Source organism: Pongo abelii, chromosome 21, assembly GCF_028885655.2.
Source record: "Pongo abelii isolate AG06213 chromosome 21, NHGRI_mPonAbe1-v2.0_pri, whole genome shotgun sequence".
Lineage (NCBI taxonomy): Eukaryota > Metazoa > Chordata > Mammalia > Primates > Hominidae > Pongo > Pongo abelii.
This window is the reverse complement of record NC_072006.2, coordinates 33,948,855-34,020,629: the sequence shown is the minus strand read 5'-3', so window position 1 is coordinate 34,020,629 and position 71,775 is coordinate 33,948,855. Positions and strand designations below refer to the sequence as shown.

The 71,775-nt window shown below is 44.0% G+C and overlaps 2 protein-coding genes across 3 annotated transcripts; both read right to left on the bottom strand.

Annotated features, from left to right (window-relative positions):
* Positions 1-5,220: 5,220 nt before the first annotated feature.
* Positions 5,221-28,588, bottom strand: NSFL1C (NSFL1 cofactor). The gene is given in 9 exon segments (NM_001132038.1): positions 5,221-5,624; positions 7,383-7,547; positions 14,241-14,378; positions 14,780-14,889; positions 15,968-16,060; positions 16,722-16,887; positions 19,952-20,026; positions 26,092-26,189; positions 28,479-28,588. Coding segments are annotated over 9 exon segments (1,113 nt in total). The 5' UTR covers positions 28,584-28,588; the 3' UTR covers positions 5,221-5,461.
* A 7,067-nt stretch (positions 28,589-35,655) lies between these two features.
* On the bottom strand, positions 35,656-53,279 carry SIRPB2 (signal regulatory protein beta 2). Of its 2 annotated transcripts, none has more exons than XM_002830134.3 (5): positions 53,107-53,279; positions 41,492-41,857; positions 40,055-40,396; positions 39,129-39,194; positions 35,656-38,127 (listed from the first exon to the last, which is right to left on the bottom strand). In XM_002830134.3, exons 1-5 carry the CDS (start codon positions 53,189-53,191, stop codon positions 37,958-37,960), a joined length of 1,029 nt encoding a protein of 342 aa, XP_002830180.1. In that variant the 5' UTR covers positions 53,192-53,279; the 3' UTR covers positions 35,656-37,957. The 2 variants fall into 2 exon arrangements, with proteins under 2 accessions (XP_002830180.1, XP_003779367.1); XM_003779319.3 differs by having other exon boundaries at positions 41,786-41,857.
* Positions 53,280-71,775: the final 18,496 nt, after the last annotated feature.

Sequence of the window (71,775 nt, the reverse complement as noted above, 5' to 3'; positions counted from 1 at the left end):
ATGGGGAAGGGCCTGTTGGTTTCCTGTGGCCGGTGCAGATGCTCTGGGCTTCCCTCTAGGGTGCACTTGTTGGTTCTTCAGATCTTGGTTCACTTCCTTTGAGGAAGCCAATAGATTCTCTAGCTGGCTGCTTGTAACTCCTCCCTCAGTCCTGGAACCCCAGGTCTATCTTGCACTAAGGTTCCTCTGTCCTTCCAGAGCAAGACCCAGGACAGTCCAGTCTGGCTGCCTCATGGGTCCACATTTGGCTGACAGGACATATAGCACCTTTTGGCCCCTCAGGCTCCTGGGGTACAAGCTCCCTTGCACCAAGTTCTCTTTGCTTCATCAGCCTCTTGCTTTCAAGATTGCTCAGGTGTGAGGTGGGTGCCTGGCACCTTCGTCTTCTCCAAGCTCTTGAGTGGTCTCCTTGAGACACCAATCCCTAGGCTGAGGGAGGAGGAAAGTTCCTCTTTCCCCTGTGGACTCAAAGCCCTCCAGTAACCTCCTTTAAAGAAAACTCTTCTCAGAGCTCCAACTTGAACCTTTAATGTCTTTGGTGTGGGAAAGAGGCAAGGAGACACACAGCTAGTTTTTGACCATCTCTTTGAAAGCCCTGTGTGTGGACAGCAATTCATCCTGGGAGGTGCAGTGGCTAGGCCTCCTATTGCCTTGGAAACCCAGCCAAATTGGGATGGAAATAATTCCATCTTAGTATATTGTCACATGGATGATCAAACTAAGGAACTTGCCGAGGCCACACAGCTAGTACCCAGCAGGCTGACTCCTAAGCCTGAGCTTTTCCTGCTGCAGGTGGTTCACCCAGAGCTGACTTAAAATAAGCTCATGGTACAGAGTCCAGGCCAGGAGGATGGAGTTAGATGGCCCTTGGTTCAAACTCAGTTGTCATTTATTCGTAGTGTGTCCTTGACAGCTTTCTCCTCTCTGATTCTCCGATCATTTAACCAATAGATGTTTAACAGCCAAGTTGTCTACTATGTGTAAGGCACTGAATTTCATTCTCTGTAAAGATGTGAATAATAAAAGCACCTGTTTCACAGGAGTGTTGAGAATTAATGAGATCATGCTTAACTGTTTAGCAGTGCCTGGCACATGGTAAGGGCTACATAGCAGCACCTATTGTCATTCATAAAGTTCCTACTATGCGTCAAGTGCTTCACAGACATCTTTAATCCCCATAGTATAAGAGGTAGGAACCACCATTATCCCTGTTTTCTGAATGAGGAAGCCAAGGCTCAGAGAAGCTTAGGTGAGTTGTCTAAGGTCATGCCTGGTATAAGATGGAACCTAAGTTCAAAGCCTGCCCCAAGCCTCCACATGCCCTCTGAGTTTGTCTCTTCAGGAAGGACAACTTTTTTGCCTTTTTGTCAAAGAACCAACCTTTAATCACCCTTCACAACCCAGTTCAAGGGTGTCCGCTTCTGTTTTCCCTGTCCCTCCCTGCCCGACCCAATCGTCCCTCCTGCCACTGCCTTTGTGCCTGCCTTTTTCACAGCAGTAGAGCCTCGTGGTCAAGGGCTGTGGCTCTGCGTTCAGGTAGTTGGGGATTCAAATGCCTCTTACTCCATGTGTGACTTCAGGCAAGTCCCGTCACTGCTCTAAGCCTCAGTAACTTCCTCCATAGTGGGCTAACCATGGTACCCTTGGGTTGTTAAGGCACAAACGGCGTGGCACAAAGTGAGTGCTCAAATAATGGCAGCTGCTGTTACGATTAGTAGTAGCAAGTCCTAGTCCTGGCATTGAGGTTCTCAGGTGCTCAACACGGAGGGTAACTGGCCCTTAATAAACCTCTTGGTCCAGCTGAGACAGGGCAAGAAGGGACTGGGGACATTCCTGTCACACCTGCTTCCTACCCCAGACACATCCTCTTAGCACCTGTTGCAGGAAGCCCCTGTGGCTCCAGGTGCCCTTTAGGATGCCCCCTCATGGCTGAGAACCTGCTTTGGGAGGAGGGACTGCAGTTCCCAAGCAGGCACCACATGGGGGTGCTTTAAAAGCCTTCTTGTCTTCCATCCTTATATAAGGTCTGGTCTCCATTTCACAGGTTCATCCAAGCACGTGCTTGTTGAGGATCTACTATGCGTCAGACACCATGCCACCTGCTCCGGATACAAGAGTGAGGAACAGGCATCTCTGCCCTTATGGAGTTTATAATCTAGTGGGGGATCAAGGAAATAGGCACGTTAATAAATAGAGTACATATTAGATGGAGCAGAGAGAAGAAAAATGAAACAGGTCAAAGGGATGGAGGGTGGTGGGAAGGGGCCAGGACCTATGGGGCTCTGCAGGTCTTAGAAGTTTCCAGGGGTAATGGAAAGCTCCCAAGGACATTAAAGGATGGGAGTGGCAGGCTGTGGTTAATGGTGCCAAAGCAGCCCTTTGCCTGGGTGGGGCAAGGGCAGAAGCTGGGGGACTGATGAGATTCTGCAGTCATAGCTGAGTGACTATGGAGGCTGGCCCAGATGATCGTAGGGGAGGGGTGACCAGGGGCACCCAGAGGACTGCTGATAGACTGGACATGGCATGAGATGAAGCCACTGAAACAGAGAGGCACAGTCACAATGCAGGAGCTCAGACTGGGACCTGGGTCAGATGCTACAAGTCAAAAAGTGTTTTCTACTCTGCTTCCCTGTCCTGGCCTGGGAAGAGTGTGGCCTGGAAGAGGGGGGACTGGGATCCCCAGCCACAGACCCTAAAACACAGGAACCCAACCCCATTTAAAGGAAGGCCTTTTATTTGGGCCTGGGAGTCTGGAGTTGGCAGTTCTCTCTGAAATGCTGGGAGTTAGGAGACAGGGAGCGGCAGGGAACCCTTATTTCTGTACCAGCTGCTTCCCCTGAATGAGCTCTAAGTCATCTTTAAGCTCCTGGCAGGGAAGGGCATGCTTTGTCCTATGGATGGGTTTGAAAAGGGCCGCTGCCCCTCTGGAAGACACTTTGGAATGCCATTAAAGCCATGCCCAGCTCTTGACCACATGCCTGCTTCTTCCCTGGCCTTCTGCTGAGGAAGCAGCCGGATCTGTGCAAGACTCTACCTACAGGGTTGCTGGGCATGATTGTTAACAAGATCAAACAACCCACATCCCACAGCAGAGACTAGTTAAAACTGCACTTTTAGAAAGGGCATCATGACAATTACTTTGCCTATTTTTCATTTTGATGAATTTTGGATATTTATCAAGGCATGTCCAATGAACTGACATGCATCCTTGGCCTGGCCCATTTAATGCCAGGAGGTTCTTACCAACCAGTTTTTGGGAAGATCCAAAATGCCCCAGTTGAGAACTGAATTCAGAAGCCCCGGAACCAGTGGCTGAGTACCCTTTTTCTTTTAAACCTGTGAAAGCCTATCTGGGTGGATGGGCCTTTCCATCTGGACTGCCCAAAACAGAAAACTAGGGCTGGGAACATCCTTCCCCAGTCTGGAACCAGAACAGTGTGATCCCTGGTCCAAGGTCAGAGGGACTGTCTCTCAACTGTGGTGGCTGCATCAACAATATAGATAAGAGTTAGATCACCTGCCTCGCTTACTTCCCAGAGGTGCTGGCGGCCCTTTGCAAACTACCGTAGATGATACAGGTTTTAAGTGGGTGTTTTTACAGTCTCTTCTGCAATATACTAATTAAGCAGACACTGTGAGAAGGAGGTAGGGGGAGGTCAAGTGTATGGGCCTGGCAGTTAGGGATGGAGTGTATACTGCACTCCATGGTGGCTGAACGTGGGCTCTGGATGGGAAGAGGCAGTACCTTACCACTTACTAGCAGTGTGACTGGGGCTCAAGGTTTTGCACTGTAAAGTGGGACCTTTGTGAAGCACTTAAGTACTTCTGCTGGCTGCTATAGCTTCCGTCAAAGCAACCCATTAGAAAGTACAAAACTCCATTGTCCTCATTCTGGTTTTTAATGGTCAAGGTGACAACAGTGTACAGTTTTTCCAGACCCATATGTAGGTTCCATAATCTCCACCTGCTAGAGAAAACACCGTGACAGATGCCACTGCCCCAGCAGGCCACTGCCAGTGTGGGAACTTTGGGATCAAAAGCACCAAGCCAAGTCCCTTGCTCAGGATGGGTCTTGGTTGAAACCACAAGCCCTTCTGCAGTTCTAGGTGGATGTAGTGTTGGTTCTTGGCTCATTGCAGGGGTGAAGCAGGAAAGAGAAAGAGACTGGTGAGGCCTGCTTGGAAAGAGGATCGAGGCACATTACGCTTCCAAACCAGGAGATCCTGAGTCAGCAGTGATTCTGTCTCTGGTTTGTTTAATAGGGGAAAGGGTTCCATCCAAGAGCCCAATAGGCCTCCTCTCCCAAACCTGCATAGGAATCAAACTTATAGGGGTGGTGGAGGGTCTTTACCAGGCTAGGACTACTGCCTATGTTTCTGCAAGTCACAAGTCAGCAGGTCAAAGAACAAGTGGGAAGGAGAACCCGCTAAACAAAGCCAAGCAGTGACACTCACTTCCAAAACATACCCAGCAGAAGCCTCCTGCAAGTACCAACAGTGACAGGTGCTCGTAGCACAGGAAACTCACCCCTTCTTCAACAGTTGATTTGATTTGCCACACATCACTAGTGAACAGTTTGGTGGCATTTTGACTGTTTATCTTTTAGGGCAAGACATCCTGATTCTGAACTCACTTAGGCTGGGTTGGCATGAGCTGTATCCTAGTGAAAAAAAATATCCCACCTACCTCCTAGGTCCACTCAAGACTTCTGCACTTGGAGTAAATCAAGCCATAATGGAGCCCATGAGAATCCCCAGGAGGCGAGCACTCTGGATGGTAATGAAGGAAAGGGCCAGGCAGGCAGGTGGAACAGAACCTCAACTGGCCAAGGCCTGGCAAGATTAGATATCCCAGGGGTTGAGTAAAAGGAGCACAGGGAAGTATTTATTTTCACCTTCTGAAGACACTGTGTGCATGTAGCTCTGACTTCCCACTTTAGGGAACTCTGGCTGTCACCCAGTTTTATCTGGGCAAGTGATATATTCTCGTGGGAACAAGTGGTGGCGAAGCCTCTTTCTACACATTTCCCCTCCTTCCTCCAGTCATCTGTGGGGCTGGCGGGTGGGACACACTAGTGAATAAGCATTGTGTGCCACAAGTTTTTATGCAGAGAAGATGGAAGGAAGTTTCCTCCCACAGGCCCCAAGATAAATATAATTTTAAAGCAATTAAAGCCTGCTTCAGTGGGAGAGTTTCCGTACAACATGCTGGTGATATTCCTTCAATTTTTTTGGTTGTTTTTATTTTTTTTCATTAAAGTCCATTGATCGTCACAAAAACCCAGGAAATGCAACTAAGGAGAAAACAAACGTCCAACCAAGATCTAAGAACCCAGAGCTATGGAGGAGACGTTGCACTGGACTGCTGGGTGTGCACAAGGGGGCAGGAGGGGCGATCCCCATGGGGCATGGCCACTGGCCATGGGAAACACAGGAGGGAGGCCAGGCAGCTGGCTGGGCGGTTATGTTAACCGCTGCACGATGACAGCATTGAGCAGGTTGGCTTCCTTCAGGGTCTGGCTCTCATCGGCCAGCTCTTTGTTCGGGAAAGTAGTCATGAGGATAAAGCTGGTGGCAGCCATGGCTGGCCGGGCATCCACGATGAAGAGTCGGATGTCGCTGATCCTGCAGGAGTTGGGGAAGTGGTGAGCAGTGCCATCCTCTGCTGTCCACACCCCTGCCCTGTGGAAAGCTAAACACCTTGCAAATCCCCTTTCCTGACTTTCTCCACAGAACAGTGAAAGCTACGCTCAGGCATGTGGGACCAGGTCCCTTTCTTGCCAAGAGTCCTTCACTGTTGTTTCCATTTTCCTTGAGATAAACACCAACAACCCTACTGTGTTCCCAAGGACTACCTAATTTTATACCACCCTCTTTCCCCTCGTTCTCTTCTGCCCACTTTTAGTTCATCAGGCCATATTCTCTTCCCACATTTGGGTCCTTCTTTCCAGAGGCTCCCCTGCCTGATCCCGTTCCTGTAATCCTAATCACAACTCAGGCCTCGGATCAAATGCCACCTCCTCAGGACAGCCTTCCTTAGCTCTTTGTCTCCATCCCTGACCCTCCTTCCACGTTTCTGGGATGATCTGATTAGTGTCTCCTTCTGCAGCTCATGAATTTCACAAGGACAGTGTATGTCTCTTTTGTATGTCACAGGAGGCACTTAAACTATCTGTCAGAAATTAATGGTCAACTTCTCAGGGCCAGGAATCATTTCTCCAGACACTGCCTGCCTTCTGAACCTGGAGATCATATGACAATGAAACCACCTGGAAACAATGCCTCCTTTCCTAGAGCACTTAAATATAAGTTTCCTTTTTGCCCCAAACCCCTAAAATCTATGCAACTTACAATTTGGCACATCTAAGGGCGTGGACCTGCAGGATTCTGCCTGTGACTTTTAGCAAACCAAGCTTTTTCACCTAGCAAAGCCCTCTGCATGGGCTGTCCACCCTGGGAATGGGCAGCAGTGTGCTGAGCTTAATGAGTGAAATGAAACTGAGGCAAATAACTCACATCACTGGGATGGGTCACTCCCTTAACCACCAGGCACTTGAGTGTAATGAATGTTCCTGATGAAGGAGGTCTGAATAGGCTCTAGATGCACCTGGCTCACAGCTGGGGCTTGTCTCCCGCTTTTACCCACAGGCAAGCCCAGTCAATACTCAATGATTGACAAACAATTCACTGATCCCACATGTGGGTGCTGGCTTAGTTGGCTCATGACCAATAAAATTTAGACACTTCTGTTCTACAGAAAGGAGGTACCAAATATATTTACTGGCAACAGTCCTCTAGCACCTCTCCTACTAGTCTCTTCACTTTGCTGTGGCTCAGTTTCCCCATCTTTAAAATGAAGAAGGCACTGATCCAGCCCAGATGGTCTGAGATGTAGAGCAGGCGTTCCCAGAATTCTCGACAGCCAGATCTAGAAGAGATCTTCCTGGCCCAGTAATTTTCGCAGGCCCCTTGTGGGGAGGGAGGTGGAGGAAGCCAGGTGAGTGGGACACTGACACTGCACCCCCTTCTCCTCCATCAACCACAGCAGTTCTAATTTGATCTCTTCATAGGACTTTAGCATGGGACTTCTTCTGAAGTCTGGTAGCTTAAAAAAAGCCCTGAGAAATCTAATACTCTAATTTTACAGATGAAGAATGAGACACACAGGGGGAAGTGAACAGTCTCTGGCCACACTAATGGAAGAGTGGGGACCAGAACTTAAGGCTTCAGACTTGTAGTCCTTACCACCCTCATGTCTGCTTTGGGGAAGGCATGGAGTGCCTGCTGGTATTTAGGAGGAAGAACGGCTCTCTGCTTCCCACACATTTGCGTGAGGCCCAGAGGACACTCCTAGAATAAGCTATGCCACACAATGCAAGGTACCTGTGGCTGTGGTTAAATTTTTGCACCAGCCTCCCGCCGTCTGCAAGCCGAATTTGGATGTTTGTGGTAGGCTCTGATTCGTCGATTAAGATGGAAGAGCTGGCTTTGGCTTCATTTTCTGCCTGTTGGGCTGGAGAGCTGGTACTCAACACCTGGGGGGCAGTGCTGAGGAGAGAGGATGGCATCAGAACACAAGCAGAAACAAGGCCCCTAGCAAGAAGGGAATCCCTTCTTGGACTGTTACTGAGCATTTGCTATGCGCCTGGCATTGTTTGATGCTGCTGATCTATTGACCCAGACAGGGAAAATCGTGCCCTTATGGAACTTACAGGTCCAGCAGAATTCACCTCAAACCCTGAGTCATATGTTTCATACGTTATTGCTAGCTCCCTCGCTCCTGAGTAACGTGGGCAAGTTACTTGGCCTTTTTCCTCCTTGGTGTCTTCAACTGAACAAGGGCTTGAAGGGAGGAGAGCAGGACAGCCTACGGTGGGAGAGACAGGGTCATTAAGGCTGGAAGACATAATAGAACAGGGTCAGTTTTAGCCTCAATGGAGTGGTGGAGGGGAGTGTTTCAAGTCTGCAGCTGAGGCAGCCTTGGCACAGCCTGGCAGGTGAGTGGCAGGATGCAGGCAAAGCAATCCAGATTCTTCTTCTGTGATGGAATTTTCAGGCCTGCATTACCTAGTGCAGCTCACTCACATGTGTATCTGTACTCATACATCCACTATTGAGGGCAGGGGAGAGAGTTCTAAAGGGCACTGAAAAGCCAATCAAGTGCTGGGTACTGCTGGGATTCATCATACAATGAACAGGACACGGTGTCAGCCACAGTGTTAGATTTCATATCTCAGGATCACATGGACCAGGGTTTGAATTACTCAAGCACCCTTAGTTTCAACAAAGGTAGTAATTAGATTTTTAAAGGGTTAAAGCTATAGGCCTTGCTTAGTTTTTGTGAGGATTAAAGGGGAAAATTGCATAATGCACTCAGGATGGCTGACAAACACAAAATGCACATAGGACTCCCAATTCTCCACAACTGTATGGAGCCACCTTCTCTCCTCCAAACTACCTGTCCACTTCACTCCCAGTCTTTCTCTTAGCAGATGACCTGACCTAGACCTTTGCAAAGAAGAAAGGCCAGTAGATGAGCGTTTGCTTCCCCTCAAAGCCTCTAATTAGATCAGTTCTTGTAACTTACTCTTCCCCCTTCACAGCCCCAAAAATGGTACTGAGAGCAAATCCAACTGAAAGTGCTTTCCAAAGTGTGTTCCATAGGAAGGAAGGTGTAGGAAAGGCCACATATTACACCAGCAGCTTCAGAGGCCACTGGCACATTAAAGGTTTTGAGAGATTGCACAGTTAAATATTGCCCTGAAGCATATAATTAAAGAATGACTGAAAAGTGAACTTACTCTTTTCTGTGAATGTGAAAAACATGGACTTACAGAATTACAAAGTAGAGCTCAGAGGAGAATGTCGCCCACATTACTAGCACTAGAGAAGTTGCTTCTATGCATCAGCCTCAAAGCATGTGGGACTCAAAAAGTGTGGGCTGGGACACACAGTTTAAATGACACTACCAAAGGCCACAAGAGTTGCTTGGAAATAGTGAATAGGTAAATCTCATATACCTGTAAATGCCTAAGCTCTGCACCAAGCTTGTCCAACCACCCATGGCTCATGGGCCGTATGTGGCCCAGGACAGCCTTGAATGAAGCCCAACACAAATTTGTAAACTTTCTTAAAACGTTATGAGTTTTTTTTTTTTTGCTTTTTGTTGTTGTTGTTAGCTCATCAGCTATCATTAATATCAGTGTATTTTATGTGTGGCCCAAAGCAATTCTTCCAAAGTGGCCCAGGGAAGCCAAAAGACTGGACATTCCTGATCTACACTATCTCGTTTTATTCATTAGTTTCACAGACATTAGGTCAACTCTCCAATTAGACTTTAGGCAGCCTGTCCCTCAACTATTTATAATAATTCAAAGTATATGTACTCATTGAAACCACCGCCTGCCAGAAAGGGAACTATAACATTTTCAGGCAGGCCTAAAATGAGAAAGACGCTGTTAAGCCAAAATAGCTGATATCTATTCAGGCAAGGGGGTGGGGAGTAGAAAAAACAGGAGTGACATTTACATCGACTTTGTGCAGGTATTGTCTAAAGGGGCTTTCGCAGCCACGACCTCACTGAATCACCACAACCATCCTTTGAGATGGGTGTATCTCCATTTTATAGATGAGAACACACACACATGCTATGGATCATTTTTAAAAACTCATGCAATAAACAAGCTTTCTTTCAGTATATATTCTGTGTATTCCCACCAGCCAGGATTTTGTCAAGCTTTACAATTAGGATGGTTTATTTTAGAAAAATAATATTTACATTGAAAATGCTTTCTCAAACTTCTTGAGTTTCATTCCTCACTTATGAGCTGATGACCCTCAGCAAGTTACTGAGCATCTTGGCACCTCAATTTCCTTTTCTATAAAATGGAGATACTCTCCTTACCACACCTCCATGCCTTTTAGGGGAAGCAGTCTCTACTGTCTCTATTACCAAGGAGAGTTGGTGTGATGCCAGAGAAATGGCACAAGCTTTGGAGCTGTGCCACCTACAATTTGGCCTCCGCTCTGCCTCTAAACTAAACAAACAGTGTGGCCTTAAGCAAGTCACAACTTCCCAGGGCTTCAGTGTCTTTGTGTGTAAAATGAGGAGCTGCTCTGTTGTGAGGATGAGACGAGATAATGTGCACGCAAGGCCTGATATTTAGGAAATCCTCCACACAAGGAAGCAGCTGCTGTTTGGGTTTGCTTCCCAGCACGTCCTGTTGCAGACTGCTGGTGGCTCATCACTGGAAGAGATGAGGAAAGCCTGATGCCTGGACTTGGCTGTGTAGCTTCTGACTGGCTGTTTCTCTTACACACTCCCTAAAAATTAGGTAAGGCAGGGTGGCCTGATAAACATGGTGACTATTTATGAGGCACCCATTCCTAAGCCAGGCCCTGTGCTGAGTACTTCACATGTATTAACTTACTTAACCCACAGGCTTAACCCCCAGCCTATGAGGTAGGGATTCATTACAAATGAAGAAACTGAGGCACAGCAGGGTTAAGCAACTTGCCCAAAATCCCAGTGTTGGTTCACGGTAGAGGCAGTATACCCAAGCTGTCTGGCTCTCCATCCTGTGCTCTTCACACTGTCCCACTCTCCTGTTGGGCCTTACACTCAGACAGGTATAGGCCTGGATTTCAAGACCCAGTTTCCTCATCAACAAAACAGAGTTAAAACTTCCCAGATAGTTGAGAAAATAGCTAAAAACATGCACTGTACCCAACACATACTAAAAGTACAATCAAATGTCTATGTGGCTATGTAAGAATATCCAGGATGCTATGCAGGTTGGCAGGTAAAGGCAGAGACTGGAGGGACCCAGCTCTGCACTGGCCAGCAATATGGATCTCACCAAGTCTCAGGGTCCTTCTTTGTAGAATGGGGATCAAAACAGGATTAAAGAAGATAAAATATGTGAAATACTTAGCATAGTGCTTAGCTAACAACATAAAACACTCAACTAACTAATTACTATCATTCTTCAAGGTCCTGCCCCACTTATATTTGCCTCAATTCTGGACCAAAATCAACTGGAAATGCTATCAGCTGCCATGCGCTGTAAGTGGAAGGTCACCTGACAGGCATTCCCAGTCTGTACTGCTCTCAAGGAGGATGGGGAGTGGAAGAAGAGGAGAAACCTGAAGACCAGGCCTCCTGATTTTTCAAATAATAAGAGCACATCATTCAAACAATATTAGTTCCATAGTGCTCTAATCATCCCACAGGGCAGCCACATGCATCTGTTCAAAGGAGGTGGCCTGTCAGCTCTTCCTGAGAAGTGACAACAGCTGGGCTACTGCTCCCAGTGAGCGGCTGGCCATCTGCAACTGTGAGGGTGCTTGATTCACAGGCAGGAAAGGTTAGAGCAGACATCTATAAATAGTGTTTTTTGGTGTCTCCCTGCAAACATCGTAAGTTATGGGGAAAATGAGTCTCAATTCAAGAGCCCGAATCATCCAACTCCTCCTATCTTTACAGGGGGAATAAACTGGCACTAGGTACTTTCTTGCCACAGTTACAAATACTGAGACCAGCCATCTTCTCCACAAAAATAACCACTACAGAAGGCACGGGAGCAGCTAAAGCTCACTTCCAGCAGCAGTGACCCCTCCTCCCAAGTGCACTCTTGCTGTTTGCAATTCGAACCTTCAGATCAGCTCCCAACTCAAACAAACTAACGTAAAACCTAAAATAACAACAACAACAAAATTCTCCGGTTTCTCTTCAGATTGTATATATCTTTTGCCTTTTACCGAAACAACAACAAAAAAATTTAATACAACTGAATTTTCTCAAAATATTTTAACTGAGACAACTTATTCATTCACTTGAAGTATTTTCCCAGATAATTAAGATTTTGAAAAAGGCCAGTACTGACTGATTTTTGAAGCAAATCTGAGAAAATTTTCAGGAAAAATTTCAAGAAAAGTTCAAGACTTTTGGCTTCTGATCATTTTGGTTCACAAGACAATGAAAAATGTAGTAAAATTTATGGGAAAAACTAAAGCAGCTGTCCTGATTTAGACTGAAAAGCTAAAGTCCTATCTCACTTAGCTATATAAAACTGTGGCTGTTTTTTTTAAGCTAAGTTTTCATAAAAAGCCAGAACTGAAATAAAATGCAAGTGGAACTGGCAGTGAACACTTACTTTGTTGATAAACATCATGGTGATATCAAGTTCTATCTTGTGCTCATTCTCCACATTAATATTTATTCCTATCATGCTAAAATAGACTTTAAAGATATTTTAATTTTCTGAGATGCAGAGTTTCACACACATAATATGGTTAGACTTTCCAATAGTAGAAACATTTCCTGTATTATAAAATCATACCCAAAGTGCATGGTGTTCTGAAGTTCTGAGCCCTCCCTTGTAACTGGTCGTGGGCATAAAAAATATAACCTTTTTGAAGGGCAATTTGACATCTTAAAAATATGAAGCCCTTTTGAAACAATAATCATATGTCTAGCCCAAGATTAAAGAGTATACGAAGATTTAATCACAGAGATATTCACTGCAATGTTGTAATTCTGGTAGCTGCCTAAATGTTTAACAGCAAGGAGTGGTTAAATTATAGCACATTTATGGGCTAGAAAATCATGCAAGCATTATAATTAAAAGTGTAGAAATAAACTTACTGATAAAGGATGATAGTCATACTTCACTGATAAAGTAAAAAGCAGGTGATACAACAGCATGTTTACAAACACATGCAAATGAGTAAGAGAAGAAAGATACACTTGCCAGATATTTCTGGGTGTTAGGTTCAGGACAGCTTTTATTCTTTATCTGCACTTTCTATTAAGATGAACATGTATTACTTTAATAATCAAAGAAAAAAAAATTAGGTGCCCTATAAAGCTCATCACAACTGACAGGGACACTCTCTGTGAGAAGAGCTGTCCTGGGCTAGTCCACAGCCCTTGATGCAGTAGATGAAATGATGAGAACAGGGATGACTTAACTACTTTGGGCCTGGTAAATCTAATACCCTGAACTCTGCCCTTGCGCCTGATGAGGAATGAATGGTCAACAGGCAGGTAAGGGATTCTAAGAGAGGGCCAGCCAGAAGCTCAGAGGGCATGGTTATTAGAAGACCAAGCTTTGATCTCTGAAGATAGTGAGGTGAGCAAGGGCAGTAGCTACTTTGAGAACTGCCAGATCTAAGTTAGAAAGGATGTCTCATTGTGCAGGAGTGCAGGAAGGAATGCCAGTCAGAAGGCCTGGGGTCTTGGCTCTAACACACACCAGCCATGTGCCCAAGGACAGGCCCCTAATATCCAAGAGCCTCAGCTTTCTCTCTATAAAATAAGGATCATATTGTCAAGGAGGGTCACTATGCTCTGAATGCCTATCATGTGCACAGTTCCCTCTGAAGAACACTAATCAGGTGACCCCATGGCCATGGCCAAAGCTAAGTGGATCCTGAGAGAAGGCAGCCTACCTATGGGCTGGCCAAGAGTCTGGTGGGAGAACCGTATGAGGGATACCAGTGACTATTAACCAATCAGATACCATCAGAGGGTTTGAATGGAAGATAGAGAATGTCTGTTAGTAGAGCGTACAGGAGTGAGAAGGCAGTGGCAGAGGACACAATGCAGAAAAAGTCACAAGTGGCAGAGTCAGTGTCAGGAAGGGCCAAATAAGTAGAAATAAGAGCTGCTGAGCTGCCATAATGGTGGCACACCAGCCTGCAAAGGGGCAGCAAGGTTCTTGAGTGTCCCCGCATCCTGAGCAACACACTGTGAGGCCTGGCTAGGCGAGAGTCTGTAATTCCTTATTCCCCTTGGAATCCTCATTTCAGCCTTAAGCCATCAAGGAGATGACACCTTCCCTGAACACCCTAGATTACTGAGCCACAGCAGCAATTATGTTACACTTTCTGCTTACATTGACTGCTCACTATGGAACAGTGTTCTACATGCATCAGCTCACTTATTCCTTGCAACAATAATCCTAGGAGGTATGGACTCTTATTAGTACCAATTTATAGTTGAGGAAACTGAGGCTATACAGTCCAAGGTCACACTGCTAGAAAGTGAAGCAGAGATATAAACTCAGGTCTATTAACTCCAAAGTCCATGTTCTCCACACTCTTCCTCCCATACAAATAAAATTTGAAGTATTTTGTAAACAGTAAAGAGCTAATAACCAAAGTGAGTGATACACAGGGTCTGCTGGGCTTGGCAGGTGTGACTGACACAGTCTAGCTCTCACCTGTGCTGCCCCTTACCTGCCCAGTTTCTGACCCTCGCCAGTGAAGGCTTTGAAGGCTCCTTTGGGCTTCACAAAGTCCTCGTCCCGATGGTCCTCCATATCCAAGTTCACCTGTCCACCGTGAGCTAGCCTCCGAAGCTCTGCTGGCACCTCCCTGTGGGAGAAAAGACCATGCTGGGGTCCACAGAGAGAAGATGGAAATGACAGTGATAGGGAAAAGGGGAGAAGAAACCTCTCAGTCCCGTGGTGAAAAATCGCTCGGCCTCCAAAGAGAGCAGGCTACTCTGGTGGCTACCTGCCTGCCTTCACCTTTTCTCTTGTTTGTTCAGCCATGGCCGACACCTATTTCTTATTTGGCCACCTAGCTCTGCCTCAGGCCCAAAGGGGAAAAATGGACATACAAGGTTTTTGGAGCAGATCTATGAATCCGTATCTCAACTATGCTGAATCTGCTTCAAACAATTTACTTCTCAAATAATAAACATTCTGCCTCCTCCTTTCCCAACTGCTATCCACTCACTGATTTGGGACCTAGAGGAGGGCTTTTCCACTCACCCTCTGCGGATAGACTCCAGAAACTGGGCATTGGATGGGTCTTGGTAGCTTCTGAGTTCTCCATTATCCAGGCTGAATCCACTCTTCCAGAGTTTCAATACTACATGAACCTGTGATGACAGGGAGTAAACAGTTACCAGGGATCTGGCAAGCATACCAATTTGAACTTGCAAATTAGCAGGTTTTTACTATTTCTCAGTGATGCTACTATTAAAACACACATAGAGAGACACACATATATTCATGTGTGCACAAGCAACTCAACAAGCAAACTAAATAAGCATTAACCTAGAATAGGAAGGTGGCCTAGCACAGACTAACAGCAGGGGTTTTGTTTTAGGACACCTGAGGTTGCATCTTGACTGTGCCACTCACTAGCTATATGGCTCTGGGCAGGTGACTCAATCGACGCTTTGCTTGTGCTTGGTATGCCGTGAGTGTCCGACTAAACTACCATGGGAAATCTTGCTCATGGACTATTCCACAGTCATTAAAAATGTTATCTGTAAGTTCTGTTCACAACAACTCCCATACACATTCACAGCAAAGGGTCTAGAAGGCTAAAAACCAATGCATTAGCAGCTGCCTCGGAGGATAAAATTTTTATTTTCTTCTTGCTTGACTTTATTTTGGAATAAAACCCAAAATGATTTAAAACATATTATAGAAATTAATGATCACAAGACTACAAGAAAATGTTTGTGGTATAATACTGAATAAAAAAGACTCAAAATTGTGTGTATGATTACACTTCTGGGGAGGGAGACCCTATGCACAGGGCTAAAAAGTAGTGGACAATGAGGAAAACTAAAAAAAAAAAAAAAAAAGAAAAATTGGTGTTAAGTCTTCTCTGGTGGTCTGAAGACCAAGTTCTTCAGCTATACTCGCATCACTAGAGAACCCCAGATACACTGTACCTCTGCCCGAGATCCATGGGCTGCTCAAAAAACTCCTTCATTTGCCCATCCCCTTTCCCCACCTGTTCTCACCAGCTCTCTCACCCAGCACCCATGAAAGCTCCTTTGATTTTCCAGTAAGCGTCTTTGTTCGTGAACCACAGCAAGGGCACTGTCTCTGTTAGCTTCCCTTTCAGAGGCTGCTGGTTAATGCACAATATGTAACCAATCCCTTCAGAAAAATGGCAGAACAGTCCACAAGCTTCCCTCATAGGAAGGTGGATGCACTCACATCTTGGCTGGAATGCTGCCTCTTTTCTCCTGCCACATAGGCAGACTCTTCCTCTGGTGCTGCCCCAAGGCGGTAGCCACCTCCTGCAAATGGCTATAAGGGACAAGTTCATACACATTTAAGGGGTTGGTCCATGGTACAAGGGTTACTCAGATACAATGATATATATATCTTAGGTAAGAGGAAGAAAGAGGACAGGGTTCCTGATCAAGCTTGCTAGCTACTAGATGCACTTTCTCTGATATCAGACTCAGTGCCTACATGCCCAGGCAGTATGGTAAATGAATTAGGTGGCCAGAATTGGGGTTAAGAGCTGGAAGGGGCAGTGCCTGGCTAAAGGAAACAGATGCTACTAAACTCTCATTAACCGTGACCATGTAGGAATTTGGGTACAAGACAATATCAAAGACTTTTTGATTTTCCCAAAGGAGACAGAAATCCCGATTTTATATAAAACAGATGACTATTAATTCAAGTAAAACAAAATAAAACACTAAGTAAGTAAAATTTGATAGGCCAAACAAAACATGTATGCAGAACCCAATCTAGACCATAGGCTGTAGGTTTGAAAACTCTGCCCCGAATCTTGGTTTCACGTTAAAGGGTGAGATAAACTACACTCGTGTTCTGCACAGAAGACCAAGTAAGCAAATGAAAAAAAGAAAAAAATCAGTCACTACCAGGGTGAAGAAGGTGGCATTCCCGGTTCTGGAATCTCAGTCCTGTGGGCACAGACAATGACCCTTATACTCACTCTCGGTTTACTGGTCTCTCCAGGGCTCTTGGTCACTCGCTCCACAGCTACAGCTCCATGCTCTTTGGCACCTTTAAAGAGATCATCCACCAGCTCGTTGGGACTTTTCTTCCTGGGAGGGCCAACAATCTGCTGTCCACTTCTCTCTGAGCCCCCAGCATAAAACCTGTGTACAAAATACACCTCTAACATGAAACACTCATGGAAAACATGAATAGAGCATGTGCCAGGTTGGTGCTGGGCACACTGAGGCAAAGGGTACAATGCCTGTCTTTAAAGAATTTACTGGCTAGCTGGGAACACATGGAAGGAGGCAAGCAGGTACAATGCAGTGTGAGCAGCAACAGAAGTCAGTAAGGGAACATTGGGTGGGAAGGACAGCCAAGGCTTCCTTTAAGGGTTTCTTCTGGGCTGAGTCTTGAGGATAAGGATGAGTTTATCAGGTGAACAAATTGGGGAAAGGCATTCCAAGCATGCAAAACAGCTTATCAGCTCAGGAGAGAGTCTCAGCTGGGAATATCAATCTGGTGGCCAGGCTCCTCTCCAGGAGACAGTGACTGCAGTCATAGTCAGAAGTAGCTACCACTAGTGACTTGGGGTTAATGGTGGCACTGGCATGGTTAGTACAAGCAGCTAGGCTCCAGTCTTGGCTCTGCCACTGTATGTCCTGGGTAAGCCAGTGCACTACTCTGTAACTCACTTTCCTTGTCTTTGAAATGGGAGGGAAGGACCACATGCCCTACCTACCTGCTCCTTAAGTCAGAGCCGTGAGGTTCAAATCAGCAGATGTATGCAAAAGAACAAGCACAGAGTAATGCACACAGGTAAGGTGGTGTGACACAGCACCAGGAGCTCCCCCAAGCCTCACCTCACCTTGCCATTCATGTGACACACACTGTGGCCCCTGAGGAAAGGGTACTGGAGGTCAGAGAAGCTCCAATCTCAAATACAAGCCCCAAGACACCCACACTGGGCTTTGCAATAGGCCAGGCATGGCTGGAGATAATAAAGTTAGTACTTTTTTATATGGGCCTGAAAATCAGTTGTCATGCAGCCTGGCCCACTGCCTCCTTATTACTCCTATTCAGGGCTAAGTCAACAGCTTGTCCCCAAGCGGGAAAAATTGAGAACCTATAAAAATTAGTCTCAGCCCTCTATTTCCTGACATTCACCAGGGAATGAGAGGCAAAGCCACAGGCCCTGACAAGGACAACAGTACCAGTGTCCTTTCAGGTCTGAAATGCTGAGGGGTCAAGGAAGTAAGCGGAATGTGAAATAAAGGAAGGTCACTGCCTGGAGGACGTGACTGGGTGGGAGGAGAATGAGAAAGTCATTTAGGAGCTGGGCATTCACGTACTTGATGACACTGCCTTTCACTCAGGAGTGTGAAACCCTAAAATTAACATACATTTTTATATCCAGGAGTATCTAAAAGGAAGGTTTTGAGTCAGTCTGAAGGTCACAATAGGAATGAAAATAGAGAATAGAACACATGTAATTTCTCAGCCCACTTCCCCAAAGACTGACCATGATGAGATAACTGCATTCCCGAAATAGTCATTATACAATTTTCCTTAGGAATGTCTGACAGACCGAGGCAGATCCTGTGGAGAACCAAAACCCATGAAATGAGGCTGGCGTTCATTCTTGTTCATTCCAGGTAGATGAAGTTCTGCTAAGTGGACTACAAAGTCTTTATTTAAGGGATCTCAAAGCCCTGGCTTCAGAACTGGGAGCCTGTGATCAAGAGCCTTAAAAATATGCATGCCCTTGACCTGGTATTTCCATTTTTAAAAACTATCCTAAAAAAAATCTGAAACGTGGTTAATTAATCCACAAAAATGTTCACAGCACTGATATTTACAGTAGTAAAACACTGAAAATAATCTAAATGTCAGGCATCCCATATAACGGATTATTATTATAGCATATGAAAAAGCATATGAAGGATTTTAAGGACATAGGGAAACGTCTGAGATGTAGCATTGATCCAACAAAACCATATTTATATACAGAACAAAGACTGGATGGAAATATGCCAGAACATCAACCGTAGCTACCAAAGGGTAGATTAGTTTAAGAATTTTTCATTATACTAGTCTGTATTTTCCATAATGGATATTTTTATTATAATGTTCTAAAGGTTAAAAACAAATAGTTGATGGGTCCATGTCTATTGGGGGAAATATACACTTATAAGCCTATTATTCTGTTTTTTACATGATGTTTTTTAAATTAAAAAGAAAAAGCTGGAAAGAAATATACCAAAAAATGGATACCTGGTTACGTATGGACTGTAATATAACGAATAACTTTTTCCTTCTTTTCCTTATTTTTTAAAATTGTAAATTGGCAATTTATAATTGTATATACTTATGGTGTACAAAGTGATGTTATGCTTTAACAATATGAAGTGGATTAAATCAAGCTAGTTAGCATATTCATCACCTCAAATACTCAAAATTTTTGTGGTGAGAACACTTGAAATTAACACTTGGCAATTTTGAAATGTACAATGCTGTTTTATTAACTATACTCATCATGCTGTGCAAGAGATCTAAAACAGAAAAAGCCCCAAACCATATTCCTCCTGTCTAAGATTTTATACCCTTTGACCATCATCTCCCCATTATCCCCTCACTTCTGCCTCTGTAACCACACTCTGTCGATTGTTCTAGATGGGAATTGTTCTAGATTCCACACATGAGAGCATGCTGTATTTGTGTTTCTGTGCCTGGCTTATTTTAGTTGCATAACGTTCTCTATCCATGTTGTTGAAAATGACAATTTCCTTCTTTTTAAAGAGTAGTATTCCTACTGTGTATATACACCACATTTGCTTTATCCATTCATCTGCTGGTAAGACACTTATGCTGATCCATAACTTCACTACTGTGGAGAGCACCGCAATGAGCATGGGAATGTAGACACCTCTTTACAAATTGATTTCAAATCTTTTTAGTCAATACCAAAAAGTGGGACTGCTAGATCTTTTCTTTGTTTCCCTCCCCTAATATTCCTCAATAAATACATTAAGTAACGGAACAGGGGTCACTTCTAAGCTACAAGGAGTAGAAGAGACTTCCTAAGATATAACCCACACAGACCAGCCCACAGTAGTAATGGCTAACAATAACCAAACATGTTTACCAAGTCCTGTTCTAGGTGATTTACACATTACCCTGGACTTCCCTGTGAACTGTCCCCCCGACCCCCTCTAGAAGACTCACCTCTGGCCTTCCTCCTCTTCCTCATCTTCATCTTGGTCATGAATGAGGTCTCTGAAGGATGTCACCCTATTATCACTGGAGACACAGAAAGGAGCAAAATGATCTCAGGGAGCATTAAGAAAGGTAACCCTCATCACCAGCTGCTAAGGAGGTGAAGACACTGAGGTTACATTTTTGGTAAGCGAGAGGAGGACGTTATGTGGAGAAAGGTTAATCCCCTAAGATTACACATAAAATAATGTGGCATTTATTTTTTCAAGATCACACAGATTGAGTATAAATTAGAAAGTCCTATCGTGAGGTAAAATGGAATCCCAATTTAAGCTGCCCTGGCTTTAATAAAAACTAGAAAGTATTTATTAATATTTAGGAAAAAAAGCAGTGTTGTGTGGGGTGGGCACAACTAAAAATGAGTACAGGCTTAAGTAGTACAGACAGCGGGGAGTAATAGGGAAACTAAGAAAGGCTTACCAGAAAAATGAAATATTTGGACCAACTGCCAAAGAACTAGTGGACAGTCATGGTGATGGGGCTGCTGGGGAAAATGGGTTGGTGTAGCATTATAGGAAAGCAGCATACACAGTGCACAGAGACTACAGAGTTGAAGGAAGGACACACAGCCAAGAAGTGGGAATGAATGAATATGAGGGTGACAGCACTGAAGGAAAAGCAAGCCCCAGTCTACTTCTGCTGCAGGTTAGTCAAGAAGTAGTATTTATTTTCAGAAAAAAAGCAGTGTTGTATGGGATGGGCATAACTAAAAATGAGCATGAGAAGGGTTAATTCTCTTTGACATTATCTTCCACTGCCACTTTCCACCTAGTTTAGATCTGTCCTCAAGGAACAAGCTTAAGTTTTTCAAGGATCATAAAGACAAGTTTTATCAAGATAAAAAAAAAATTCTGTATTTCTTAGGGGAAAAAAGCAGCTTCCATATAATATGGGACAAAGAGGGTGATATGGTTTGGCTCTGTGTCCCCACCCAAATCTCATGTTGAATTGTAATTCACAATGTTGGAGGAAGGACCTGGATCATGCAGGTGGATTTCCCCCATGCTGTTCTCATGATAGTGAGTGAGCTCTCACAAGATATGATCGTTTTACAATGTGTGGCACTTCCCCCTTCACACATGCTTTCTCCTGCCACCATGTGAAGATGTGCTGGCTTCCCCTTCGCCTTCTACCATGATTATAAGTTTCCTAAGGCCTTCCAGCTATGCTTCCTGTACAGCTGTGGAACTGTGAGTCAATTAAATCTCTTTTCTTCATAAATTACCTAGTCTCAGGTAGTTCTTTATAGCAGTGTGAGAAAAGACTAACAGAGAGTAATACAGGTTTAGTGAGGCTTTAATGAGCTGTTTACTAGGAAGAAAGCTCCAGTTCAGTCTTGAAGATTTATTTCAAGGAGACAATCAGGGGACAGAAGAGTTTTGAGGTTCCATCAACTAGAAGTGAGAAGACAAAAACCAATCAATGCAGCAAACAAGCTCCCTGCATGAGTTGGCTCTTGAGAACAGTCTGCTTGGCATTCCTTGATGCTTGATATGACATGGTTCAAAAGGATCCAAGTGATGAGATCTGTACTAGTACCCTGAGAGTACTAGTTCCACTCATTCATCTTCCCAAAGGCAATTTTCCATATACGCTCAGCCTAAAGTTTCTTCCAATGACTAGGCTAGGATGAGCATCTATGAAAAAAATACTTTCTATCTCCCTGTTGTTAAACTTTCAAATATATGTGTGTACACTTGCTTGGGCAAATCACTTGCTCTGCTATGGCTTTGTTTCTTTCCCCCAAAACTCATATACCCAGACTCTGATGGTATCTGACATTGATTCTGGTATCCATGTACCAGGTTCCAATCCCAATTCTGCCTCCTACCCTTGGGATCTTGGACATGCTATTTAAATTCTCAAAGCCTTCATTTTCTCACATGTAAATAAGATAATCACAGCACCAACCTATGTGCAGGTGGGGTACTGATGCACGGAAAGTCTTTTGCATGGTGTGGCACATTTAAGTACTACTCTTAAGTAGCAGTTCTCAAAGTGTGGTCATGGACCAGGAGCATCAGCATTACAGTGAACCTGTCAGAAATGCAAATCCCCAGGCCCCCTCTTAATTCTCCTGAATCAGAGCCTCTGGAAGGGTATCCAGCAATCTAGCCTTAAGGAGCCCCTGAGGTAATTCCGACATATATTCAAGTTCAGAACCACTGTCTGGAGTAATGCTTTCAGTTACCTTATGGCATGGATGTCCTAGGGATATTACCAATTGCGCAATACTTTTGTCCTATGGTCTCTACAAATTGGCTAAATATCTCAGAAAGTTCAATTTTTCAATATTAGAACTATCTCCCAGGCTACTCTGGCATACTGAAGTGGCACAAAACTCCTTCATCAGATGACATTTTCTGCTTTTAATCCGCTTACCCTAGCTCTGCCTCTCTGTGATGATGGAAATGCTCTATCTGCACTGTCCAACAGAGAAGCCACTAGCCACATTTGGCTATTAAGCATCTGAAATGTGGCTAGAGAAAATGAGTAACAATGTTTGTTTGATTTTAATTAATTTAAATAGCTAGTGACTACCTTATTGGATAGTGTAATTTTAGAGAATCAGACAATCGTAGTTCCCGGAAGTTTAAAGTACAACTTTTGCTGGATGAAAGAGGGAGAAAAAAGGAAGAAACTGTTACCTCTTGCTTGACCCTGCATACAGGGATGGGAGGTGCTGGCAGGGAGGTAGCATGTGGCAGTAGAAGCAGCTTTGGACTTAGGCAGACTTGGCCTTGAATCTGTGGTAACAGCAGCTGTAAGTTACTAGACCTTTCTAAGAATTAGCATCCTGACCAGCGAAATGGTGAGCACCTTACCTATTTCAAAGCTGTTGAACAGTATCAGAAGAGAATGCAGGTGAGAAACGTGGCAGAGCTTTGGTGACTGCTCCTGAAATACTGGCCCTCCCACTTCCAGGAATTTACAATTTACTTGGGGAGAAAAGTTAAATTAAATATCAGGAAAAGAGTTCAGGGCAATGTGGGAGAGATGCCATCCAGTAGTATGTGGATATAGTCAAAGAACTGAAGGAGTGATAGTTGTGACTGGAGTTCTGTGGAACAGAATTATGGCGTGCAGCCTGCTCACAGGGTTAGGAATAACATGCTCAACAGAGTGGGGATGGAGGTGAACATGGAAGGATGCATGGGATTTGTATAGGCAGAAAGCAAGAGAGCAGGCACACCTGATCAGGTGAGAGGCTCAAACAAAAGCAGGAGAACCAAAAAAAAGGAAGAATTAGAGCACCAAAGAAATCAGTTTGGTTGGAACAAAGGATTTAAGAAATGAGGAAAAGGGAATCAGATTAGGAAGGTAGGTCCAAGGGTAAACTCTGGAGGACTTTGAATGTCCACAAGAAGAGGCAGAACATCGTTGGGGCTGAGAGCTGAAATGCTGAATGTAGAAACAGCCCTACATTTAAATCCTTGTTTTACTAGCTCTGTGATCTTGGAAAGATACCCAACTTCAGTGTCCTCATCTGTAAAATAGGAATAGTACTAACCTCAGTGCTAATAGTACTAACAACAGTACTAACCTCACAGGGTTGCTGTGAGGACTAAAAAGATGTTCATGTAAAAGCTTAACCCAGTGCCTGACTCCTAAATACTCAATAAATGGCAGCTGTTATTATTGAGTTTAAACTGTCTCCTATAGCAATGGTTAACATTTTTATGTCTCTCAGCCCTTTGAGAATCTCATAAAAGCCATGGACTCTCTTGCCACAAAAGATACCTGCTAACATGTACACAAACTTTTGCCTGTAATTTCGGGTATTAATAATTTAGAGATCTTCTCACGCTCATTTCATAGATTCCTCCTAGGGTTCTTGGGCTCCATATTAAGAATCCTTATTCTAGAGTTGGGTGTTGCTCTGAGGCAGCAGTGACAACATAAAAGGGTATGTGAGAAGTCGAAAGTGGGGGATGGGGAGAGGGCAGCAGCTGGCTAAGTGTCCTGCAACTGCCAGGTGGAAGCAGAGGCAGGCCCCACACAGAATTCCTCTGAGGTGCTAGCACAAGTTTGGCTTTTCCTGAGAATGTAGTCCTAGCATTTGCTTTCCTCCTCAACAAGGACAAACCATGCAACACACTGCGCCCTCCTCCCTCCCTTTTTCTTGTCTTCAGTTCTTTTCTAAGCCTACTACCAAGTCTGAGCCTTAACCAGAGCAATAAAGCAATGCCTCTTGGACCGAATGTGTGTCCAGTCTTTTTACTCACTTCAGTTCTAATGTTAAACTCTATGTCCTTGATTCTTTTACTTTTATGCCTATTCTTTTTTTTTTTTTTTTTTGAGACAGAGTCTCACTCTGTCGCCCAGGCTGGAGTGCAGTGGCGCAATCTCGACTCACTGCAAGCTCCGCCCCCCGGGTTCACGCCATTCTCCTGCCTCAGCCTCCCCAGTAGCTGGGATTAAAGGCTCCTGCCACCACACCCGGCTAATTTTTTTTGTATTTTTAGTAGAGACGGGGTTTCACCGTGTTAGCCAGGATGGTCTCGATCTCCTGACCTCGTGATCCATCAGTCTTGGCCTCCCAAAGTGCTGGGATTACAGGTGTGAGCCACCGCACCTGGCCACTTTTATGCCTATTCTTAAATGTACATTCTTGTTGGGGAATAGATAGAGTAAACAAAACAGGTAAATTGAGAATGAATGCTAAAAATGATAATACTAAAATTATAATAACAACACATGCTGTGTTCTATTTGCTTTGTAAGTATTAACTCATCCAGTCTCCCATGTGGTAGGCACTATTACCATTTGACAGGCGAGGAAAATGAGGAACTGAAACGTTAAGTAACCTGCCCAAGGTCACAAAGCTTTTACTTAAGTGGCAGAGCTGGGATTTGAACCAACGCAGTCAGGCTCCTGGGCCCATGCTAATAAACCACTGCCTTAATAGAACTTTGGGATTACTGGAGAAAAGAAAGGAGTAAACATGTAACTGGCATTAGAGACTAAGTTTAAATCTCTCCCCCTCTATAATTCTGACATGCCAACATCCCAACAACACCCTAAGGTGGCTGTCAAAGACTCATACCCCAGAAAATCAGCCATCTCTACTAGCAGCTGCAAGAACAGAACTTACCCTAACAACATGTCCCAAGCAGTAATACCCAGATGTGCCATCACCAACATCTCATAGGTTAGCACGTGCAAACAGTTACAAGATCACTTTCCTCCTACCTCTTTTCTCTGGATGGGAGTTAGGGAAAGAAGAAAGCAATGAGATCTGAGGTTAGTGCTCCTTCTTCGAAGGGAGGAAATATATTTTAAACCTCAGTTGCCTTTAGAGAGAAACATAATTTACCACTTCATGGCAAAGAAACACTGTTGGTTATATTCTGGGGTTGAATTCAAACCCAAATAAAATTTCCTGGCTAAAACATACACTAGAGAGTAGAAGCAATAAGGAGAAAGCAGAGAGGGGAGACACCTCTGCTTACACACTGTCTGTAAAGGTTCAGACACCTTTACAGGAAGCACCCCTGCCTGTCTTCTGGAAGACCAGCATTGTCTCACTCTGCAGAGCACAGGAGTAATCTGCTGTGGGTGCTGTGGGAGGCAGTGACAGGGGATGCAAATGGGATTGCAAAGGTTAACACTGTTTTACCTAGTAAAACAAGGTCTCCCTAATCAACTTGGCAAAGGGTGGGTTACACAGATTTATCTTGTACAAGACTTCTTAATAAAGTAACGGGCATCCTAAAATATCAAAATAGCTTTTCTAAGTCATTTCGCCTAATCTTTCACATCTATAGCACCCTTGAAAGGAAGTTTTTTGGCTTTTACTTAAAAACTTTAGAGTTGCAGTGGTCATTCCTCATACTACGTAAGTAAAAGTCTTAAAAGCAGGTTTGTGGTTTCCCCCAGGGTTGAACCATAAACCACACCCAGTTAAAAGTCATGCATCTCTGTATAGGAAATGACTGAGGCCTGCTGGGAAGTACTACCCATTGACTCAGTCTAACCTTCTCATTCAGACCTGGTCCACACACCCAGGCCTGAACCCTCTGGTCAGAAAATAGCTCCTCTTCACTGCTGGAAACACTCATGTAGCAATAATTGAAGCTGGCCCTTACCTGGGGGCTGTGCCTCTGGACACTGAACTGGGGGTTGCCTGCGAAATGGTCACAATGTCTTCATCCCCTCCATCCTCATAAAAGCTCGCTAGCGCGATCTGAAACAGAGAGGTAGTACCTTGGGACCCTTAAACAGGCCTTCACCTAATGCATATCTCCTTTGAGCACAAAGGAATACAGACATGGCCAACACTTACAAGGTAGCTTGCATCCATGGGCCAAAGAAAATTAGACCAGAAGGTTAACAGCTCAGCTGTTAGTCTTTGTGTCAACTGAAAGAAATTCCACCCACTAAGGTGAAAAGAAGGCAGTAAGAATGGCTGGGGTGGAAGACACTCTTTATTCTCATTTTATGAACAAACGTGATCTAGTAAAAGCAGACATTTAGTGAGCATTTACATGCCAGGTTGTTCTGAGCGTTCTACATATGTTAATTTGTTTAATCCTCAAGAACTCTATGCTATTAATACTCTTATCATCTCATTTTATAGTTGATACAGAAGCACTGAGAATTAAAAAAAATTTGTTCAAGTTTACACAACTGGTAAAGAGTGGAGCCAGGTTCCATCCCTGCTAGTGTGCTCAGGCCCTTACTCTTAAGCGCTTCCAGTACAGCCCGGAGTCAGGAACTGTGGAGTCAGTCCAGGTTGCTACTTTTCCTTTCTTTCAAGTTGCTTACTAATCTGTGAAATGGGGGTACCTGTCTCACCAACCTGCACACTGGATGAGAGAATCCATTAAGATTTATGCATACTCGCATCTTAGGGCTACACATACAGAAGGAATATGGGAATCCTTTGGTCATTTGTGACATCTCTGTCACCAACTCAACGGACAGGCATTTACTAATCACTTGCTTTGCACAAACACAAGAAAGCATTGAGGTCACAGAGATGAAATAGACATGGCCTCTGTCCTCAGGGTCACCAACTTCACAGGAGACAGTGAGCTGTCATGGGATAAAAGTTATCTGCTGGGAGGCAGTGTGCTGTCTCAGGACATGTAGTGAACTGGCATTCTCAGGGAGCCTACATTCAAGTCCTGTTCCTGCCAGGCAAGTCACACGCATGAGCCTCAGTTTCCCCACTACAATGTGAGGGGAACGAGACAGAAGATCTGTTGGTCACAACACTGTGTGCTTTTAGGTCTTTCAGGTAGAAACTTTTTATTTCTGCCCAGCATAGGGTCTTCCCATTGTGTCTAGGTGTGATCTAGGTGTGATGCTTTACCTAATTCTTATGTTTGGGGAGCAATTTACGTTTGGCAGCAGACTCAGTTCAAATTCCAACCCCACTACTTACTGGCTATGTGACCCTGAGCAAATTCTTTGCCCTCTGTGCTTCCAATTCCTCATCCATAAAATGGGTCTAGTCTTTACCTCATAGTGTTGCTAGGATTAAACGAATCATATTGCGTAAAGTGCTTGGCACATGGTGGTTTAAAGCTTGGGCTCTGTCTGCTTGGAATCAGACAGAACCGAGTTCCACTTCTACCTATTCTGCCTGGTAGCTAGTGAGGCCTTCAGCAAATTACTTAACCTCTTTAATCTCAGCTGCAAAATGCGAAGGTTAAATGACAAAAGACATGTAAAGCAGTTAGAACAGCGCTTGGCTCATGGCAGGTACTCAATAAATATTAGTCATCACCGTCATCATCTACCTAAGACGAGGCTGGCCAAGAATATTTATGCAATTCTTTCTACAGTTAATTACCGAGTGCTTATTATGTGCCAGGCATTGTTCTAGGCACTGGGAATTCATCAGTGTACAAAAATCCCTGCCTCGTGAAGCTTAAATCTTCTTAGCAAGTATTTAGTGAATACTCAGTACGTGCCAATGAACTACACAGCAATTTCCACGAGACTCCCATTTTACAGATAAGTTAACTACGAAAGGTGAAGAAGCTCCAACCTTGCGCCACCACCCCAGAGGTATTCTCCCAGCAATTAGGAAGGCTGGGCGGGGGTCAACTCCCGGGCTGGACTTCGGAAGTGGAAATGAGCGGCCACCTAGTCCCGAGTGGGGCTTCACCCAAGAGCTGCTCACTCGGACCAGCCTGGCCTCCAGCAGACATTCGGCGCGGCAGCCACGCCCCCAGAAGCTCCCTCTCCTCGCCGGCTGCTGCAGTGCCCGAAGTCTCGCTGACGCCGCAAGCGGGCGAGGCAGAGTGAAACTGGCACGACAGAACTGGCTGGGGCTGGCCCGCGTTCCCCCGCTCCCAAGCCGAGCAGGCGACGCGTGACAAGCGGTCCCGGGACCATGAGGCCTGGGTCGGGCCGCGGTAGAGCGGGGATGACTGTGCGCTTCGGCCGCCGCGGGCTTAAGGCACCAGGCACCCGCTCCCAGCAGTCCCCGGCCCACCCGACACAGCCCGCCTCGCGGCGCTACCTGCAAGTCCCAGCCGGCCGACTCGAGAAAGAAGCGGGCCCGGTCCTCCTCGGCGCCCGTCACCGCCACGAACTCCCTCAGCGCCTCCTGTCGCTCCGCCGCCATCTTCGCCCCGTGCGCCTCCCAAAGCGCTCCGGCGGCCGCCGCACAGTCCCAGCCCCGCTGCCGCGTTCCGCTTGCCGGTCGACGAGGCCCAGCCGATGAGGGCCCAGCCGATGGGAGCCCGCCCGCAGCCCCGCCCCACGCGGTGCCTCTCGCAAAGCCCTCCGTGCGGGAAGCCCCGCCGCTCCGCGCCCTCTGGCGACTGCGGCGCGAACCGCAGCCTAACGGCGGGGGTGGGAGCCCGAAGGATGAGAGGCGGGGCGGGTCTTACATACACCTGTGGGCTGAAGGATCCCTGCAGGAGTCAGATTCCCAGTTATTCATTGACGCAGCCCTCATTTCATTAATTGTGCATTCGTTCATTCACTTACTTGTCAAGCATTTACTGAGAGCTATCAATGGCCCGATGTTTTTCTAGGGCTGTGGATATGGCAGGGAGCAAAGCAAAGTCCCTGCTCCCTTGCTTCTTACATTCTGGGGGTAAAAATTCAGACCTTGAACAGGCTAGGCCTCCGCTCACAATACGTCCATGCCTCGTTATCTCGCCCCGCATAAAAGACAGTCTCATGGCCTGCCTGCAGGACCCATGAGAGATGGGCCAGTTCCTCCATCTCATCTAGGGATCCGCTAGCTTCCTCTGCTCCAGGCGCCTTGCCCTTCTTGCTGTTCCTGGAACTTGCCAGTTATGATGCATTTGCCTCAGGGCCGTTGCATTAGCTGCTTCTGTGCCTGGAGCACCTTTCCATTACCGATGGGCAAGGCGCTCTCTCCGCTTTCTTTGGGCCTCTGTTCCAAGGCCACTTTCTTAGGCACAATCCTGTCTCCTGGGTCCTCAGCTTCTTTGCCCTCTTGCCTCTTGCAAGAGGTACAGTAAGTTCCTCTCCAAAGAGAAACTTACTTGTTCAGCTTACTTGTTCTTTGTTCTCTATTTTCAAAGCCTCACTTCCTTGTTCTTTGTACCTCCTTACCCCTAGTTACGGTAAACAACCTTCCCGCGGGTCCTAATCTATAACCCACATCTGTTCCCTTGGATACCCTCGCTACAATTGCCATTCCCGCGGAAACTCTTCTTCCGGCCGAAACCGCTTGCCCTACCACTGTAGCCCACATTTCTGCTCCATTTGAACTAGCCAGTCGGGATTAGCTTAGATTGTGCAGTCCAGCCCCAGCCAATGGGAACAGGACACAGAAGCAGGGACTAACCGCATTAGGGATAAAAACCCCTTCTCTCTTTTGTTCGGTGTGCTTTCCTGGAGACCAGATGTGCGAGTGGCACCCTTCTGCAGAAGTAAATTGGCTTTGCTGAGAAATCTTTTATTTGACTGCTGGTTTTCCTTGCGACTTCGAGCTTTAATTTCCAACACCACCGTGGGACACTCTTCCCTTCCTCTTCCTCTGTTGGCGCCTGCTCATTCTTCAGCTCTCAGTTCAGGTGTCCCTTTCTGAAGGAGACCTTGAGAAGGTCCCCAGGCTTAGGGAAAACCCCTCTTAATCAGGTTATGAACAGCACAAAGTCCAGTCTTCCCTCAACTGACACAGTAGTTGCTTTCCTGGAAAATTTGGTGTCTTATTAACACTGTGCAAGAAATCCTTTAAGTTTATATGACAAACGAGTTAGGGTTTGGGTTAGGTTATTAGGAGCATGGTTGCAGCCACAATAGGCCCTGGCAGGAGGCATGGGAGGAGGGTCCTTTCTTTGTGGTGTGAGACTCTCCTTTCTATTGCAAGGCCACCCAGCACCAGCCCCGGTCCCTAGGCCTTACCCCTTTCATCATTGTGTCAACCTGAAATGCACCCCAACTTTCCAGGAAATCCAAGAAGCTAGAGGCTCACTCTGGACCTCACAATTGGCAACCAGCAAGGTCTTTCTACCCTGGAAACTGACAACGACTAACCCCAGCTTAAAGATCTGCAGGTGATCAGCTCCTCAAGGTCCAGTCCCCTGGCTGGTATTGGAGTCATTGAAACACATTGTCACCCCCCTCTTCATTTTTGTGCCATCAGGGAAAGCTCTTTGTTTGGCCAGAGGGTCCCTGATCCGTCTTCTAGAGGCCTTGAGGGTATCCTTTCCCATAACACTACCTGGCAGCTAGTGTTTACTGAGCACTTATTATGCCCCCAGACACTCTACAAAGAGCCTTAGATACACTAACTCATGCACCCTATGAAGCGAGTTCTATTGTTATCATTTCCATTTTACAGATGGGGAAACCTAGACTTCTAAAGAGTTTTGAATCCAGGTATTGCACAGCTCCTGAGTCTGCTTCTAACCACTACGCCACACTGTCTCTCCTTAGACTGCAGGACTGTGCTGGTCACTTCCTATGGCTGGTTTCTGGAGGCAGCTCCAGATGACCCAACTGGAGTTTAAGGCAGGGGATGTGAGGGCGTGAACTTGAAACTACATTTACGTAACACTTATCTAAGTGTCCTTAACAAAACTAGCGAAGGAGGTGCTGAAGGCTCAGCTTTAGCTCCACCCTCCTATGTCCAACCACCCCCCAACCTCCAGCCCCATCCCACCCAAGCCCCATCCCCAAATTCTACCACCGCTACCACCTCCAGCCTCACCTCTACCTCACAGATCCGCCGCCAGCACCTGACCCACCCCGCCCCACTTTCCCTTCTAACTCCACCCTCAGTACTAAACGCACCCCACACTCCAAAGCCCACTTTCACTCCATTTCACCCCCAGCCCCCTCCGGGCTCATCTGCATCTTCCTTCCCACTCCAGCCTCACCCCAGCCCCTTCCTTTAATCCTATCTTCCACCACCTCCTGCCCCACCCCAGCCTTCCTTTGGCACCCCCTCTGCTGTGTCCTCACTGGTGGTGACTTTACTTTGGGCAGGAGCTGTGTGTACCCAGGACTGGTGTCTCCTCTGACCCCCTACTCCAGTCCCCTAAGCGCTAGACCCTCTATAGCTTAGGGGCCCAGGGGAGCTGCTAGGTGGAGCAAATGATTGATTTCTCAACTGACATTCAGATATTCCAGAGGCCCCTATACATGGAAGCTGCCGGTACCACTCACCCTTCTCTACTACCTCAGCCTCAGCACTGCCTTCTTCTACCACTCTTCATCACAAAAGGTGACAGAGCGAGACTCTGTCTCAAAAAATAATAATAATAATAACACTACCACTGCCTCAGCAAAGTTGGGACTATTTGTCTCTCTTTTCACAACATCTTCAACTAATGACAATAATAATAAAATAACAGTACTGCCAGCCGGTGTATGGAAAAATGCTTGGTTGCATTAGTCAGCAGTGAGAACCAATGAAAACTGCAATGAGATTCCCTTTTGTCTTATCCAACTGGTAAAACATTTACAAGCCTGACTGTTAGAGTAGGCGGATAGCCAGATTGGGAAAAGAAGTCCTGGCGACTCCATTCACTGACAGTCAGCGCCACCCACTGGCAGCCAGCAAAAAGACAATGGCTACACTGGCAACTTCTGGCCTTGTGGTTGGGCTCCTGTCCCTAAAGGGGACTTATGAGGCTTTACCCAGAGATAACCATGGTAGGGACTTTCCCACTGACGAGCATGTGCACTCCTCTAGTAACACCCTACAGTAGCCTTTTGCTCATTATAATAACAAGCTGGGCACAGTGGCTCATGCCTGTAATCCCAGCACTTTGAGTGGCCGAGGTGGGTGGATGACCAAGTCAGGAGTTTGAGACCAGCCTGGCCAATATGGTGAAACCCTGTCTCTACTAAAAGAATACAAAAATTAGCCAGGCGTGGTGGTGCGTGCCTGTAGTCCCAGCTACTCAGGAAGCTGAGGCAGGAGAATCGCTGGAACCCGGGAGGCAGAGATTGCAGTGAACCGAGATCACACCACTGCACTCCAGCCTAGGTGACAGAGCAAGACTCTGTCACAAAAAATAATAATACTAATAACAAAACACACCCCTGAGTGGAGATTTTAAATGCCAATGAGACATGCAATATGTTTACTAGCGTGTACAAACACAGAACATTCATGGCCAAGAGGACCACCTAAAACATGATTGTAAGTGACACTCCCTCATGCCCCTTCACGAATAGTCATGTAAGATTCTCATAAAGAGGGTCCCCCAGCAGCAGCTGAGGCTGGGTTGTTCTTTCAGAGTGTACTGTCTCTTTAAATAAACACTGCTACTGCTGTCTTTCGCCTGATGCTGTTTTCCAGCCAGGTCAGCCCACTCCTTTCTAGGAACATACTTTATCTTTCTTCAATAAACTCTGCTACTTAACCTTTGCTGTGTGTTTCTTGGCTGAAATCTTTCTTCCAAGCAGACAAGAACTGAAGATTCCCACACTTCCCTGTAATGTGACCACAGGAAATATTGGCATAAGCATGAAACAACAGGAATTTTCCTGTGTCTGGCAGCAGTATATGTTGGCTTAATGGCATTGGGGCATGATTTGGCCAATCTAGTGGAGTTGAAGAAGCATAGAACCTGTGTAACCCTCCAGTTCTACTTGTGGGTGTGTGCACTGGTGCATGCATCAGGAGACACAATGAAACTGCCTCTGTTTGGGATAGTGAGAAACTGGAATAGCTAAGGTCTCCATCCATCAACAGAAATCACAAATGTAATATGTTGATACAATGGAATACTATACAGTTCTGAAGATGAATGAATTAGAGTTACAGGTAACCAACCTGGATATAACTCAAATGTTGAGTCAAAATGCAAGGTTGAGAATGATCTGTGTAGCAAAGGGCCATTAATCAGTGCCATTTAGATAGAATTTAGAAATGTGCTTGACTAGGCCTGGCATTCCCCACTTTCTCAGCCCAGTGACATGTAGCTGCACTCTGGGCAGTGTGTCTTGTGGAGACGATGGACTATTCTTGACCAGGCTGGCCCCTCCTCTCACCCCACCCCGATACCGCCACCCCAGTACTGCAGCAGGGCTGCCATCCTTGGGTTGTCAGGATATAGGAAGCCACTGTCAAATGGCGTTTGCGCCTTTTCTTCCTCCGGCTCTAGGTCTTACCTGCAGGGGGAAATGGAGGGTCCTCGAGGAGAGTGGCGTGAATAGACTCATCTCTCACAGGGAGCTGTCACAAAGGCTGCGACTTTGGCAGCCTTGATGGGGGTTCCTTGGGGCAGGAGGAGCATGGGACAAGAACCATGGGAAAGGAAGGAAAGAGCTAAAGAAGAGCTGCAGGAAGAAGGAAACAGAAGAGGAGGGAGAGAAACAGATGCCCTGATTCAGGGATCTTGGAGTGTAGCCACTGACATCCAGGCATCACATCTGAAGGCCCAGGCAGGACATGTAATAGTGGCCTGTTGGCCCTTAGTGGGGGCTGTGGCCTCCCTGTGGCATGCCCCTGCTCTGTCTTTGGTGGGTCATCTCACCTGTGCAATGCCTGGGGCCCCAAAGCAGCAGAAGGGCTGGGCTGAGGAGTTCTGTCTCCCATCCATTCCCCACCCTTTCTATCTGTGGTCAGCAGGTTTCCCAGAGTCCTCACGAAGGGCCTTAAATTATTCATCTTTTGTTATATTTGTCTTCTTTAGTGGACTTGCCTCCACCTTGCTCCCCTGCCATGTCCCTATAAGTCCCTGGACCCAAGCAGGGCCAACTTTCTATAGGAGTTTCCAACTGAGTCTGTGGTGAGCAGGGCCATCTGGCTTCTGAAGTTGCCTGATAAGGGGCCCAGGCACTGTAGGCTGCCATGCTCCTCATCATGGGGAGGATAGTGACTACAGTTTATAGTTAGAATTGCATAACAATTGCCTAATGAAATAATGTAACTATAATAATTATTTAGGGCTTCTTATGTGCCAGGTGCTGCACATATACCAATGCATTTTAGCCTCAAAACTACCTAATAAGGGAGACACGCATGTTATTATCAGTTTATAGACAAGGAAACTGAGAGAAAAAAACTCACCCAAGAGATAAGTAGGAGAACTGGAATTTGAACCTGCACAGCCAGATTTCCGAGATTGTGTACTTCATCTCTGCCGTGCATGTAGTTCAGGTGTTTACGGGGTCTAATACAGGCCAGGCATTTTGCTTGGTGTTTGCTGTTCTTGTGCCAAATCAAGCACGTTCCTGCCTCAGGAACTTTGCATTCGCTGTTCCTTGTACTTTTCAGCTCTTTCCCTGGGTATCTGCAGGGCTCCCTTCCTCACCTCCTTCAGGTGTCAGCTCAAATGTCACTTTATCAGGAGGCCTCTTCTGTCCACCCTGCATAAAATAGTGTCACTTCCCCTTTGCTCTGGCAACTTCCTTCCCCCTCCTCCTGCATTGTGAAGGCCCTCAGCACTCAGTATAGTGGGGCCTGTTACTTACCTAGGGTTACTTGCTCATTGTCTCTCTTCTCTCAGGAGGAGGTAAGCGCTGAGAGAGCAGACTTCTGTTTCATTCTCAGCACACTGATTAGGGCCTGGCACAGAGTCAGCTTTCAACCACGTTTCAGGATTGAATGAGGGTGGCTACAATAGTGGACCGTTAGGTTCCTGTCCCCAGGGAGCTCAAATTCTAGTGGGGACAACTAACAACCATCAAGGAAGCAGACACACAAACACACACGCACACACAGACACGCACACACGCACACACACACGCACACACACGTGCACACACATGCATACACAGGCACACACATGCACACACACAGACACACACATGCACACATGCACACCCACACACCCACATAGGTGCACACACACATGCTTGTGCGCTCACACACACACACCCACACACAGGTTTTCAGGTAGCAGTAAGTGCTATGAAGAAAACTTAAGTGGCAAGCAGGAATGAGAGTGATGGAGGTGCTTTTTTGGATAGAGTGGTCCAGAGAGCCCTCTTGAAGGTAAGAGTTAAGCAGAGACTTGAATGAATCAGGGAGCTTTGTGTGGTCAAATCCCAGAGGGGTGCTGGAGCAGAGTCAGCTTACAGGATCTGGGGAGATGAGGTCAGAGGGGGCAGCAGGCACCAGCTCATGCAGGGCCCTACAGGGTGAGGGGGCTTGCAGGGGCAGGTAGGACCCACCTCCAGTTAGTGGAGAACCACCTCCATGCTTTCCTGCTGTTTTAGCTTCCCATGACTGCTGCAGCAGATCACTGCAAACCTGATAATTTAAAACAACAGAAATTTATTTTCTCATATTTCTGAAGTCCCAAAGTCTGAAATCAAGGTATTGGCAGGGCCACACTTCCTCCGGAGGCTCCAGGGGGAGAATTTTTTCCTTGACTCTTCCAGCTTCTGGTGGCTGCTGGCATTCCTTAACCTGTGGTCACATCGCTCCAAACTCTGCCTCTGTGGTCACATTGCTTTCTCTTCTACATTGAAGCTCCTTCTGTGTCTGTCTTGTAAGGATACTTAACATCTCTTTCAGGGCTCACTTAGATCATCCAGGATAAACCCCCACCCCCATCTCAAGATTCTTAATTTAATCACACCTGCATAGTCTTTTTTTTCTTTTTTCTTTTTCTTTTTTTTTGCCATACAAGGTAACAGTCACAGGTTCCAGAGATTAGGACATGGATATCTTTGGGGTGGGGGTTAGTATTCAGCCTACCTTCCCTACCCTCTCTAATGTCTGGTAATTCAGTAATTTATTCCATTCTCAGACTAAATTACTGTTCTCTCTGGCTTAGTTCAAGCTGTTTTTCTGTTTGTGGTAATGAAAAACATCTAGACTTATCTATTCCCCGCTATAGTGAGTGCTAATACATGTTTGCCTGGAAAGAGAACAGGGAATTTACATGTATCAAGTGCACGCAGTGCACACAGCACATAGTAGGCCCTCAGTAAATGCAGAATTGAATTGGTTCGTCTTTTTTTTTTTTGAGATGGAGTTTTGCTCTTGTTGCCCAGGCTGGAGTGCAATGGCGTGATCTCATCTCACTGCAGCCTCCGCCTCCCAGTTCAAGTGGTTCTCCTGCCCCATCCTCCCAATCCTCCCAAGTAGCTGGGATTACAGGTGCACACCACCACGCCTGGCTAATTTTTTTGTATTTTTAGTAGAGACGAGGTTTCACCATGTTAGCCAGGCTGGTCTCAAACTCCTGAACTCAGGTGATCCACCCACCTTGGCCTCCCAAAGTGCTGGGATTACATGCATAAGCCACCATGCCTGGTCTTGAATTGGTTCTTACACAATGCAGAGAAGTCCACATTAGTATCCTGGATGTTCTGTGATGTGAAGGGACTCTGATTAGTCACTGAGGGTGCACAGGGAGGGGGCAGAGGCCTCAGGGTTAAAGGCAGGTGTGTCTGACTCCTGGGCATGCACAATCTTCCCCATGTCAGGGCTTCTCAGTCCACTAGATGGTGGTAGCACCCCCCAGGTTGTGCCAACCAAAAACATCTCTAGACATCGCCAAAAGTCCAATGGGGGCAAAATCACTCGTCTTGGGAACTACTGCCCCACATCATGCTTCCCCAGGGGAGGTGATGGTGGGAAGAAGTGCTGGCTAGCTAGCTGGGCATTGAACTCAGGTGTCCCACAGGGAAGGTGAGAGGCTGCCTGTATGCCACTATGGTGGAGATAACTGGTTATCCCCTGATGTCTACCATCCGGTTTCTCTAGTGAAAACTTGCAGCTGGGCGCATTGCTGCCAGAAATAAAGACTACATTTCCCAGCGTTTCTTACAGCTAGGTGTGACCATGTGAGCACATTCCAGCCAAGTAGAGATAAGTGAGGTGGCCAAGTTCCTGACTGTGCACTTAAAGGGGAGGGTCCTGCTCGCCTTTCCTGCCTTCTTCTCCAGTCTGGCTGCCCAGAAGGTGGACCTGGTAGCAATGAGATCAATGAATCCTGGGTCTCAATACCAGGGAGTCTCTGTATTGCTTGGCCTGCGGATGGTCAACTTTCTGGTTGATTTCCACTGGTTTAAGCCACTGTTATTTAAGAGCTTTGTTATGGTTGCTGAACCTGCATTCTAATATTACATCTGCCCAAGCCAGCCATGTGGGGGATGGAAGGAAGGCAAGAAGGAGCGGGGAGAAAGGTGTAGATGGAGGGGCACAGATGGTCTGGTTGGTTGAGCTCAGAGATTCTTAGAGACATCTCCTGGGAAGAAGACTCTGAGTTGGATGTTGGAGGCCAAGAAGGATGTGGCGAGATGGGGAAAGGGGCAGGGCACACCAGAAAGGGCTGCAGCAGGGGCAAGGGTGTTGAGGAGAGACTGAGTCAGGCACTGAAAAGCAAGGAGGTCTTGAACAGGCCAAAAAGAGAAAGGGAGACATTTTAGAGGGAAGCCTGGTGCAAAGAAGGGAATTTCACTAGGTGGACCAAAACCAGATGTAGGGATCTAGGAGTTTGTCATGAGGCCTGGGGGCACCTGGAGGCTGGGACTGGAGGTAGGGAAATGGTTGAGGAGCCCTGGCTCCTCTCCAACTCAGAAGATCCCCATTCTGGGGCTGACCCCTCACTCTTGACCCTTGCTCCATGCTAAGATGTTCATGGCTCCTGCTAGGCCTGTGGTCTTGACATCTTCTTGCCCAGGGCTCCTCCGAGAGGTAGCCAGGGCCCGTAGGAGTGCAGCCAAGGTAATTGCCTTCAGCCCCAGGACCACAGGTGCGAACACAACCAGGAGGCCTGGGAGGCACAGGAGAGAGCTCAGGCGGGACCCGTGGTGAGGGCCCCACAGCCCACACCTCAGTGCTGCCCATGGGCAAGGTCACATCCTGCTGCTGTATAACCTCTGGAGCTGTATCCTTTCTACATTGAGAGAGGAGATGAAAGACCACCCTTCCCTCTGCCCTGGGCCCAGAGAACGGTTATCCAATATTCTACCTGCATCTGTAATCATCTCAGTCACATCCCTAACCTCTGCTCTTCCTAATTGCCTAATGCAATCCTCAAGGTAATCCTACAGTGTAGGATAGTGATCCAATTTTTATAGATAAGGAGACAGACCCAGAGTGGGGAAATGATTTTCTCAGGGCCACATGTGTTAAAGAAGTCACAGGACCCAGGCAGTCTGGCCCCCATGAATGGCAGGAGCAGGGCCAAGCATCAGGAAGGCAAATCTGACCACGTCTATCACAAGCTCCCACCAGATACCGAGAGCCCTCAAATATTAACATGAGATGTGCTAGGCACAGTTCTGGACACCTGGCATGTGTGATCTCCTTGAGTGCACACACAACCCCATGAAGTAGGCTTTCTGATTCTTGTCCCCTCCCCGCTAGTTCATAGAGTCAGATACCAGATTCAAGGGGCGAGAACCTGCCCATTACACTAGGAAGGTGCTCCTTCCAGGAGGCTTAGCTGCAAAGCCATGTTCTCCAGTGTCGCTGTGCATAGCCTCACAGTGTGTCCCTATATTCAGAATCACAGGGAGCTCACCACCTCTCAAGAAAAATTTCCCACTAAACAGTTACATGGCCCTGGCTATGAGAAAGTTTGTTATAACTGAGCTGTTATAACATGGTTCTCTGGGGTCCTAGTTCTGCAGTTGAGATGAAGTCCTGGGAGCTTTCTTGGTGGCAGATTAGCCCCAGGAGTCTGGGACTGCTCGCTTCCCATGACCAAGCCATTCATGGCCCCCTTGCCTGTGGGGGAGTCATTGACTCCACTGAGGTGGGTACACTCACCTGTTGGAGACATCTCAGTTGCATGTTCACTGGTGAATTCTGCCTCTTGGGAAGAGGTAGATTTTGCTGCAAGGGAGAGAGGCTTTCTCATACTTCCCTTTATCTTTCTCTCCCACCACTTCCTAAGTCCCAGGAGCTGGGATCTCTGGGATGAGTCTGCCAGTTTCTACCTGGGTGCAGGCTAGAAGTCAAACCCTGCAGCTATGAAGGACAAAGTTAGACTTTCTACTGGAGCACGTTTAGGGTATGGACATGTCTAATTCATTGCAGTGTCTCCAGTACTTAGCATAGTGCAGGACACTCAACAGGCATGTGGTAGATGTTTGTTGAATTATTATTGTTACTATTATTTTTTGAGACAGAGTTTTGCTCTTGTTGCCCAGGCTGGAGTACAATGGTGCGATCTTGGCTCACTGCAACCTCCGCCTCCCAGGTTCAAGCAATTCTCCTGCCTCAGCCTTCCAAGTATCTGGGATTACAGGCGTGCACCATCATGCCTGACTAATTTTGTATTTTTATTAGAGATGGGATTTCACCGTGTTGGTCAGGCTGGTCTCGAACTCCTGACTCAGGTGATCCACCTGCCTTGGCCTCCCAAAGTGCTGGGATTACAGGAGTGAGCTTTGGTGTGTGGCCAATGTTTGTTGAATTATTAATGATCTATACAGAGTTCTGGAAACCAGAATGGGGAGAAATTAACTCTGTTTGAGAGGAGGAGAAGGTTTTACAGAGGAGGGGCCATTTGTGTTGGGCCTTGAAGGATGAGTAGGAGTTTTCGGAGAAAAGGAGAAAGCATTCCAGGTAGAGGGAAAAACTTATGTAAAGACATGGAGGCTGGGAAGAACTGGCTTGTTTGGGACATGTAGAAAAATTCCTGATGAATACCTGCTCCTCTCTCCCGACAACTCCAAAACCAATTGTCTCACCTTTCACTTTCAGCCTGGTGCCCTGTCCAGACAGGTATTGCCTGTTGGGTTTCCTCTGAAACTTTACACAGTAATAGGTGCCTGCATCCTCACTGGAGACGTTTTGCAGAAGAATGCTGAAGTCATTGTTGGAGGCCTGCACTGCTGTCGCCTTCGGATGGGAGATGCCTCCAAAGTTGTAAATGGCCTCCCGGCTCAGACCGGCTCCCTGGAACCACCTGATGGGTCCGGGGGGACCGTCTCCAAGCACTGTGCAGTTCAGAAAGACAGTGTCTCCAGTGGTCCCCAACACCAATTCCTGGGGCTGGATGATCCACAGGTCTGGTTCAGGGTCCCCAGCTCCTAAAGCCAAAGAGGAGGTCCTTGTTGAATTCCATCTCCTCTTCCATCGTTCACTCATTTCCTCCCTGGTGTTCTCCCTCCTTTCCTTCTTTCTAGATTTCTTCACTCAGCCACTCCCTCCTGCTTTCTTTATTACTCACCAGTTGACTCATTCAGTAAAAAAGCTCTGAGTACCTACTACATACCTATGGTAGGATTGGGGAACATGAAACTCAGGAAGACACACAAGTGCCTGGCCCTGAAGCCATTCTCTGTCTTCCAGTGGAGATGGTCAAAAAATTGCCCAGAGGTGGAAACCCAGAAGACGGCAGGACTACAGAGGAGGCACCATCATAGCTTGGAAGAAGCCAGTGAAGCCTTCCTGAATCTGGCATCAAGTTAAAATGAACTCCCACGTACAGATACTCTCCATGTCACCAGTTTATGGGGTGTTTCCACAAGCATCCATTCTATTTAGTCACCCGAATGACTCTTGAAGTACAAATTGTGTTGCCTGTTTTTCAAGCAAAGCACTTGAGGCATGTAGAGCCAGTGTAACTGACTTAAGAAGGAACTGCTATTCAATGACAGGCCCAGGATTTGGGTATTCACGTCACCATAGGTGGACTTACAGATGCCATGATTGATTACTTGGGGAGTGTGGTAGATGACATGATCAGCCTCAGGTTTTGACTCTGTGCTTGTAATAGGGTACATCCACACTTTTACCTTGGCTGCACGGTGGAAGACTATTCTTCCTTGTCCCTTGACTTGGAGCTGAGCCATGTGACTTGCTTTAGCCAGTGGGCTGTTAGCAGACATAATGTGAGTGGATGCTTGAGGTGTACTTGAAGAGTTGGGACTGGGCTTCTGCTTCTGCCATCTCTATGAGAAAAACATGCCCCACGTAGTTGCTACCTCTCCAGCCTGGGCTCTGGCATGAGACATGAGGAATGGAGCCACCCAGCCACATGTAAATGTGCATGTAGAGATACAAATATGTATTGTTGTATGCCACTGAAATTTTGTGTGATACAGCATGATACAGTGGATAAAGGTGACTGTGCAGGAAAACAGACTGGAGCAAATGCGTGGTCTGCAGGGCCTGATACTCACCCTTCACAAGCACTGAGGTGCCTTCATCCGATTTCATTTCTGAGTGTTCACTCAAACCATCAAACCTCACACAGTGGTAGGTTCCAGTGTGCTCCCTGGTGACATTGTGGATATAGATGGAATAATCACAATTCAGTGGTTCTGATGTCCGTTGGATCATGGGCATTACCCCAGGGAAGGAGCCTCGTTTAAAGTTATAAATTTCCTGTTGGTCCTGAGTGCTCACCTTGACCCATTTTATCATACCGTCAGTGCAGGAGCCGACCACCATACACCTCAGTAAAAGTGTCTCGCCTTCTGCCACCAGCATGGGGCCCTCGGGCTGTAGCACCTGCCAGTCATTCCTGCTGCTCTGCCCAGAGGCATCTACAAAAGAGGAAGAAAGACCTTGCATTGGGCAGGAAGGACTTGGAGCCCTAAATGACAAGCTTAAAACAATCAAACCATCATCTGGCCAAGAACAATGGCCCAGGACAAGACAGGAGTGTCATTAGAGAGGGAAGGGAAAGAGGGGATGAGGTGGCTGGCTGCAGAGAGAGAACTGAGCTATGCAATGGCAAACCTACAAATAATAAATAACACTCAAGTGCTCACCATGTGCTGGGCCCTGCATGCATTATGTCACTTATTCTTCACAATGCTCCTGTAAGGTAAATGGCATTATTCCCATTTTTTGACAGAGGAAACTGAGGGTCCGGAAAGGTTAGGCAGCTGTCTCAGGATCATCGGCTAGGATTGTGTCTCCCAAATGCACATGTTGATGTCCTAACCTCCAGTACCTCAGAATGTGACGTATTTGGAGATAGGGTCTTTAAGGAGGTAATTCAGTTAAAATGAGGTCATTGGGGTTGGGCCTTAATCTCATCCAACTGGTGTCCTTATAAGGAGAGGAAATTTAGACACACATATGCAGGGGGAAGACCATGTGAAGATACAGGGAGAAGGCGGCCGTCTATAGGCTGAGGAGAGGGGCCTCAGACAAACCAGCCCTGCAGACATCTTGATCTCAGTTTCCAGCCTCCAGAATTGTGAGAAATTACATTTATATTGTTCAAGCCACCCAGGCCATGCTACTTTGTTATGGAAGCTCTGGCACACTCATACATCACTCAGTAAGAGAGTGACAGGCTTGATTCAAACCCTCTCAGCCTGTTTCTGGAACTCTGGCTATTAATCTTCAAATGCCACCCTTCAGAGACGTAGGTTTGTGTGTTGCAGGGTTCAGTGTAAATACCCTTTCTGCCTCATGTGAATTATCAGCAGACTGCAGTTCATGTTAATGTGTTGTGAACTGAGTCTATTTTGGAGATAGGTTGAACTGTTGAGTTTATCCTCAAAGTGGATACAGAGAAAGAGGGCTGAGGCCTCCCATGGATGTTCTGGGTTACAAACATCATCACATGTACTCCTTCTAAGAATTCTGTGAGGTAGATGCTGTTATAATCTCAATTTTAAAAACTTCTCCATTTATTATTTATTTATTTTTAAATTTTTTTTTGTAGTGATGGGGTCTCACTATGGTGCCCAGGCTGGTCTCAAACTCCTGTGCTCAAGTGATTCCTTCCCCTTGGCTTCCCAAAGTGCTGGGATTACAGGTGTGAGCCACCATGCCCAGCCTATAATCTCCATTTTTGAGATGAGAAAGAAAACGAATGCTCACAGTGGTAAAGAAACATGAGGTGAACCATGCATTCAGTAGATATCATGTCCAGGATTTGAACTCAGATCAGGTGACTTAAGATTCTGCTCAACTCAAGGTCGGCAGCTTTGTACCCTGAGTTTCCTTTTTGTCTGTATTCCCGTCAGCCTTTGTGAATAGCTCAGTCTCACTCCACACATTTGTTTGCAGTATATCATGGTGTTTCTCAGTTGTGAATGAGGCAAGGAGAGTAAGAAGGTGAAGCAAACATTCCCTTCTAAGAGGGTCTAGGAAAGACTTATGGAATTCTAAATTCTATTTCTACCTATCTTCAGCTAGGCATGTGCTGTTAACCACCAAGAATAACTTTCTCACAATTGTGACCAAGTGATAACCGCATGTTGAATCCTAGGGATTGCTTTTGTCCTTGATGTCCTTAGTTCCAAGAAATTCAGCAACATCCACTCTCAAACATTATTTGAGCCAGTCAGATCTGTTATCACTTATCCTTCCTGTTTTTTTCCCTGGCCTCAGGTAATTTCCTCACACACACGTACAGAACTGTGCCCATCACTCAGCTCAGGGCTAAGAATGGTGCCTGTTCCCACCAGCCAAACTGGTAAAACCCATGATTGTCAAGGCACTGGGCAAACTCCACAGAAGAGAGATGCAGCCCAGAAAGAAGTGTTCTGGTCCGCCCAACAAATCTTAAAAGCAAAGCCCCAAACTGATTTAAAAAAAAATAACATTCTATTGTGAGGCTTCTAACACACGTATAAGTAGAAGTCATGACATCAATAGAATAAAGACTTGGAGTGGAGAAATGTAAGTTTACTACTGTAAGTTTCTTTTTTTTTTTGGTATCCATCACCTGAGTATTTATTATTTCTATGTGTTGGGTACATTTCAGGTCCTCTTTTCTAGCTGTTCTGAAAAACATAATACATTGTTGTGAATTATAGTCACCCTACCCTGCTATCAAACATTAGAATTTATTCCTTTTATCTAACTGTGTGTTCGTACCCATTCACCAACCTCACTCTTAATCCCTCTCTCTGAGACCCATCACCTTTCCTAGTCTTTGGTATCTGTCATTACACTCTCTACTTCCGTGAGATCATTTTTAGCACCTGCATAGTTGTCTTTCTGTGTCTAGCTCCTTCCTTCCTTCCTTCCTTCTTTCCTTCCTTCCTTCTTTCCTTCGTTCGTTCCTTCCTTCCTTCCTTCTTTCCTTCCTTCCTTCCTTCCTTCCTTCCTTCCTCCCTTTCTTCCCTCCTCTCTCTCTCTCTTTCTCTCTTCCTTCCTTCCTTCTTTTTTTGGAGTGCGATGGCATGATCTTGACTCACTGCAACCTCCGCCTCCCAGGTTCAAGCAGTTCTCCCGCCTCAGCCTCCTGAGTAGGGCTTACTTCACTTAACATAATAATCTCCAGTTCCATCTGTGTTGCTGTGAATGACTACAGATTTCATTATTATTATTTTTTTATGGTTGAATAGTATTCCATTGTGGGTGTGCTTGGGGACACCCTATATATGTATATATATATTTTTTATCAATTCATCCATTGATTGACGCTTAGATTGATTCCATACATTTGCAATTGTGAATATTGCTGCATAAACATAGAAATGCATGCACTCCTTTGATATATTGATTTCTTTTCCTGTAGATAAATACCTGTTCTAGGATTGCTGGATCATATGGAAGTTCTATTTTTAGATTTTTGAGAAATCTCCATACTGTTTTCCATAGTGGCTGTACTAATTTACATTCCCGCCAATAGCGTATAAGAGTTTCCTTTTCTCCTCATCCTCATCATTTTTTTTTTTTTTTTTCTGAGAGGGAGTCTTTCTCTGTCACCCAGGCTGGAGTGCAGTGGCACCATCTCGGCTCACTGCAACCTCCGCCTCCTGGGGTCAAGTGATTCTCCTGCCTCAGCCTCCTGAGTAGCTGGGATTACAGGCACGTGCCACTACACTTGGCTAAGTTTTGTATTTTTAGTAGGGACAGGGTTTCACCATGTTGGTCAGGCTGGTCTCGAACCCCTGACCTCAGGTGATCTGCCCACCTCAGCCTCCCGAAGTGCTGGGATTACAGGCACGAGCCACAGCACCTGGCCTTTTTTTGGTCTTTTTAACAATAGCCATTCTAACTGGGATAAGACGATATCTCATTGTGGTTTTGATTTGCATTTCCCTGATAAGTGATGTTGAGCATATTTTTTCATATACCTCTAGGCTATTTGTATGTCTTCTTTGGGAAATGTTTATTCATTCCTTTCCTTTGCTTATTTTTAATTAGATTATTTATTTGTTTGTTTGCTTTTTTAACTGTTGAGTTGTTTGAGTTCCTTGTATATTCCAGATATTAGTCCCTTGTCAAATGGGTACTTTGTGACTATTACCTCTCATTCAGGAGGTTGTCTCTTCACTGTTTTGATTATTTTTCTGCAGTGCAGAAGCTTTTTAGTTTAATATAGTCCCATTTGTCCTTTTTTTTGCCTTTGTTGCCTGTCTTTCGATGTCTTAGCCACAAAACCTTTGCCTAGAGCAATGTCTTGGAGTGTTTTCTGATTTCTTTGTATTGTTTTTCAGAATTATCTTGTATCTTACTGAGCTTCCTTAGTATCAATATTTTGTGTTCTTTTTCTGGGATTTTGTAAATTTCTTCTTGATTGGGATGTGTATTGGTATAATAGACCAATGGCATAGAATACATAGACCAATGGTATAATAGACCAATGGCATAGAATAGAAAACAGAAATGAATCCATGTATTTACAGCCAATTGATTTTTGGCAAAGGTATCAAGAACACACATTCAATAAATGGTGCTGGAAAAACTGGATATCCATATGCAGAAGAATAAAAGTAGACTGCTATTTCTCACCATATACCAAAATCAACTAAAGATGAATTAAAGATCTAACTGTAGGACCTAAAACTATAAAAACTACTAGAAGAAAACAGGGAAGGCACTCCAGGACACTGGTATAGGTAAAGATTTTATGACAAAGACCTCAAAAGGGTCAGGCAACTAAGACAAAAATAGACAAATGGGACTATATTAAACTAAAAAGCTTCTTCATAACAAAAGAAACTATCAACAGAGTGAAGAGACAAACTCTTGAATGAGAGAAAATATTTGCAAAGTACTCACCTGACAGGGGACTAATCTAATATCCAAAATATATAGGAAACTCAAACAACTCAACAGTTAAAAAAATCTCATTAAAAAGTGGGCAAAGGACATGAATCAACATTTCTCAAAAGAAGACATACAAATGGCCAACAGGCACATAAAAAATGCCCAACATCACTAATCATCAGGGAAATGCAAATCAAAACCACAGTGAGATATCATCTTACCCCAGTTGGAATGACTATTAAAAAGGCAACAATAAAAAAAACCCAAAATAAATAAACAAACCACCACAAACATATGCTGGTAAGGTTGCAAAGAAAAGGAAACTTTATACATGGTTGGTGGGAATGTAAATTAGTACAGCCATTATGAAAAACAGTATGGAGATTTCTCAAAAAACTAAAAATAGAACTGCCATCTCACCCAGCAATACCACTACTGGATGGCCAGTATGGAATACTACTTGGCTATAAAAACAAATGAAATTCTGTCATTTGTAGCAACATGAATGAAGGTGGAGTTCATTATGTTAAGTGAAATAAGCCAGGCACAGAAAGACAAACATCACATGTTTTCACTCATATGTGGGAGCTAAAAAAATTGATCTCATGAAAGGAGAGGGTAGAATGATACCAGACGTGGGGAAAAGTGAGTGTAGGGAGAGGGGGATGAGAGAATTTGTTAATGGGTACAAACATACAGTTAGATGGAAGAAATAAGATCCTGCCATTTGATATAAGAGTATGGTAACTGTAGTTAACAACAATGTATTGTACATTTCAAAATAGCTTGAAGAGAGGACTTAAAATATTCCTAACACAGATAAATAAAAATACATGAGGTGATGGACATCCTAAATATCTTGACTCATTTATTACACATCCTATGCATGTAACAAAGTATTATACGAACCCCATAAATATGTACAAATGTTATGTATCGATTAAAAAAAGAAAAATTAGAAAATATTTTGAACTGAATGAAAATGAAAACATAATATAAAAATTTGCGGGATCGCGTTAAAGCAAGGGGAAATTTGTAGTATTAAATGCCTATATTTGGAAAGAAGAAAGGACTCAAATAAATTACCCACTTTCCACCTTGAGAAACTAGAAAAAAAGGCCAATAAACTAAACCCAAAGTAGTGAAAGAAAGGAAATCATCAAGCTCTAAATGAAACTTAATACAGTAGAACACACACACACACAACACACACACACACACACAGAAAAAATCAATGAGAAGAAGAAAATCTTTGAGATCACTAAAACTGATAAATCTCTAATCAGATTGAATAGAGGGGACACACACAGAAAAAACCTAAATTATTAAAATAAGGAATGAGATTGGTGATACTACTACAGATTTTACTCTTATTAATAGAATAATAAAAGAATATTATGGAAAACTTCAAGTTATATATATTTGACAAATTAGGTAACATGAACAAATTCTTTGAAAAAGATACACTGCCAAAGCTTTCTCAAGAAGAAAAAGATAACCTGGTTAGCCCTATTATCTATTAAAAAGTTCAATCTGTTATTAAAAATCTTCCCAGAAATAAAGCTCCAATCCTAGAAAGTTTCATTCGTGAATTTTCCATATCTTTTTTCTTTTCTTTTTCTTTTTTTTTTTTTTTTGAGACAGGGCCTCACTCTGTCACCCAGGCTGGAATACGGTGGCGTGATCTTGGCTCACTCCAACCTCTGCCTCCCAGGTTCAAGCGATTCTCCTGCCTCAGCCTCCTGAGTAGCTGAGATGGCAGGCATGCACCACTATGCCCAACTAATTTTTATATTTTTGGTAGAGGCAGGGTTTTGCCATGTTAGCCAGGCTGGTCTTGAACTCCTGGCCTCAAGTGATCCGCCTGCCTCAGCCTCCCAAAGTGCTGGGATTACAGGCATGAGTCACCATGCCCAGCCAAATTTTCCATATCTTTAAGAAGGAAATAACACCAATTTTATACAAATACTTTTAGAAAATTGAAAAAAGGAGCATACTTTTCTAATTATTCTATGAGTCCCAGTGTTATCTTGAAACCGAAGCCTTTTCCTTACGTGAAAAGAAAAACAGTATCTCTCATGAACATAGATAAAAAATTTTAAACAAAACTTTAAAACTGAATTCAGCAATCAGCAATATTTAGAAAGTATAATACATTATAATCAAGTTGAGCTTATCCCTGGAATATAAAGTTGGTTTAACATTCAAAAATCAATCAATGTAATTTACCATATTACTAAACTAACACACACACACGCATATACATGCACTCATATAATCATCTCAACAGATGCAGAAAAAGCAGTTTTCAAACTTGAACATGCATTCCTAATAATAACTCTCAGCAAACTAGGAAGACAAGGAAGGTTTTTCAAGTTGATAAGGGGCACCTGTGAAAACCCTACAACAACTCTATCAAGCTTAGTGGTGCAAAAATGAATGTTTTCCCTGCAGATCAGGAACTAGACAAGGATACCTGTTTTTACTATTTCTATTCAATATTGTAGGATAGGTACTAACCATGCAAAAAGGTAGTAGGAAATAAAAGACATCCAGATTTGAAAGAAAAAAGAAAACTATCTTTATGTGCAGATGACATAATTAAAATTGCAATGAAAATTTCTTAAAAAGGCTACTAGACCTAATAAATGAGTTTAGCAAGGTTGACGATAAAAGATCAATGTACAAAATTATATATATTACTATATACTAGCAATAAACCATTTGAAATTGGAATTTAAAAATTTCCAGTCATCAATATTATAAAAATAGAAAATATTTAGCCAAAAATGTAAAGGAACTGCAAAGTGAAAACTTACAAGACATTGCTAAGATAAAAAAAATCAAGCCTAAATAAATAGAGAGGTACACGCTGTTCATATGTTGGAAGATTCAATACTGCTTAGATGTCAATTCTTCTCAAGTTGATATATAAACTCAATGCCATTCCCATTCAAATCCTAGCAGGCTTCACTTTAGAATTGATAAACTAAATCTAAAATTTACAGAATAGCCAAAACAATTTGAGAAAGAATAAAGTTAGAAAACTAATACTACCTGCTTTCAAGACTTAGCTAATGTTACAGGAATCAAGACAATGTGGTATTGCACAAAGATAGACAAACATATCAGTGGAACTGAATAGAGAGTCTAGAAATAGTCCATGCAAATAGAGGCAACTGATTTTTTAAAAAGAGATGAGGTCTCGCTATGTTTTCCAGGCTGGAGTGCAGTGCTATTTTGGGTGTGATCGTCATAGCACACTGCAGCTTCAAACTGCTAGTCTCAAGCAATCCTCCTGAGTAGCTAGGAGTACAGGTGCATGCCGTGGCTCCTAACTATAATTATTTGGTATTTGATAAAGGTGCAAAGACAATTCAATGGAGAATGGGGAGTTTTTTTTAACAATGGTGCAAGAACCGTTGGAAATACGTGTGCAAACAAATGAACTTTGGTTTATACCTCAAACTATATAAAAATTAACTCAAAATAGATCATATAACTAAACATAAAATGTTAAACTATACAACTTCTAGCTGCAAACATGGAAAAAAACTTTGTAACTTTGGGTTAGGCAAAGATTTCTTAGATGTAATACCAAAATCACGATCCATTAAAGACAAATTGATGAATTGGACTTCATAAAAATTAAGAACTCCCACTGTTCAGAAAACACTTGTAAAAGAATAAAAAGGCAAGTCACAGAATAGGAGAAAAATCTTTGCAAAGCACATATCTGGCAAAATATTTGTGTCCATAGTATATAACAAACTCTCAAAACTCAATGATAAGAAACACACTTAAAAAATGAGAGTCGAATAGACACTTCACCAAAAAGGATGCATGATGTAAAAAATGTTTGGCATCATTACATATTAGGGAGTTAAAATCACAGTGAGAGGTTGGTAATCCCAGGACTTTGGGAGGCTGAGGCAGGCGGATCACTGGATCCCAGGAGTTCAAGACCAGCCTGGGCAATATGGTGAAACTTTGTCTCTACCAAAACAAAAAAACTAACCAACCAACCAGACAACCACCAAAATTAGGTGGGTGTAGTGACATGGACTTGTAGTCACAGTTATTTGGTAGGCTAAGGTGGGAGGATCGCTTGAGCCAGGGAGAAGGAGGTTGCAGTGAGCTGAGATCAAGCCATTGCACTCCAGCTTGGGCAACAGAGTGAGACCTTGTCTCAAAAAAAAAAAAAAAAATCACAGTAAGATATTACCATGTACCCATTAGAATGACTAAAATTAAAAAGATTGACCATAATAAGTGTTGGTGAGGAGGTGTAGGAACTGCCATCCTCCTACATTGCTGATGAGAATGTAAAATGGTACAACTCCTTTGAAAAACAGTTTGGCAGTGTCTGAAAAAGTTAAAAATATGGCAACCATATGATCCAGCCATTTTATTCTCAGATATTTCCCTAAGAAAAATGAAAGTATATATCCACACAAAGACTTGTACATGAATATTCATAGATGCTTTATTTATGATAGCCCTAAACTGCAAACAACACAAATGTCTGTCTACAGGTGAATGGGAAAGGGTTTATCCATACAGTGGATAGACATGAGAAGAAATGAACTATTGACATATGCACCAATATGAATGAATCTCAAAATAATTATGCTGAGTAAAAGAAGCCAGCCAAAAAGGAGTACAACTGTGTGATCCTTGTTATATACAATTCTAAAAAATGCAAACTGTAATGACAGAATACAGATCCATGATTGTTTTGGAGACAAGGAGGAGTGGCAAGGACGAATCACAAGGAAACTTTTGGGTGCTGGAAACGTTCACGATGCTGATTTTGGTGATGTTTTCACAAGTGTGAAATATACCCAGCACTCACAAACAAAACTTATTAAATTGTGTACTTTACATATGTATGGTTTAATGTATGTCAATTACACTTCAATAGAGCTGTTAAAAATAAATTATTTGTAAAGACGAAGCCTGCGCGTGTGTGACGAGAAGGAAGCAATGGAGGAGAGGAAGAAGGAAGGACTCAGAAAGTCTTATTTCAGCTAGGGATGAGTCTGGGGAAGTGAACACCAGGGAAGAAGCTGGAGACTGGACTCAGTCCTGGTGCCCACACCCCTTCCCTCCCTCTCCCCTTCTGAGTCTCCTTCCGTGTAGTCACTTGGGCTTTAGGAGGTGTCCTAGGAGGTTTGCCTCTGCCCTGTCAGTGGAGCTGGACCTTCTCATCTATTTTCCATCTGCATCCTCTGCCTGTCATGGTTCCTGTACGGGGGCTCCCTTTAAAAGCCTTATAGAAAATGTGTTAGCCCCAGTCTCCTCTACTATAAAATAGGGGCACTCATAGGACCTTTCTCTGGGGCTGCTCTGAGTATTAAATAGAAAAGTGGTGAGGTTCAACCCTGGGCCAGCTACGTAATTTGTGAGGCCAACTGCAAAATGGGAATGCAGGTCTCTTGTTCAAAAACTATTGAGCAACACAGCAGAGCATTAAACCAAGCATGGGGCCCTTCTAAGCAGGGGGCTCTGTGCCACTGTATAGAGGGCACACCCATGAACCAGCCCTGACTCAGCTTGAGACGCAGCTGGACTCAAACCTTCCAACTGACTGGTTTAAGCAACTTCTCTTATTTTCTATCTATTCTATTGCAACAATCATTGGGAATATTTTTTATTCTGAGTAGTTTAGATTTCTGATTTCCTAGTCTAGTGCCTAAAATACAGCAGACACTCAAAAGTACTTGTGGAATGAGACCTAGCAATTATGATTCACATCTTAGAATTGAGGAAATCAGCTCAGAGAGGTGAAGTGGTGTCTTGAGTCATATGGCCAATGAGTAAGGGAGCACCTAGGTCCGACCCCACACCTGGGTTCTGCCAGGATCTCTCCTGGGGATGGCCACCCCAGAGGACCAAAGATGTCATGGACAGAATCTAGATCTCAGTAGAGCCTGGAGCAGAGGCCCAGATGGGCAGGAGATGGAATGAGCCCATTGAGAGCCAAGTATTCCTGCCTGGTAGATCAGAGAGTTCTGGACTCAGAGGCTGAGCTATATATTCAGGGGTCTCAAGACTCTGGAGCTAACCTGACCTTCCCCTGAGTTAGAGGAAACATGGGAATGATAATAATAATCGCCAACAGTTATCACATCTTTGTTATGCCAGGCACTTATGGGTATTATCTTGTTAAATTCTCCTAAGAAAGTCACAAGGTGGGTCCTATTTTTAGCTCCATTTTACAGTTGGAAAAACTGAGGCTCAGAAACAAATTACTTAAACTGGTTAGTGGTGAGGTTTGAGCCTACTGTGTCTTAAGCTGAGCCAGGGCTGGTTCATGGCTGTGCCATCTATATAGTCGTACAGGGCCCTGTGCTTAGAAGGATCCCATGCTTGGTTTAATGCTCTGCTGTGTTGCTCAATACTTTTTGAACAAAAGACCCCAGTTTTCATTTTGCAATGGGTCTCATAAACTATGCAGCTGGCCCAGGGCTGAGCCTCACCACTTTTCTATTTAATACTCACAGTAGCCCTAGAGAAAGGTCCCATGAGCGTCCCTGTTTTGTAGAAGAGGCTCCTGGGGCTAAAAGAGCTGCAGCATCTGATGTGGGCATAGGAGCAATCCAGCTGGAATCCAGTGGATGTGAGCACAGAGCCTGGGAGCTTATCACTTCACTATGCTGCTTCTTGGGACACTGGGTGTGCTCTCTGCCGGAGTCAGGCAAATTTTCAGTGTACCCCTCTTTATCTTCATGGGGTCAAGCTTCTCCAGGCATGCCAGAGCACTTAGTGCCCCTCTAGGGACTGACCAGCCGGGGGTGGACCCTGTTCTGTCCTAGATCCCACTTACCTGAGGGGACAAAGACCAGTGCCAGCAGCAGGAAGCAGGGAGGCAAGTGGGCCAGGCAGGTGGGGGCGGACATCGTGGAGCACATGGCATCTTCTGTGGTCCCCAAGACTTGGGGCTCCTCTGCTCTCTTGTGAGTGTTGGAGTCTGAGGTGGGGCCCGTGGACAAGGCAGTTTCTGCCTCTCTTGGCCACAGCTGCTTGGGGAAGTGTTTTCGTTGCAGCAACACAAGGCTGTTGGTGCAATAGGAAGGAGCCTGGTCAAAGGGTTTCCTGCTTTTGTGTCTGGGCTGTGATTCCTGTAGTCACTGTGCTATAACCTTGATGGCCCCTTGCCATAGGCTCCATCCTAGGTGCCCGGGAGGGAGGTGGGCACTGAGGTTATAGAATGCACTCTAGAATCAGGTGGACTTTGGAGCAAACATTGGATCTTCCTCTTCTTGGCTGTGCAAGATTTCAAAGTCACTTGCCATTTCTGAGCCTTTTGTTTCTTCATTTGCAGCACAGGAACAACAGCAATCCCCTCCTCAGAAAAGTTTTGGTGAGATTATGAGAAATAATGTGTGCGAGGGCACAGAACAATGTAAATGCTAAACATATTAACCATTATTATTCATGATGTGCAGAAAATAGAGGAGGTGACATTGCTTAAGAAGAAGGATTTATTATAAAGCTAGCCCCATGGGGGCCTCCTTTTAGCACTGCAGGGAGGGTACAGGCCTAATTCCTAAAAGTATAATCATGTGTAACTCTCTCAGCCTGTTTCCTGGGGTCCAAGTGAAACATACTCAGATTGTGCAAACATTTGTGTTTGTGGCATCTTCGTTTCCTGTAAGTGATCTGAACTTCCTCAGGAGCCTCCTGGTGCTGGCTATCAAGAAGGAAAAGCTTAATCTTGCCAATTCATGCAATCCAGGCAGTCTCTTTAGCCACATTGTCTGGGTTCAAATCTTGGCTTTACTCAGTCTGGCTGTGTGACCTTAGGACAATCATTTGACCACTTTATGCCTCGGTTTCCTCATCTGTAAAACAGGAATAAAAATAAGGTAGCATGTGTGGGGTGGAGTAAGCACTCTATAGGCTTTCACCATTGTCTTTTAGGTTCACTCAGTCTTTTAATTAACTCAGGGAAAAATACAAGAACAACTCAGCCTTTCATTAGTTCACTTCCTCCCTCATGCTTCAGAAGGTTCTGGGTGCAGAGGAAGCTGAAGATTCTCCAGCAACAGGGTGGCAGGCCTTGGATCTGAGTATGTCCCCTGGGTCCCAGGGGTCTGGTGTCTACTATGAGGAGGTTAGTCTGGCCTGGTCCCCAAGGACTTTGCACTGGGTCTGTGACTGGTCTTTTCTAGACTTTTGAGGTCTTGCATTGATACCCCTGCTCAATTCCATTACTCCCTCTACTTGTTCTCCTGCCAATGAGATCTATATAGTGAAACTTCTTTGAAAGGGCCACAAGCCTAGATGATTCCACCAGACCCTCAGTACTTTCCATGTCATTCTTACACGGGAACTTCTGAATCACCTGCTCATCTATGCAGATTTCTTTCTCAGCTATTTGTTTTTTTCTAAAGTTTTACTTACAAATAATTTTATTTTAATAGGCAAGGCATTGTATTGGTTGGCTACTGCTGCATAACAAACCACCCCAAAATTTAGAAGCTTAAAAACTAAATGTTTAGTTAATTTACGATTTTGTGGGTTGACAATTCAGTCTGGGCTCAGTTTGGTGGTTGGGTCTTCTCATCTCAGCAGATTTTGGCTGGGAATGTTCATGAACTTGAGGTCAGCTGCAGGTTGGCTAGGTGGCTTTGTTACTGCAGTTGACTGATTGTTAACCCAGGTACCTCAGCGGTCCTCTATGTGGTCTCTCATCCTCCAGGATGAGACTAACTTAGTCTTGTTCTCATGAAAGGGGCAGTTTTGAGAGACAGTGCAAGGTACAAGGAAACTTCTGCCATATTCTTTTGGCCAGAGCAAGTTACAAGACCAGACAAGATTCAAGGAATGGAAAATAGACTTTGCCTCTTGTTAGGAGGAACGGCAAAGCCTAATTGCAAAAGGTGTGGATACAAAGAGGGGGTATAGAATTGTGGACATTTTTGTGATTTATCTGCCATGGGCATCTACACAGCACAAAATTCAGAGGTCTTAGTGTCTCATTTATAGGGCTCCCAGACATTACTTTCCTTAGGGTTAACCACAGTCACCAGTTTTTGAAGACATTCAATTCCTCTACTGTTTCTGATCTAGTGCTCAGAAGCCACGTTGAATATGGTTTCTTTGTGATGTCGTGGACTATGAACACCCTGAGAAGACAGGCCCTGATCCCTTATGCCATAGGAATCCCTAAACTCCATTCCCACCCCACCCCAGCATTTGGACCTCAGGACTGTGGGGTTGGCAGGACTCCAGCATCTCAACCCCTGTCTTCTCCCTCTTTTTCTTACTACCTCACCAAGTCATAACGGGAGGAGTTCCCCTTCTTTTCCTTCTGGTAGGGACTTTCCTAATCTCAGTCCTCTTCCTAACAGCTGGCCTTCTTTGTTCTAGATGGAATCCCTCCTGCCCCTTCCTCAAGACAGCAAGTCTCACGCTCCAGCTTAGAATAGGAAAAAAGAGCTTCCAGGGAAGGAATTAAACTACCGGGAGGTGGAAAAATGCAAAAGGAAATAGTTAAAAATGTTATATCTGTCACGTCATGTATAAAACACATGAAATGCGATTGCGGGTGAAGCACTGGCTTGCAGTAATTGCTGAGTAACTAGGAACAGTGGCATTCCTCCTGGTCAGTGTGCTTGGGTATCACACGAACTACAGTGTCTATTACTAGCCTGAGTTAAGTTATCCTCAACAAGAGCACCCGAGGTATATATAGAACACAAGTCTACCTATAAAGCTTTTTTTCCTTCCACTACAAAAATGGAACTTTGTTAAAACAACAGCTTTTTCATTGTTTATCATAAAATGGAAAACATACTAAGCAAGCACAGGGAAAGCGTTCAACCTTAGCAGCAATCAAGTAAATACCAATCTTAAAAAGAGCAACACTGGTGTCTTTGCAATCAGCATCTATCTCCACTTTTTCTCTGCTCTCCTCTTTTTTTGGAGGTTCTAAAAGCCTGAGAACTGCATTTTCTGTAACTGTTTACCATCATTATTCTAGAGGTTCTACCAAGGAGAGGTTCTTGCTTAGATTTGGAAGGTAAAAGGGGAGGCATGCTTGCTTCTCTAGCCATGAAGAGGGGGCAGATACGTGATAATTGGTGGATTTAATTTATGCAAATGTGAGGTTTTGCAGTGCTGCCTGTCTTCTATAAATCACCTCTAAAGCACAGGCAGCTGGCATCATTAGTGGCAGTTTTTGTGAGTCTTTCAGATTCCTGATTTTCCAAGAGCTCCCAGTGAACTTGGGAGATAAAGCAGTGAGGATTTCCGATGGTCTGTAAGCACCAAATGCCACAAGTCCCATGAGAACAAAGCATGGCTTTTTATGACCTAACACAAAAGTAATCCAGCCTCATTTATTCTCTTCTTTTCATTTAGGAGGAAGCATTTGGTGTCTCAATACTAAAGTCTCTAAGGTCCTTGAACTTGGTTTTCTGCTATTGGCAATTTGTCCTGCCTTGTGGCTTGGTTTGCCTTTCTTACTCCCTTTTCCTTTTTCATGTCAAATCCCATGGCTTGCTTTTTGGAGTTTTTGTTTAAAATTTTTATTGCGGTCTGACTTACATACAGAAAAAGGCACAAACATTTAAATGTGCAGTTCAGCGAATTTTTAGACTTTTGCATCCATATACATCTATGTAATAACCACCCCAATGTAGAAAGTTCCTTCTTGTTTCATTCCATTCAATCTCTGGCCCCAGAGGCAGCCACCTCTGATTCCTATCACCATGGATTAGTTTTGCTTGTTCTTGGAGTCTTTAGGGTTTTCCAAATATAAGAGCATATCATCTGCAAACAAGGATAATCTGACTTCTTCCTTTACAATTTGGATGCCATTTTTTTCTTTCTCTTCTCTGATTGCTGTAGCTAGGACTTCCATTACTACACTGAATAACAGTGGTGAAAGTGGGCATCCTTGTCATGCTCCAGGTCTTAGAGGATAGGCTTTCAGTCTCCCTCATTCAGTACGATACTAGCTGTGCGTTTGTCATATGTGGGTTTTACTATGTTGAGGTATAGTCCTCCTAAATCCAGTTTTTTTGAGGATTTTTTATCATGAAGGGATGTCAAATTTTATCAAATCCTTTTTCAGCATAATTGAAATGGTCATATGGTTTTTGTCCTTCATTCTGTTGATACAATGTATCACATTTATTGATTTGTGTATGGTGAACTATCCTTGATGCTTGCATCCCAGGAATAAATCCCACTTGGTCATGATGAATGAGCTTTTTAATGTATTGTTGAATTCAGTTTACTAATATTTTGTTGGGAATGTTTGCAGCAATATTCATTAGAGATATTGGTCTGTAGTTTTCCTTTTCCTATGTGTTTGTATGTGGTTTTGGTATCAGGGTAATATCGGTCTCATAGAATGAGTTTGGAAGTATTCCCTCCTCCTCTATTTTTTGGAATAGTTTGAGTAGGATTGGTAATAGTTCTTCTTTAAATGATTGGTAAAATTCAGCAGTGAAGCCACTGGTTCTTTACTGGGAGACTTTTTATTTTAGCTTCAATGTCGTTACTTAATGTTGGTCTGTTCGGGTTTTGGATTTCTTCATGGTTCAGTCTTGGTAGGTTGCATGTGTCTAGGAATTTGTTTATTCTTTCTAGATTTTCCAATTTATTGGCATAAAGTTGCCCCTAATGATGCTCGGAATTTCTGCAGTATCAGTTGTGATGTCTCTTTTTTCATTGCTGATTTTATTTATTTGGATCTTCTTGCTCTTTTTCTTAGTCTGGCTAAAGGTTTGTAAATTTTGTTTAACTTTTCAAAAAGCCAACTTTTTGTTTCATTGGTCCTTTGTGCTGTTTTATTTCCATTTCATTGATTTCTGTTGTGATTTTTTTTTTTTGAGGCGGAGTCTGTCTCAGTTGCCCAGGCTGGAGTCCAGTGGCATGATCTTGGCTCACTGCAACCTCCACCTCCTGGGTTCAAGCGATTCTCCTGCCTCAGCCTCCTGAGTAGCTGGGATTACAGGCACCCACCACCACGTCCGGCTAATTTTTGTATTTTTGGTAGAGATGGTGTTTCACCATGTTGGCCAGGCTGGCCTCAAACTCCTGACTTCAGATGATCTGCTTGCCTTGGCCTCCCAAAGTGCTGGGATTACAGGTGTGAGCCACCACGCCCGACCTCTGCTGTGATCTTTATTATTTCTTTTCTTCTACTAATTTTGAATTTGGTTTGCTCTTTCTTTTTCAGTTAAGATGCATCATTAGGTTGTTTTTTTGAAGTTTTTCTTCTTTTTTGATGTAGGCACTAATAGCTATAAACTTTAATACTGCTTTTGCTATATAAAGTTTTTGTATGTTGTGTTTTGATTATCATTTCTTTCAATACATTTTTCAATTTCTTTCTTAATTTCTTCATTGACCCACTGATTATTCTGGAGCACATTATTTAACTTCCAAGTATTTGTATAGTTTCCAAAATTCCTCTGTTATTAATTTCTAGTTTTACTCCATTGTGGTCAGAGAAGATACTTGATATTATTTCAATTTTTTGAATGTTTTAAGACTTGTTTTGTGACCTAACATGTCTATTCTTGAGAATGAACCATGTGCTGAGAAAAAAAAAAGAGTATTCTTCAGCTGTTGGATAAAATGTTCTGTAAATATCTATTAGATCCATTGGATCTATAGTGTACATTATGCCCAATGTTTCATTGCTGATTTTTTGTCTGGAAGATCTGTCCAGTGCTGAAAGTGGGGTTTTCATGTCTTCAGCTATTATTGCATTGGGCCTTTCTCTCTCTTTAGCTTTAGTAATATTTGCTTTATATATCTGGGTGCACCAGTGTTGGGTGTATACACATTTAAAATTGTTATATCTTCTTTGTTGTATTGACCCCTTTATCATCACATAGTGAGCTTTGTCTTTTCAGTCTACACGTGTCTTTAAAGGTGAAATGGATTTCTTGTAGCCAAGAAATTATTGGGCTTTTTTTTTTTTTTTTAGGTGTTGTCTCACTCTGTCACCCAGGCTGGAGTACAGTGGCATGATCTTGGCTCACTGCAACCTCCGCCTCCAAGGTTCAAGCAATTCTCCTGCCTCAGCCTCTTGAGTAGCTGGGATTACAGGCGCCTGCCACCACGCCTGGCCAAAAGTGCTGGGATTACAGGTATGAGCCACTGTGCCTGGCAGGCCTTGTTTTTTTTTTTTTTTTTTTTTGAATCCATTAAGCCACTCTGTATCTTTTGATAGGAGAGTTTTTAGTCCATTTACATTCAATGTTATTATTGATAAGTAAGGACTTACTCCTGCCATTTCGTTATGCGTTTTTTCGTTGTTTTGTAGTTTTCTCTTTCTTCTTTCTTTCCTTCCTTTTTTTTTGTGAAGATGAGTTTTTCTGGTTATATAGTTTAGTTTCTTGCTTTTTATTTTTTGTGTATCTGTTGTATGTTTTTTTGGTTTGAGGTTTCCACGAGGCTTGCAAATACTATTTTGTAACCCATTTTAAAGCTGATAACAGCACTGTTTGCATAAACAAACAGAAAGAAAATTAATCAAGACTTTATGCCTTAACTTCTCCCCACCCTATTTTTAACTTTTTGTTGCTTCTAACTACATTTATTGTACCATGTCTTGAAAAGTTGTTGTAGTTATTATTTTTGATTGGTTCACCATTTAGTCTTTCTACTCAATATCAGAGCAGCATATATACCACAGTTACAGTGTTATAATATTCAGTGTTTTTCTGTGTACTTACTATTACCACTGGGTTTTGTACCTTCAGATGATTCCTCACTGCTCATTAACATTCTTTTTTTTTCTGATTGAAGTACTCCTGTAGCATTTCTTGTAGGACAGGTGTGGTGTTGATGAATTCCTTCAGCTTCTGCTTGTCTGGGAAAGTCTTTATTTCTCCTTCATATTTGAAGGATATTTTCACCAGATGTACTATTCTAGAGTAAAAGCCTTTTTTCCTTCAGCACTTTAAATATATCATGCTACTGTCTCCTAGCCTGTTAGATTTCCCCTGAAAAATCTGCTACCAGACGTATTGGCGGTCTATTGAATGTCATTTGTTTCTTTTCTCTTGCTGCTTTTAGGATCCTTTCTTTACCTTTAGATAAAGTTTGATTATTAAATGTCTTTGGGAGTTTGATTATTAAATGATTACTAAAAGAAGACTTGAGGTATTCTTCTTTGGGTTAAATCTTCTTGGTGTTCTATAACCTTCTTGTGCTTGGATATTGATATCTTTCTCTAGGTTTGGGGTGTTCTCTCTTATTATCCCTTTGAAAAAACTTTCAACCCCGTCTCCTTCTCTACCTCCTCTTTAAGGCCAATAACTCTTAGATTTGCCTTTTGGAGGCTATTTTCTAGAGCATGTAGGCATGCTATGTTGTTTTTCATTCTTTTTTTGTCTCTTCTGACTGTGTATTTTCAAATAGTCTGTCTTCAAGCTCACTAACTCTTCTTCTACTTGATCAATTCTGCTATTAAAAGACACTGATGCATTCTTCAATATGCTAATGGCATTTTTGAGCTCCAGATTTCCACTTGATTCTTTTTAACTATTTCAGTCACCTTGTTAAATTTATTGATAGAATTCTGCACTCCTTCTCTGTGTTGTCTTGAATTTCTTTGAGTTTTCCCAAAACAGCTATTTAGAATTATCTGTCTGAAAGGTCACATATCTCCTTTTTCCAGGATTGGTCCCAGATTTCTTGTTTAATTCATTTGGTGAGGTCATGTTCTCTTGGATGGTGTTGATGCCTGTAAATGCATCTTCGGTGTCTGGGCATTAAAGAGTTAGGTATTTATTGTAGTCTTCTTAGTCTGAGCTTGTTTGTATCCATCCTTCTTGGGAAGGCTTTCCAGATATTAAAAAAGACTTGGTGTTGTAATCTCATCTATTTCTGCTTTAAGAGGCACTCCAAGCCCAGTAACACTCTGGTTCTTGCAGACCCATAGAGATACTGTCTTGATGACTTCTTTTGGACAAGATCCAAAAGAGTTCTCTGGATTACCAGGCAGAGACTATTGTTCTCTTCCCTTACTTTCTCCCGAATGAATGGCATCTCTCTATCTGTTTTGGGTCACTTGGAGCTGGGAGTGGAGTTACACAGCAGCCTGTAGCCACCACCACTAGGACTGTGCTAGGTCAGACTTGAAGCCAGAACAGTACTGAGTCCCAAGGCCTGCTGTAACCACTCCCTAGCTATGGCCTATGTTCACTCAATGCCTTGGGGCTCTATAATCAGAAGGTGACAAAGCCAGCCAGACCTGTGTTCTTTCTTTCAAGATGGCAAGTTCCCCTCGGGCTCCGGGCATGTCCAGAGGTGCCATCTGGGAGCCAAGAACTACAGTAAAAAAACTTAGAAATCTATCTGGTGTTCTATTGTACTGTGGCTGAGCTGGCACTCAAACTACAAGATCCAGTTCTTCCCACTCTTTTCTCTTTTCCAAATGCAGAGGAGTCTCACCCCATGACCACCACCACCACAAACCTATAGGGAGTACTGCCAGATTACCACCAATATTCCTTTAAGGCCCAAGGGCTCTTCAGTCAGCTTGTGGTGAATGCTGCCTGGCCTGGAACTCACCCTTCAGGGCAGTAGGCTTCCCTCTGGCCCAGGACAGGTCTAGAAATGCTATTCACCAGCGAAGTCCTGGAATTGGGGACCCCAAAAAACCACTTAATGCTCCACCCCACTGTGGCTGTGCTGGTACCTAACGTGCAAGACAAAGTCCTTCATATTTTTTCCCTCTGTTTTTCTCAAGTGGAAGGAGACTTGCCTCATAGCCACCACAACTGGGAATGTGCTGAGTCTCACCTGAAGCCAGAAAGTCTCACCCAAGTCCCTCAACGTAGTACCTGGGTATTACTGCTGGTTATTCAGGGCACAATGTCTCTTTAGTTAGCAGATGATGAATGCTTCCAGGACTGGGTTCCTCCCTTCAAGGCAGTGGGTTCCCTTGTGGCCCAGAGTGTGTCAAGAAATATCATCCTGGAGCTAGGACCTGAAAAGGGGCCTCATGGTGCCCTATCCTGCTGTGGTTGAGCTGATATCCATGTGGGATATGATGAGGTTTCTCTTCAAATAGCCTGATCAGTCCTTTATTCTTTAATTCATAGTACCCCCCCACCCCTTTTTCACTTTTCTCTTTTTTCTTCCTTTCTGCCTTTGTTACATGCCCAGACACGCCACAGTACCAGGTGTTATCAGTACCAGCTCACATTCCTTTCCTTATTTGGAAAGAAGACTTGCTCTCTAGCTTATTGCAGATGCCCCTTCCCCTTTTGCCTCTCTTCCTTACATACCCTCCTCATCTGAAAAAAAGTTCAAATGTTTAGCCAACCAGGATTAATTTAGATTGTACTGCCCGACCATGGCCAATGGGGAAAGGGTACAGGGGCAGGACTTGCATCAGGAATAAAGGCTCTTGTGACCCTTTGTTCAAGTGTGCTCTCATGGTGACTGGCCAAGGAGAAGCACCCCTCTGCACAGAAGTAAAATTGCTTTGCTAAGAATCCTTGTTTGAGTGTTCAGTTTCCTTAGGATTTTGAGCATTATTCCCAACATCCAAGATGCAAGACAAAGTCCTCCTCATTCTTCCCTCTCCTCAAGTGGAGGGAAGAGGCCTCTTTCATGAGCTGTGCAGCCTGGGGTTAGGGGAAGGGTGATGCCAGCACCTTCTTAGCTTCCCTGGGTGGTGTCTCAGTAGGTTGCATGTTCCCTCAGTCCACTGTCTCTGGGTCCAGTTCAGCACTAGAACTTGCCTAGGAGTTGCAGCTCTTGGAGCCTAGACTGCCTTTCAAGTTTATTTAGAGCCCCAGAGTACTTTAGCCCACAGTGGTAAGGCTTGCAGGAACTGAAGTTCAGACCACTGAGATTGCATTAGCAATTCCCCTCTAGCTAAGGCTGTTTAAATGCTCCCTCTATGGGTGGGTAATAGCTGAGTTTGGTCCAATTTTTTTTCTTTTATAATAGGGCAGCACTGAGTTCAATGCTTCATAACTGCTGTGATCTCCCTTTCCCCAGTGCACAGAAATGCTCTCCACACCATGCTGCCGCTGCCAGGGGTTAGGAGAGGGATGGTGTTGGCTATTCAAGACTATTTTTTTCTACCTCTTCAGTGCCTCTTTCAGTGATATGAAGTAAAACCAGGTATTATAACTGTTCATTTGATTTTTAGTTCTTATGAAGGCTCTTTTATTTGTGTGTACATAGTTGTTAAATTAGTGTCCTTCCTGGGGGAGATGATTGGTGGGGCCTTCTATTCTATCATCTTGCTCTATTGTTTTTATGTTTTCTCATTTATCTCTTTTAACTGAGGTATTTATTTGCCTTTAAAGTAATTACTGACATGGAATGACTTACTATTTTCATTTTGTTACTTGTCCATATATATGGATAATACATTCAATATATTTTAATATGTCTTGTCCAGTGGTTTTTGCTCCTTTTCTCCTTTGCTGCCTTCTTTTATGTTTTGTACTGACATATTTTGATTCCCTTTTCAATTCTGTTTGTGTATACAGACAGTACCTGAATGTAAGCCCAGCATAAGATAAAAAGTTCTTATGATTTACAACGGGGTTATGGTTTCTACTGAATGTGTATTACTTTTACATAATTGTAGAGTTGAAAATTTGTAAGTTGAACATAAGTCAGGGACAGTATGCTGTGTTGCCAGCATTAAATGCACTTTTGACTTACATTATTTTTGACTTCTGATGGGTTTATTGGTATGTTACCCCATCATAACTTGAAGAGCATTGGTATTCTATGCATATTTTATTTGTCGTCACCATTGCAACTACACAAAGAGACTTAGAGTTATAGCAAGATGTTTTAAACTGATAACAACTTAACTTAAATTGCATATAAAAACTCTACTTCTTTGCATCTCTGCCCTCTTTGTGTTACTGTAATAAAACAAATTACCTCTTTTTATATTGTGTATTCATCAACATAGACTTTTAGTTACTTCCTATGCTTTTGCTTTTAAAATTCTATACCAAATTCAAAAGTGATTTATACACCTATGTTACAATACTTCCAGATTTTATATTTGTCTCTATGTTTACGTTTACCTGGTAGATTTATACCTTTGTATGGCTTTGTGTTGCTGTTCATCATCTTTTCACTTCAACTTGAAGGATTCCTTTCAGCACTTCTTTCAGGGCAGGTCTAACGGTGATGAATTCCCTCAGTTTTATTTATCCAAGAAAGTCTTCATTTCCCCTTCATTTTGAAGGCAGTTTAGTACTATATAGTATTCTTTGTTGGCAGGTATTTTTTCTCTCATCACATCCCACTCCTTCTAGCCTACAAGGGTTCTGTTTAAACTTTAGCTGATGATTTAATAGGAGCTCCTTTGTATGTGACAAGTTGCTTTTCTCTTGCTGCTTTCAAGATTCTCTGTCATTTTTTTTTTTTTTAAACAAAGTTTCCCTCTGTCACCCAGGCTGGAGTGCAGTGGTGTGATCACATCTTGCTGTAACCACAAACTCCTGGGCTCCAGTGATCCTCCCACTTCAGCCTCTTTTTTATTTTTGACAGTTTAATTGTGTCTTAGTGTAAATGCTGTTAGATTCATCCTAGTTGGAGTTTGTTGAGCTTTTTGAATTTGTATGTCTACTTTTTCCCTCAGATTAGAAAAATTTCCAGCCATTATTTTTTTTAAAAGGCTCTGTGGTGCCTTCTCTTTTTCTTATCTTTCTTAGATTCTTATAGTGTGTAGGTTGTTCCATAATGTTACACATAGTGTCCCATAAGTTTCTTACGCTCCTTTAACTTTTCTTAGTTCTTTTTTTCTCCTTTGTCTCAAAGTAATTTCAAAACTCTGTCTTTGAATTTGCTGATTCTTTCTTCTACTTGGTAACATCTGTTGCTAAGCCCCTCTAGTGGATTTTTAAATTTAGTTATTGTATTCTGCAGTTCCAGAATTTCTGTGTAATTCTTCTTCATAGTTTCTATCTCTTTTTTGATGTTTTCTTTTTGTTCATCCATTGTTTTCCTGATTTCATTTAGTTGTCTGTCTGTACTCTCTTTTAATTCATTGAACATTCTTATGATTATTATTTTGCATTTTTTTTTGGTCAGATAATTCATGTATTTTTTTGGGGTCAGTTTCTAGAGATGTAATGTGTTTCTTTGAATAGGCCATGTTTTCCTGTCCCTTTATATGTCTTCTTATCTTCTCTTGGTACTTTGGCATTTGAAAATTCAGCTACCCCGTGCAGTCTTTGTGGTCTGGTTTTCTACAGGGAGGACTTTCTCCAATCAGCCTGGCTAGAGAATCTGGAGACCTGTCAAGCCTTCTCTGGGAATGCACCCTTTTGGGGCTTACGTGTGTAATCACGTAAGGGAAGAGGTTTTTCTATTCAAGCGCTCCCTCTAGTGTCTGCCTATGATGCTGTGGGCTGGCTGGTGCTGCAGTAAGCCATGGTACTGAAGTTCCACCTAGTTTCTGTCTGTGATGCTGCAGACTCATGCTAGAACAAACCAATAGCTCCACCTATTATTTGTCTGTGATACTGCATATTTTGGTGCTAGACCAAGCCATCTTGATCATCTTCGTTTTCAGTGGCCTCAAACCTGGCCCTCATTCCTGTCAGCATTTAAATTCAGGCAAGATGGAAACTAGTCCTTTGGCAGCACCCCAGAAAGTCAAAACACTGGATCAATATTCCACTCCTTTCCCCTCCCAAAGAGAAGTCAGGAGTTGGGGTTTCTTCCCAATTTGCATGATTATTAATGATACTGAGCACCTTATAATATTTACCAAAGTATTTTTTTTCCCAATAAAATAGTGCACTTTCTCAGGGCCATGCTGGGTACTTTCACTAAATTAATACTTCATTTTTTACTTCACTACTCAACGTAGCTGAGCAGTTTCCAGTGTACAACACAGTGACACAGATTTCCCTTGCCTAGGACTTAGAAATGGAGCTAGATCCCTCCGTCTTGCTCCTTGGATCTATCTTCCACCCCAGGTCCTATGTAGCCTGGCTCCACTTGGAGTTGGATTTCTTTCAATCACCCTGGTTGTATCCCCCGGTCAAGGTCAGCCTTAGTCTTAGGTCTCTTATCAGTAAGGAAGCAAGTCCTCTTCTGTCCAATTTTCTATGTGATGTAATTGATTTGAGCTGTGCTGTTTCGTGAACATTGATCTGGTAGTCTCCCATCATCCTGGGAAGCAACACTTCCCTAAAGCACCCTGAACACCTGGATTCCAACTATTTTTTTGTGTCTGTTAAATATTTTTAGGCTTCCTTTTGACATGCCTATGTATGCAGCACTTTTGTTCTCACCAAATATTCAGGCATCATTATTTTGGCAGCAGAATGTCTAGCTAGGAAGGACCTAAACGCCTTCCCCACACGTGTGTGTGTGTGTGTGTGTGTGAGAGAGAGAGAGACAGGGAGACAGATAAGTGTGTTATGGCGAGTGTGTGTTATAGAGAGGGAAAGAGATAAATGTGTTATAGCTGTAGTGGAGCAGAAAGACCTCTGCTTCTGGTCAGGGGGATCTGGGTTTAAATTCTGCCCTTGGCCTGATGAGGTGGCAAGAATGTGGGCAAGTCATAAATCACCCCAGCCTTAGTCCTTAGTTTCCCCTTTCCTCTGCTCCAGAGGTGGCAGTGAGAGAAAAGAAGAATGGAAGAGCAAGGTGGAAAATGGCCAAGAAGCCCACTATCACTCATATTGAATGAGAGATTGCAATTTTTATTACCTGAGTAATAGGTACCATTACTGCCTCTTAGGAGGAATAATTTGGCAGATTTGAAAGGGCAGTGGTGAAGAAGAATGAAGCAGCTTTCTGCTTGAACCCTACTGAGTCCAGCATGTTCAATAAACTGGCTACAGGGACAGGAACACAAAGGGAGACTGTTCAACAGGGTTGGGTAAACTTGACTTGGATAGAAATTGGGGAAAGTTGTTGTTATTTTGTATAGGCTTTTCCTTTCTCCCTCTTGTCTTGGTCTGCCATGTTAGTAGCCTTTGGGTTCAGCCTCCCAGCACCTTGTTCTGTGTGCTTTATCCTATACACAGGAGGGTCCCACAAGTAGGGTCGGCAGTAAAGGTGGCCAGGGGCCACTGATGTGGGTGGACTGGATGTGGCCAGTCATGGTGCCTGGGGCCTCAGGCTCTGATAACTGGATTTATCCTAAGAAGGGAGGGGCAGGGCAGGAGAGTGCTTGGAGCCAGAGAGAGGACAGAGAATTTCAACCCTGTTACTCAGAAGAGGTGAAGCAAAGGGCAGTTCTTTCTTCACCTTCCCTCCCTGGAACCTGGTAATGATACGTGACAATGATCCACATCAGAGAACGCATCTTTCAGGAGCCAGGGAAATGGTAGACATTGATCAGCCCTGGGTTTGAGGCCAGAACAAGCACACAAACTCCTTCTTACTACCCAGTATTCATTGCTACCTTCCCAAAGAATGATTTTCATAAATATTGTGATAACTTCTAGCCACAGATCATAGGACCAGCCATTAGAGCTGGCAGGACTAAGGAATGTTCTCTGCAGCCCTAGACCTAGGGGCTCTCTCTTCTTTCTCCCCCTCTGTCTCCTGCTCTCTATTCATCCTTCTCTTCATTTCTTCTCTCACCCCAATATGAGAGATTGTAGGGTGTAGTCATTCATTCATTCAACAAATATTGAGCATGCAGTATGTACCAGAACTATTCTTGGTGCTTAGGATACATGAGTGAATAAGACAGACAAAACTCACTGTCCTTATTAACTGAAGTACACATCCCAATTGGGGAGGCAGGCGATACACAATAATAAATAAAGTAAATAAGTAAATGATATAGTATCTTAGAAAGTGATAAGGCCTATGGAAAGAAATATAGAGCAGGGAAGGGGGGTTGGGGTAAGCAGGTGGTGAGGGGCTGTGAGGGCCAACGTAAGAACTTTGGCTTTTACTTGCAGTGAGATGAGCAGCTGTAGCAAGATTTTGAGAAGAGGTGGGACATGATCTGGCCTTTGTTTGAAAGGATTCCTATGCTGACTATAGGGAGACCAGTGAGGGGCTAATGGCAGCAATCCAGGAACGAGAGGATGAAGGGTGAAATCTGGCAATGGGGATAGTGAGAAATAGTCAGATTCTGAATATATTTTAAAGCTAATGTAATTTCCTGACATAAAGGGTGCGGGATAAGAGAGGAGAGGAATCAAGCACACCTCCTAGGTTTTTGGCTCATCAGCTGGAGAGATGGAGTTCTTATCAGCCGAAATGGGGGAGTCTGTGGGTGGAGCAGAGTTTTGGGGGATAAGCAGAAGGCCAGATTTTGGGATGTAAGCTTTGAGATATTATTGGGCAGACAAATGGAGCTGTTGAGTAGACAGATGGACATGAAATTCATGGGGGAAGTCCCAGCTGGAGAAATAAATTTGAGTCCTTGAGCTATATTTCAATGATATATAAGGCCATTGGATTGGACGAAAGTATCAGAAGAGAGTATGTGGTAGTTAGGAACAAGGGAGTTTGAACCAGACTGACTGGGTTCAAACCCCAGCCAGGCACTTAGGAGCTGTGCAACCTTAGACAAGTCAATAAAATTCTGCGTCTCATTTTTTCTCATTTGCAAAATTAAGGTAAGTATAGGTTATACCTCATCTGGTTGTTATGAGAGTAAAGCAGTTTATAACATGGAAAGTACTCAGAACAGTTTGGCACACAGCAAGCTTTCAGTGTATGTTAGCTGTCTGTTTTGCAACAGATATGAATTGCTCCATGATACCTGAATATTAATTACAATTTTTTTTGAAACAATCTCCATCTGATAGAAAAGTTACAAGTGTGGGATAAAGAGCTTCTTTTCAGAAACATCTGTGAATAAATTGCTGGCATATTGCCTTATCATCCCTGGTTATGGCTTGGATGTTGGTATCTCCGCAAATCCATATGTTAGCACCTAATATCCAATGTCATGGTAGTAAAAGGTAGGGCCTTTGGGAAGTGATTAAGTCATGAGGACTCCACCCTCATGAATGGAATTAGTACCCTTAGAAAAGAGGCTCAAGAGAGCTCCTCAGCCATCTTTTGTCATGTGAGGACACAGTGTTTATCCCCTCTGCCATGTGAGGACAGGGAGCAAGGTGGCATCTTGGAAGAGAGGGCAAACCCTCACCAGACGGTGAACCTGCTGGTGCCTTGATCCTGGACTTCTTATCCTCCAGAAATGTGAGAAATGAGCTTTTGTTGTTTATAATTACCCAGCTAATGGCATTTTGTTATAGCAGCCCAAACGGACTAAGACATCCCTGAATATCTCAGTGCATATTTCCTACAAATAAGAACATTTTCCTGCAGGGCCACCAGACCATCAAAATCAGGAAATTAACATAGGCACATTATTACCATCTTATCTGTAGATTCCCTACAAGTTTTGCCAATTGTCTCAATAACATGTTTTTATAGAGAAAGGATCCAGTTACATTTAGTTGCCATATCTCTCTAGTTTTCCTTAATATAGAAAAAAACTCTTTTCCTTTACTTTATGACTCTGACACTTTTTAAAAGTATAGGCCAGTTATTCTGTAGAATGCCCCTCATTTTGTATTTTTCTAACACTTCCTTATGATGAGAGCCAGGTTTTGGCACCTTTGGCAGGAATATCTGGAAGTGATGCTGTGTTCTCATTGCTTCCAATCAGAAGGCACACAATCAGTCCCATTACTAGTCATGTTCACTTTGATTACTTTGTGATGTCTTCCAGGCATTTCCACTGTATTCTTTTTTCCTTTGTAATAAGCATGTAATGTTAAGATTTTTTTCTTAATCCTATGAAATCCAGTTTGAGCATGTGCCCCTACCATTGTTGGAGAGAAAGTGAATAGCAGCTATTTTCCGTAGCTCCCCACTCCACTCTTGGATTGGATCAGGGCACCGGAGCTGTTGCCTTCCAAGACAAAGGGGATGAATTCTGGTTCTCAGTCTTTATGGGCCACTATGGCCATTGCTCTTTGTCCAGGCCTAACTGGAGAAAGTCCCATTTGAAGTTGGCCGGTTCTACTACCTGCTGCAGTCTCTCTATGACAAGCTCTTCCTTGGGGATATTTGATGAAGCTCCCAAAGCTCTGGTTCTTGAAGCCAAAATATTTTCTGGCATGAATTCAACACCTCACAGGCCTGGAAATGTCTAGGGCTTTGCATCCTACGAGGGTGCAGTTTTCCATAGCTCACTGAATTCACCATCCATTGTGGAAGATACCCTTGTTTGGGCCTCTGCACAGCCAAATGTCCCTCCTGCCTTGCTAACAGAATAGCCATTCCACCCAGCAATGGTTTCAGGGAAACCTAGGCCCTTCCCCAGCCCCAGGAGATGAATCATCATTGGTCCAAGCCAGTTATGACAGCTAGTCCCCTGAGGCTGGGACACATGTTGAGATGTGAAGGGGAGTTGTCTGGAGGCTTCTGGGGAAAAAATTCGAGTAGCTCACTGTCTCTGTGCACAGAGAATTAATATGGTAAAACAGACAAACACACAAATAAACAAACAAAAAACCCTTGTATATGGATGAGTCCAATATCACCTTTATTAAAGCATCACAAAAACTACAGGTTGGGGATTTTGAGCTTTAGGTTCTGAGAACCAGGTAAATAAATAATAAATAAGTCTGAACTTTCCTTCTATCTGACTTTTTTGCCTTTTCTTACCAAGCCTGAGATCACTTCCATCAGGGACTCTGGGAAAAAAATGAGGGTTCCAAATGATTTTCATGAAACTCATTCTTTTCTCTCTTCCCACATTTTACTAATGGAAGAGTATTAGAAATTTATAGGGATAAGGCACACAGGGAATTGGTGTGTTTTGCGTGGTTAAGGCAAACATCTTTTTTTTTTTCTTTTCTAGCTTTGCTGAGGTATAACTCACGCATACAAAATGTGTAGTTTGAAGATTCGAATATATTCACAGGGTTGAGGTTCACTTGACTTTAGCGTGTAGAGGATTCTGATGCATTGTTATAAAACATGCCTGCTGGTGTCACTGCAGAGCTCTGGCAGTGCAGTTTTCACCAATGGCTTTCCTTCAGTATTGTATGTTTGACAGTGGCCAAATTAGGCAGCAGAAAAATGTGATGCATCTGCCTCATGGGAGGCTGTCACCGCAGAAACAGAGAGCAAATGCACCTTTAAGTTTCAAAAGCTGAGATCCAGATGGAAGATGCAAACGTTTGGAAAAATATGGGCTCTGCAGAGCCAGCCCCTTCCTTACCACCTACCCCTGACCCAACCTCCATCTTGATTACCTGAGGGGGCATTGCCCAGTTTGTGGGAGAGGGGAGGAGTGCTTGAGAGAACCAACACTGGTGGGCCCCTGACAAGAGTCCTACAACCTGCTCCCACAAACCCCAGGTCAAATTTGGAGGAACTGGGGAGTTAGGAGGACTTGTGTCTTCCTTCCTGGTGACATGGTTCCTGGAGTTCCAGCTCCCAGCCTGGCCTGGCAGCAGAAGAGCAGAACGGGATCTATGCTCAACTTAGGGGGAGAGGACCTGAGACCATCTTGCAGAATCTTCTGGGGGTG

Bases quoted from the DNA above. Each gene is read 5' to 3' on its own strand.
- SIRPB2 (XM_002830134.3), bottom strand. From the start codon at position 53,191: ATGTGCTCCACGATGTCCGCCCCCACCTGCCTGGCCCACTTGCCTCCC. The intron at 41,858-53,106 runs GTAAGTGGGATC...CCTCTTTTGTAG, and splicing joins ACTGGTCTTTGTCCCCTCAG to ATGCCTCTGGGCAGAGCAGC. The intron at 40,397-41,491 runs GTGAGTATCAGG...CTTTGGCTTTAG, and splicing joins CACCTCAGTGCTTGTGAAGG to GAGCTGGGGACCCTGAACCA.